This window comes from Lethenteron reissneri, chromosome 26, assembly GCF_015708825.2.
Source record: "Lethenteron reissneri isolate LAM-NWPU_2019-01 chromosome 26, ASM1570882v1, whole genome shotgun sequence".
In the NCBI taxonomy this organism is placed as follows: Eukaryota; Metazoa; Chordata; class Hyperoartia; order Petromyzontiformes; family Petromyzontidae; genus Lethenteron; species Lethenteron reissneri.
The window spans coordinates 9,215,183-9,276,130 of NC_083804.1; the positions used below are offsets into that span (position 1 = coordinate 9,215,183).

Sequence of the window (60,948 nt, forward strand, 5' to 3'; positions counted from 1 at the left end):
CTGGTATACAGGAGGTCGTGCGTTTCGATCGCGACCCTGACGCATACCTGTCAACCCATACAATTTACCTGTATTCTTGTACAGGGAAATTTAGTTTTCAGGTCCGTACGGTGTACGGCCGTTTCAATACCGGCAAAAAAACCCACATTTTGTATATTTGTGTTTCTCCTTTGTGATGGGACGTTGAGATGTATACGATACCTCCTGTGACTTTACCGAAATAACCAAATTGTATGGATTCCTGCAGTCACGAACACTTCAAATCTAGACCAAGACCAATAAGGTCTGAATTGTTCTGGAGTAAGGTAGGGGGGCACTGATAAGGGGTTGACAGGTTTGTTGTATATTTGGAGTTTGTGTGTCTCTCATCTCTCCACGTGGTTGCGTAGAGTTTTCTCTGGGTCCTCGGTTTTTCCTCTCCACATTTAGAATCGAGATCACGCATTTGGGTTATTTGCGCGCTATTCATTTCCACATGATGATAAGCCACTTCGTTGAGCTCCCAATTGTGGCCAGGTGGCTTCTGAAAAAGAGTGATAGCTCAGTGGGCTTTACCTGTTTAACAAAGTTAAATAGCTAAACAAATATATACGTGCCATGTTATATTTTTGATTTAAAGTTTTCTTGACTGCAGGGATTCATATTCTTGGTTATTTCGGTAAAGTCACGTAGGAAAAAAAGGAGTTTTATTTATTTATAATATTTTTTTATTTCCCTTATACGTGACTTTACCGAAAGAACCAAGAATATGTGCCATGTTATGTCAATGCTTTAGTTTTCCCCTCCTCATATGTCATTGGGATTCCCCCCCAAGCTATCATCGTCTTCCATGTGCGAAATAAATCTTAAAATCAATTGCCGGAGGCTTTGGGGAGTAGCTTGGAACAGCAACGGATTGTTGAATCCGTCTGTGCAGCGCTGTGAGTTCGGCTGCTTTAAAACGAGTGTTGGGGTTTTTTTTTCCGGGTACATTAATCAGGTTTTCCTCCCACATGCAGCCAAACGCTTAATTAATGGAATTTAACCGAACGATCCCAAACAGGACCCTCCTTCAAGTGAGGCCTCCGTTGATGTGTACGCTACAATTCGACGTTATTCCAACAGTGAGTGCCGGTGGTGTTAGTTTAACGACGCGGGAGTTCGCGACCAAATATTTTTCACGACAAAGGTTTGTTTCTTTGGAGAGGGGGGGGAGTTAAGGCAAACCCGACTCATTTTCTGTGTCAATTTGTGACCGCCAGAGGCCGCTGCTGATCGCCTCAGCGGTCACGAAAACGGAATTCGATTTTCCCGCGCTTTTTATCTGGCCAACGGTCATTTCCGGTCTCGCGCTCAACCCCTGGGGGGTGGGGGGGGTCGGAAATTGGATCAAGAGGGGGGCTTGGTCAGTGGGGAGGGTGGGGGGCCGGAAGTAGGACCGGGGGAATAGATCAATTGGGGGGGGATGAAGAGTAGGGGCCGGAAGTAAGATCGGGGGATTAGATAAATGGAAGGGGGGGGGGGTTTGAAGAGTAGGGGCCGGAAGTAGGACCGGTGGAATAGATAAATGGAGGGGGGGGGGGGATGAAGAGTAGGGGCCAGAAGTAGGACCGGGGAATAGATAAATGTAGGGGGGGGGGGGGGGATGAAGAGTAGGGGCCGGAAGTAGGACCGGGGGAATAGATAAATTGGTGGGGGGGGGGGGGTTGAAGAGTAGGGGCCAGAAGTAGGACCGGGGAATAGATAAATGTAGGGGGGGGGATGAAGAGTAGGGGCCGGAAGTAGGACCGGGGGAATAGATAAATTGGTGGGGGGGGGGGGGTGAAGAGTAGGGGCCGGAAGTAGGACCGGGGGAATAGATAAATGGAGGGGGGGGGGATGAAGAGTAGGGGCCGGAAGTAAGATCGGGGGATTAGATAAATGTAGGGGGGGGGATGAAGAGTAGGGGCCGGAAGTAGGACCGGGGGAATGGATACATGGAGGGGGTTGAAAATTGAATCAAGAGGGGGGGCTTTGTCAGTGTGGAGGGTGGGGGCCGGAAGTAGTTCTGGGGTAATAGATAAATGGGGGGGGGGGGTGTCAAGAGTGGGGGCCGGAAGTGATTCCCTGAAGAGGGCAGTGTGGTCGAGAGCCAGAAGTGGGAGGATCCGGGAATGCGAATCGATTCATCGATTAGATATATCGATTAATCGATTCGTTATAAATCGTTAAGATCACGATTGCGTTCGTCGAGCGAGGTGAGTTCGAGTTATTCTCGATACGTTGGTTTATGGCCACAACGAATTGTAAAGTGAAAATCGATGCCCTCTGTAAATTTAATCGCGGCCATAAATCGTGACAATTGATGAACTTGTTCAGGCCAAAATTGGTTATACTCGTAGTGCGTGCAATGATGGACTGATTCATCATCAAACTTAATTTTAACAATATGCTTGCACTCCGGTATATATTTTAAGAGTCCGTCTTAAGGTATGATTTCCATATCAACTATAGATGCTATAGTTTCACACCGCTATGAATGATATACCATCAACGATACTGGGACATAGCCTAACTGCACTAAACGGATTCACAAAATTGCGTATTCAAAAGATACACAACACCACTATAGAGTGTAAAGATTCACAAGATGAGTTTAGAGTCGCAATTCCCAACATTTTCTCATCGAAACGTGGAGAGGGGAATTCATTCCGGCTCGTAAAGTCTTCAATACACGTATCTTGAACGCAATCGACATAAATCGATGGATTCATATCAGAATATGTATTTATACTGGAGGAATCCGATGAGCTATAAAGCTCTTTTTCAGATGTCCAGTCGGGGCGGGTAAGAACTTTATAATACAAGAACATGATAGAAGTGCAAGAAAGGTAAATAAATCACCCAAACACATAAAAATAAACCATCCGTATCCCACCAGACAAAGCCCACTGAGGTACACGACAAGAGGCAAACAAAGACTCAACAAAGTCTATAACAGGCGACGTTTCGCGCAAGGGCCACATTTCACTGCACGTGGCCAAGGGAGAAGAGTCCTCGGCGCTCTGAATATTGACCGCTGCATGATACGTCGCCTATTTGATGTTACTTTAAGGCAGTTTTATTGACGAATGTATTGGATGACTATAATTCTAGATTTGAAGCTTTCGTGACTGCAAGGATTCATACTCTTAGTTCTTTCGGTAAAGTCACGTAGGTAAAAAATGAAATTAAGAACATTTAATTTTAATTTCATTTTTTACCTACGTGACTACCGAAAGAACTAAGAGTATGGATGACTATATTTTGTTATTTGCGCTCGTGCACGACAGCCAACGCAGAATCGCCAGATAAGTTGACAAGAGGCAAGGGAGGTGTTGGGGCTGGTTTCAGGGTGGTGGGGGGTGGAAGTTCCTCCGGGAGGATACGAGGTGGTGGGGGTCGTGGCGAGACGCAGGTGGCCAGGGCTCTGGAGAGAGGAGACGGAGCTTTTAAACCAACTAGATAAGCAGACAATATCACATGCGTTCTGTTTAATCGGGTGAGAAGTCGAGAGACGGGGAGAGTCTAATTTCCAATAGTGTTCTGGGTCACCAAATTGACAAATGCCAAACTAAAATAAATAAACGAAGCGAATAGATATACAGTAGATAGTATTGTACTTCTTGCATAATTTCAGTAGCATTGTTTCAAGACAAACAAACTTGCTTGAATTAGTGCTGATGACCGGCAAGCCAAGGATTCTCTATTTAAGATATCGGACCTTTTGTTTAAATTATCCACGACGCCAATTATTGTTTTGCAATAAAGAACTCGACACGTCCGTCAATAACACTGCCTTCAAAGGGTAAGGGCCATTCATCATAGCTTTTACATTGCCCGAATCGTCGCCTATGATATAGCTTCTCTTTTAAGGCCACTGTCGTTGACAAAATTTGTTGAGTTTGCCCCTTTATATTGCTGGTGCACCACTGCCAACGCAGCAGCAGCATCACCAAAGTGAGTACCAAACTCGGTTTAAATTCCATCCGTGTAACGGCCCCAGATCTCTGGAATCACCCAGCGAACATGTTTGTGATTAAAACCTTACCATCCTTACTCGTCATCAGGCAAAGGCTGATGACGACCGCTTGTGTTGCGATCGAAACGTCGTGATTTGTTTTATTTTATTTCGAACTACGTGACTTTACCGAAAGAACCAAAGAGTATGGATTCCTGCAGTCACGAAAGCTTCAAATCAAGATTCTTACCATCCTTGTCCTACTTTAATTCGATTTTGGACCTGCTTAGCAGCCTTTAGGTTATCCTCATTGTATGTGATGTGTTCTATGAACCTTGTATATTTATGTTGTACCATGTTGATGCACGACCTTGTAATTCGGACCTGACAATGTCTACAGTATTTGCTTTTTGATTGTTTTTTTTTTGCTGTAGCCAGGCTTCTGTGGGATAACCAATTCCCTATCGAAAATGAGCATTTATCGCCCAACGGGTTTCCATACCTGTCAACCCCTTATCAGTGCCCTACCTTATTACAGACCAATTCAGGCCTTATTCGTCACCCCGTGCTCTTATAAATCTCAACGTTCATCCAACACAGTCCCATCACGAGGGAGAAACAACCAAATATACATTTGTTTGCCTGTATTGAAACGACTGTACGCCGTATGGACCTGGAAACTAAATTTCCCTGTACAAGAATACGGGCAAACCGTATGGGTTGACAAGTATGGGTTTTACCCTGTGCCAGAATAAAAACTCCTAATAAACAATTGCGGAACAAATAGATACGGTACGTATTCCTTGGGTCTTAATAATAACAACAAAATAATAATTATTTTTCTTCTATCTACGTGGCTTTACCGAAAGACCCAAGGAATATTAATCCCTGCAGTCACGAAAGCTTTGAGTCAAGATTTAGGTACGGCACGTTCATTTGAAATCAATAGGGAGGAGTCCACGTGTAGAGGGGGCGGAGTCTGCAGGCGGCAAGGGCGGGGCTAGAGCAGGAAGGGGCGGGGCTATAGCAGGAAGAGGCGGGGACTAGAGCTGGTGAGCGGGGGAGGGGCGGAGCGACTGGGGAGGGGAGGGGCGAAGGGGGGGGGCGTGGCGTGACCCGTGACCCCGACGTGGAGACCGCGCCATTGTTCGCGCGGGCGCCCCGAGAGAAGAAGCGCGGCGCTCGCGATGTCCGCCCCCGCGTCGCTTCGGCAGCCCTGACGCCTGTGAGTGTGCCGCTCTTCTCTCTGCTCCTCCTGCCCGCACCACGTCGTCCCCTCTCCTACACCCGACCGTTCGTTCCCCAACCACCTCCTCGTCGCTCTCGTCTCTCCGCTCGCCGTGCGCCGCTGCTGGCCGCGAGGGTTGTTTTCACGGCGGCGGCGGCTCCGTGCAACCCGGTGGTGGTGGTGGTGGGGGGTGCTGGTGATGGCGGGAGGATGAGGAGGATACCTTCACCTCTTCTTTCTTCTGATCATCGTCATCTTTGTTGGTGTCGTCGTGTTGTTGTTGTGAGTCGGGCATGGAGGGGGGGGGGGAGGTAGTCGTCTTTGTCCTCGCAGGTCTGTTGGTTGGGATTTGTCTCTAGTCCTGTGTGAGCAGCATGGGGGATGATGATGATGGGATTTGTTCAGAAGCGATGTCTGGTGGTGGTGGTGGTGATGGTGGGGAACATCATCTTCACAATGACCACAGTTGCCAACGGGACTGTCATCGGCATTATCATCACAAAGATCCGCAGCAGCACCGTCATCATAATCGCAGCTTTATCGCCGTCACTAAAATAGCCATCAGCACCATGAAGTCGCCGTCACTTCTTATCATGGTTGTACATTATGGTCATCAGCATCATGTCCACATCATTGTCATCACCATCGTCATTCCCATCAATGCTGTCACCAACATCGTAACCATCGTAATCGCAATAAATATAACTCGCATAACCATCACTAACACAACGATGATCATTTTAACGGCCAACATTGTCACCACCATCATCATCGCCGTCTCAATGTGGTGAGAATGCTCCTCTGCTCCTTGTTGGCTTGACCAGGCAGCGCCCAATACAGCCGCGAGGCCAATGTCACGATTGTACTATGGAGCATCACGTAGTCCCCAACATCATAACAGTCATCATCTTGATCAGCATCATGAACATCCTCATCCGCGTCCTCGCTCACCTTCGCCGTCATCACTTTAATAATCATTATATGATCGCAATGCCCACTGCAACAGAGATTGCCTTCTCTCGATCGGCTTTAGCGTCACACTCCACGGGAGGTGGATTACTTGGTTCATTGTTGATGAGGGTCGTGTATTTGTACGTTTAGCGCCAGGCGTAAGCATTTTAGAACTTTCGGCTTGACCCCCTGCCCTATGAGTGAAATAAATCAACGTGAGAGTTGATCGATTGTTGTTTTTTGTGAGGAGTAATTCGAAATTTGTTTTTCAGATTGTTCAAGTGATAAGTGTAAAGTCCAAAATTTTGGCTCAACGTTATTCCAAATTTCGGCTCCATAGCTCTTTTAGAAAATTATTTATTTACATTCGTCCCTCAGTTACGATCGCGTCCATACAGTACATACCACTGCATCTCGTCTGCCTAATGTGCATGTACACCATTTCAGAACTACGAATTGTAGCAGTAACATGCATTTATAAGTTGATGAAGTGAATAAGCATATACTTCTATTCAACGAAACTGTTTCGGCACAATTTTAACCTATACTTTAAATTTGGCTAACAGTCTACTAAACTTCAGGATTAAACCGTTGTGAACTGGTTTTGCATGAACAGTTTACAGAGTTCGACTCTTACTAAACCGGTTTACTTCACGCAAGATGGACTCGTGGATTAGTATGCGCACAGAGGAGGAGAAACTGGGAAAGTGAGAGGCAGTAAGAATTGAGCCGGGGGCTACGAAGAAGAGACGAGGCCACGGTTTCTCTTTATTGTTCACCACCGCCTTCATTAATTCAACGAGGAGGATGAAGCGGCAGTCTCGGCTCGTTTTTGTTTTGTCTTTTGTCACGGGTGGGTTTAGGGTGAAGCTTTGGTTTAGCGTGTGGCCCCGCAGCTGGTCCCCGACGCCGACTTGGTGTGGCCGCTTGGCCCGTGAACAACCCAAGACTGAAGGAGTGCACAATAAGAGAAAAATGGGCCCTGACAAACGCCGAACTTGAGTTTTTTGGCCACGGTGAGGGTTCGTTTTAGGAGATTGTTGTCTAGTTTGTTTGGGTTTGGACTTGTACTCACGGCTTGTTAGTTATGGTCATTGTAAGGGCTATTACAAATAGCTGGGAGGCTAGGTGATTCGGGTTAGGACTTGGACTAATGATTGTCTTGGCTAGTTTGTTAGAGTTAGGGCCAGTGTGAGGTCTAGGACAATTATCTATACGGCTGGTTGAATATGATTAGGGGTTGTACAAATGGCTGTTTGGTTGGTTCTTTAAGGCCAGTGCAAGGGTTGCAAATAGTGGCTGGTTGATAAGTAAAAGTGATTGTGGCTGGTTGGTTAGAGGCAGGTCCAGAATTTGTTTGGCCCGTGTCCTCTGTCCACTAAACTGCCCTCTCTGCTCCCCAGTGCAACGTTCACCTTCTTCGGTTGTTGGCTGCTCCTTGTTTCTCGTGGTTTACAGTGCCTTCATGAATGAATACGAATCCAATTCATGCCCTCTGAATTTTGCACAGCTTATGCAAAACATCTGATTGCGCCCGTTCTTTGGTGGTACGAACTTGGCGCGCGTTCACCAGCGGACTAATATTGACGCTGCTTTGTAGAAATATGCGGTTTCGCTGTAAGCGTTCAAATCGGTTCTCACAGTATAATGCGTCGCATAATGTAGACAAGAAATGTCGTTGTACAGTGATACCGACGGGGAGGTATTTTAAACACTTTTTTTTCTCACCGCAATGTTTTGGCAAGGGAGCTGTGAAAACGCCTGGGATAACCAGTGGCATGATTAAGTTGTCAAAATTTATTTTTGAAAAAGCAAAACTATGCAAGCATTGGAATCTTCAGACATCACGAAAGTCAGTATCTCCATGCTCAATTGCAAGATGGGGCAGTGCTCATTTGCAATCATGGCCCTGAGCGATTTATGAAAATTCCACATTTCCATGGCTGAGATCGGCCTTACGTTAGGATTAGCCTATGACCAACTCAACTTTAATAATCCCCATGTGGTCATGCCAGAAGCTAAACATAATTTTTCCTCGTTGTTACTTGAATAGGTGGCCCTGGCCTTTCCAATTGCTTAAGGTGTGGATTTGGAAGCTAGACAGAATATGGCAGTATCGAGTCCCTCGTATGAATGGGTTTTTTTCTCTGAGTATTGCTTCCTCCCACATGCGAAACAAATTGTTAATGGTCTACGTTCAGTTTAAAAACTCACCAATGCAGGACCCGCCTGAAAATGTCTTGAGACTCAGCGAGGCATTTCTGGGTAGATGGCCATCCGCACTGTTCTCCCAAAGTGGTGGTTGTTTTTTTTATCAACCTCTAAAGGATGATGGACTAAGTTGGCTCACAACCAAAATAAAAAATCTGCATTCTGAATGCGAATTGAGTGCTTTGACCGCAGTACCATCCCGTCGGATCTACATGCAAATGAGTTTAACTAAAACATTCTTCATTATAGCACTTATAACCTCATAACATTAGACTCACTGGTCAAATCCAGTGTTCAGGGAGTCACAAACAGTTCGTAGAATGTTTGTGCAAATGTACGTACTGCACACTCGGTGCCTTGGGACAGCAGGAGGATGCCACGTGAATTTCACCTCTGTGCGAGAGCGGCCGTCGCCTGTTCTGTGAATATTGTTCCCTGAGCATCACTATTGCGTGATGTGCATTTATTTGTCGTGGAGAGCTCCTCGCCAGAGTCTCTCACTGTTTGCCAGTGCAGTGGGAGTGACTGGATCTCTTGATAGTGCTTTTACATGCTGGGTATCCATTAAGAAGTAGGATAAATAACTGCTTATTTGAATCCAAATTGCCTGTTTTTATTTTCATAAGTTGAGGAAATGTTACTGTTTTTCAAAGCACAGTTGGCGGTGTGTGCCGTGATTTGTGCGGTGTTTTTACAGTAACCTCCCGGTTATAGCTGTAATTGGATGGAATCCATCCCGTGTAGCTTATATTGACTTAAGACCTATTTACTATGTCCAGAATGCATTTATTCGCTTCCACACCTCCGATTAGCGCAGTTGGCTATGTACGGTGTGAAAGAGGTTCAACATACAACACAAAGCAAGATATATTTTTGTTATGAAGTATAAATACTCATCCAGTTATATCTATTCTCAAAGTAACTCTTATTCAAATCAACTACACTTATTCGAAGAAATACGTGAATTGGAAACCCAGTAGCGGTGGCGCTTCCACCTCTGGCAACAGTGCTATGGAATTTCAGCAGATCACAGAGAAAATACAATTCGCTTTGACCCAGAGGGATTTTTTGGCCACAGCGAGTTCCTCATTGCTGGGCCCTCTAGCTGAGGATAAAACTCCTCTTGGCCGAACGGGTGAAGGCGTGCCACTGCCAGTATTTAATATTGCACTGCTCTGAGCACCTGTGATACACATTTTTCAGTATTCTTGTAACTTCATTGATTACAATTGGTTAATGTGCTCATGCGTTACGTGCATCGAATTGTATGCGTAAGAACGGTAGGTGTATGAGTTGTTTATGTCGTGCATCCTTTGGCTTACAAGATGAGCGAATCTGTGCACCAAGTGGGTATCCATTGCAGAGATGGAATGAGAAATTATTAACTCATCTCCAGGCGCTTACTGGGTTGTTGTATTGTACAACTGTCAGATTTGGCGACAACTTCATCCAGCAGTGGACTAATCATGACCGATAATTATATATTGTACATATTTGGTTCATGTAAACCCTGCAGCCACCAGAGGTGGGTGCTACGTCAACCACGGTTGTAAATTAATAAATAATTGGCTTCATTTGTGGCAATGCATCCTCTTACAAAGGGGCCCAACTTGTTATATGCCTATTGCAGCTCACGATCTTGCTTATAATAGAACATCCGGATGGCACTTAAGCCATCAATGGGATGTGTAAATAAATACTTAAATTTTTATAATGTGGAGAAACAAATACAGACAGGAGCCATAGTCAACATTTATTTTGTTACTAAGTGATATACGCCACCCTGTGCTCATTTGAATTTAAGAAAAAAACATGTTTTTGTATATTGAACATGTCTCGTGCGTGAAAAGATTCAGAACCGCGTTATGTTTGAAGGATTGAAAAAGAATGATTCTAACACATGCCATTCGATGCACGCTTGCATTGTGGGCGTACGTATTGATAGCGATCAATGTGTCGTGCCCACCCCTAGCATTTACCAATCCGGATTAATCCCTGCTGTGTTCATTTTGTATTTGTAACGGTGAGCTGAAATGGCTGTGCATTTTTAACTACATTCACGTTGGTTCATTATATTTGCTGTATTTTCATGAAATATTGGTTGTGGTAAACAATTCTCAGGCCATCTTGTGCTGTTGCTGGAAAGTGGTGTGTGTGTGCATGGGTATCAGTGGGGAGCGGTGGTGTAGCGGTTAGCGCGCTGCTCTACTAACCCGGCCTACCCGAGTTAGATTCCCGCTCACGGCCAACACAGTGACGATTATCTGAACTGGTCCCGGGCCTCCCCTACGTCGACTCAGCTTCAAATTATTACCTGGTGTGGTGTGAACATCGCCTCTGGGGAGACAAAGGCGGTTGGGCGTGGTTCTGGCCACTCACCCCCTCGTGTGCCGTGCTGGCCTTAAAGATAAGTGCTCGCCAACAGCACTTGCCCCAACAGTCTGTTAAGGTTATACGGGGGTCTTTGCATGCGTGTCACCACTTCTCTGATGCTTTACCAGTGCCCATCCAGGGGGCATCACGGGGGGTGGGGGTTGATGCGTGTTGCGTGTGGCGAGAACACTGCAAATATATACATTTCAATGAAGGAATTACAATTGAAATGCATCCACATTGCACATTTGAGGGCGGGCCACAACATGGCACAGCAGTGCATCTGTTTTTCAACAGAGCCGTTGTTATTGCCACCCGTTGCGTTGTTCGCTCCTGTAACTGATTAATGTTCCCTTTAAATATACTTGGGTGTCTTGATTTTGGTTTTAGTTGGTTGTCTGTCGCCTACAAATGCACCCAGTTGCACGATGGTCTGCTAATGTAAAGGTTTTTTTTGTCAATAAAAGTCTACTTAGTGGAGGAGGTTTTGCACATACAAGTACAGTACAATAGTTTACTGCAGATCCTTGGCTGGATTATCAACATAACAAATGTACATTTTCGTCAGATTTTTGGTGAAAGTGTGCCGATGTCTCTCTGACCAAGTGGGGCACGTCCGTAGTGTTTTGGCTGATCCGGTGGTATATTAATGTGATTAATAGTGTTAAAGTGTTTTCGATATCTAAACATTAATTGTTGAAACGTGCCTTTAGAAAGCGGTCAACTAAACGTAACAAGGCAGGACCTGCCTGTAAAAGAGATTTTAGACTGAGAGGCTTCTCGGATAAATAACAGACATCGTCATTTTCCACCTAATGGTCCAGTCCGTTTTCGTTACCACTTAAATGTCATTGCCATGGTTGATTAGGACAGTCATTTAACGTGCATCTCAAGTCCTTTGTTAGGCTCAGTGTCTGCTTTTGTTAGCATGCTGTTTGTGTAGTTTTTATGACTTCAAGTGATAGAATGGCTGTAAACTATCCCACCCCTCTGTTTCACTTATTCGCTGCATTGCGGGTCGTAAAGCGTCTCTCTGTATTGTCCCTGGTGAGCACTGAATTAGCATCACCTGTGTGAACTCACACCTGGTTACTAATTATGGGTAAGCGTTCTGTAAATAGGCAAGGGCTGTTAGGTTTTTATTGCGGTAGCGTCTTAAAATAGCTGTGGGATCACGAGTGTGTGCGTTGTAAGAAGGAGCAGGTGCTCCCGGGCATGTTGTGTTTTAGATAAAGTTGGTTTAACAAAGTACAAATCAATACATGATGTGTGGCCCAAATGCCCCTTTTTACTGCCTGAATGCCATATGTGTTATCTGGGCCCCACCACTCATCCCTGGCTGAAGTGAGGGGGGTGTTGGATGAAGGGGTATGTGAAAAGGGGGGCTTGTCTACAGGGGTCCACGTGTGGGTGGAGATGCGTGCATCATGGGGGTGCATGCATAATCATTGGCCCATAATATATTCACTGCTGGATGAGGGCATCACGGTGTTGGATATCTTGAGGGGGGGGGGTGTTTTGTCCTTTGGCTTGCTACTCTATAAATTTCGATCACCAGCCATCATCTTGTCCTGCCGAAACCCACTACTTTGCTCAATGTTTCCAATTAATTTCATTTCATGGTAGGTCATATGTACTGCTTGAAAACTTCATGCAATCCGTAAGTTGCTTTTAATTTTCAAATAAAATTTCCCTGAAGTTCTCTAACCTGCTCTCGTTTGCCTCAATATTTTTGAACTCGACTTTGCGTTCAGTATTTGCCCGAGGTATACATACACACTCGTGTATTTTTCAGTTGTCCCACAAATGTTTTCATTGGTTGAGCTACCTTATTGTACTTGACTTTTGCTCATTTATTTTGGACCCAGCTTTTTCGCCATCTTTGTCCTTCAATAATCTCCTGTAGTTCATTTCCATTGGTTGTTGTAATGATTTGTAAGCAAGTCTGATACTGGCTAATGTTTCCGTTTGGTTATACCTTTATTTCTTTAATTATATTCTCAACGTAGATGCTCCATGTTGGTTCATTACCATATCGATTTGTTTGAATGAATGCGTTAATATCCACTGCATCAAAAGCCTTTTCATAGTCCACAGAAAGCAGGCATAATCGTATTTGATATACATAAATGCATTAATGCATGCATAAATAAGTGTGTAATTGAAGGGATGCTCTCCTCGAGGGGTTTGTGAAGGGTTTATTCAATAAGTAGTCGAAGAGAGTAGGGGGCGTGTGTGAGATGGTTGACTAATGAGTGGGTGCATACATATATATTCTGATACCTGAGGGGTGTCTGAAGGGGGTTCGTGTATTAACCGTTGAATAAAGTATAGTGTATTGAGGGGTGCATGAATGAATGGGTACATACATGTATAGGCTGTTGCATGAGGGCTGTGTGAAGGGGTTCATCAATAGTCAAATTAATAGTGTGGTGTGTGTGTGTGTAAGAAGAGTGCTGAATGAATGGGCATGCACATATAGGTTGTTGCATAAAGGGTGCTTGCTTTAATGAAGTGGGGTGTGTGTAGGGACCTCTGTATGAATGAGTGTGTTCATCAGGGAGTGCGAGTGAACCGGTCCCTGTATGAAAGGCGGTGTGTTTGAAGGGAAGCCTGTATTAACTTATGTGTGCGGCAATGAAACGATGCACGCACAAACTGGTGGGTGTTTGGTGGGGTGTATGTGTGAGTGATATTATTTGTGCATGGTGGGTTGTATGGGTCACGGTGTGTCCCGAGTGATAGTATGTGTGTGATGAGCGATGCGTGTCAGTGCAGGGGCGTGTGTGTGTGATGGTGCACACAAGTAATGGTGTTGGCGAGTGATGGTGCGTGCGGTTATCCGAGTAGTTGCGTTTCGCGGGTCCATACCAGAGTAAGCCATTGGCACTCTCTCCACATTCCCGGAGCCTGGACGTGAGAGGCAGACCAACCGGCATGATTTATCTTCCGTCTGAGAGCTTGTCTCAATTTTGATAAATGTCTGCTTGCAAAGATAGCTCCCCTTTGATAAGGCTCCCCGGTGTTTGTGCGTCTTCACATTGTTGTTGTTGTTGCTGCTGCTGCGGCGTTTTCTGAAAGGGCAACGCATGCCATAGATGGCTAAAATATCTGAGGCCACGTCCCTAAGAGAACGGCTTACTTGCAAATGTATAAACACAACAGTGTGGCCGTTGTGTGCCTCTGGGGTTGCATCCATTGTATCGGGCAATATTGATGTCGTTTTAAAGTGCACAATTCAGAGACCACTCTTATGCGCAAAGCTTCTTGCGTGTGCTGGGGTAGCATCATGCACGCACGTGAGGTCGGCCCATCACCATTTGCATTTGCCTGACGTGTACAGCATTGCACTGCCGCTCGCAACCCACGTTCATTAAATTGTTATTTAAAAAAACGATGTCTCACTGGCGCGAGGGTAAACAGTTTGAGATGTTTAGGTAGTAAACATGCCATGATGCATCGTTTTGTCGATTAAAACATTCTCTCGCTCTACATGCGTTAAAATGTGCGTGTGAGAAACTAATATATTGTTTATGCAAATCACATTCCAATGTTGAATAATCTAGTGGAGTGAACAATATTGTACATATGACACTTAAGACACGAGAAATGATACAAATGAGACAGCACTACCTTGGTATTGCCTGGTAATTCTGACATTGTGTAACACCCTGAGATTAAGTATTCACACTCCATCCTTGGTGATTTGATTGTCAAATCACGGATATGATATTGCACAACATGGGAGATATTTATGGCATTACTTTTGTTTAAAGTTTCTCTGTACAGTGCCTTCATGGTGTCTCAATGTATTTAGGAATATATTGACATTCTATTGCATTGCTTGTATTGTAACATGTCAGTATTGCGTGTTCTACTCAGAACTGGTACTGTAACAGTTACATGAGTAATTTGATTAATTGTGAGTTTGCAAGAAATCCATGAGTAGTTGTAATCATCAAATAATTGCTAAAGTTTAGTGAACACTGCTGAGGTTTTGGGTTTGAATCCCAAGTTAGCTGATGCCTGTGATTAAACTGGTTTTTCAAGTGTGGCGCATTGATGGTTTTAGCCAATTCACCAATGAGCCTACATAAACGATCAGAGTTGACTTGGTTTGTCACTTAATTTGGCTTATTCCAGTTCTGTGAATTAAAACTCTGTTTGTCGGATGGGCAACAAACGAATACTCTTTGGAGGGCTTATAAAAGTGTCCATACGACCGATAATAGACTTAATGAAGTCTTACAGGGTCATTTTATAAACACAAGGTGATGTCCCACTGTTTGCTGTGAGCGTACCAAGTGCGAATGTCTTCTATCAAGACATCACGGCGATGATAGCGCAATTGGAATATAATTGGGAGTAACCAAAAAAACAACCGAGAGAGACGTTTATCTACCACTGCCAAGACGAACAATAGACGAGCGGTGGTAAACTGGAGTTGCTGTGGCCGTACAGTGGAATATCCCCACTCGGCGGGGCCTAATTAGGCGGGACACGCACAGCATGGGTGCCTAACCAACGCCGACAGTGTGGCCTTTTCATGGCCGTGCTGTGTGCGGCGGTGTGGAGCTGGCGAGGGGGATGGGTGTGTGGATGCGGGGCGGCGTGCATCTATTGAGGCAGGGCCGTCCCGCAATCTTAGGTGGGCCTTCTGCGGTTTGTTGGGTTTTTGTGTGCGCCTTAATCTCTCACTTGAAAAATGATTTTTTTGTTTCTTAAAAAAGTTATGAAATGTTTCTGCTGAATTTATGGTGGCCTTCTACACTCGAGACTAAATATTTTCAGTCCTTAGTTGGCGTAGATGATTGATGCTCTTTCAGAGGTTTTTTTCTGACAAAGTATAATGGCATTAAAGGCAGACCCGCGGAGAGGGACACTTTGTCGGCTGGCGTGCGTATTTTCAAATGGCCAAATGCCACTGACTAATCCTGCATTAATGCGATGACATGTTGAGAAGCCGGTTAAAACAGAGAGCGTGAGACGCACCCATTGGCTGGAATGCTCAGGAATGTGTCGATCCTGGGGAAAAAAGTTTGGAAAATTAATTTGGGGGTGAAATTTGGCCAGTGCAAGGGCTTCAGCAAACCCGGGCACCAGGCCCAACGACTGAGCAAGCGAAAGCGCCGTGGCACGCTGGACAATGTGCCACGTCGAGACTGTTCTGCCCTCGTGTGGGCAAGGAGGAGGAGCCGTCGAGGGCACCCATTGCTCCCCACCGCTGCCGCCGCCACTGCTAGCCCCCTCTGCATAGCCTCTCTGACCGACGGCTTGCTGTTGCTTTTGGGCAGAGAGAAACTGCCGAGGGGCTGTGTCTTTCAGCACAGTTGAGTTTTTTGGAATCCTCTGGCTCCCCCTCCCACTGCTTCTGCTGTTGCTTTCCTCACCCCCTCCACCCACCACCTCACCTACCCCCCCCCCCCACCACCACTACAGCCTGCACGGCTCCCGAAATTCAGCAGCACGCGCGAGGGCCCGGCAGGGTGAGAGGTTGTGGAGAATGTCAGTCACTGATTTGAGCTTTGCCAGGTCTTAGCCTGCGGCCAGTGCTACCTGCACTGCACAGACTCTCCACTTAACTTGCAACGTGGCTGTGCTGTTCCTTAACTTAAGGCAAGCACATGCTTTGTGCCGTCTCGCTTTCTCTTTCTTGTTTATTATTTTATTTTCTCCGACACCGCAATGAAAAGCAAAGGACGTTTACAAATGGGAGTAAGAAGAATGTAATTTGTTTACGCAGAAAAAACCTCACTGTTTCGTTTTTTCCCTGTAGAGTCCTACTGCATTGGGATGTTTGTCCATTTCTATTTTAAGAAGTCTTGCCTGTGGGAAGAAACTGGGATACCTGGGAAAACCCACCCTGCATACAACATTCAAAGGTCCCCGCAGATGACTTAATGAACCCACTTGCTGTTCTATCCTATCCTGGCCACCTCGCAGCCCAACAGGTATTGGACTTTGACAAATCTGCATGATCCCTCCAGTGCTGGATCACAAGCCTGCACTACCACAAACGTTATTATTGTAGAGACGTTATTGCAATCTGTTGCATTTCACTTAGACGTTGTTTTGTTTGTCTGACTCGGTGGGCTTTGTAATTACAAGGCTTAGTGTTTTAAACACGGCATCAAAGCACTGCTAATAATGGCTAGTTATTGCCAGAAACATGATCGACTGTACTGATAACGGTTAAAATATAATTGTTGTATATCAAGTGCTCACAAAATAAGGGGCAACAAATTGGTGGTTAAGAATGTGATGTCACGCAACATTCATGGTAACACTGCTCTTTCGGTATTTAAAGCATAGTTACAATATTTGAAGGTGGATTAAAAATCTGTGGTCTGATAGTGATGCATGTTAAGTTGAGTACATTTTTCTATTAAGGTTTACCTTAACAGCAATATATCGGTCTAGAAAAACCAGATCTAGAGACATCCGGAGAAAACCCATGCTCACCAGACCTTGTTCCCAGTGTCTTCCACATGTCTTCACAGCTAAAGATTTAGCCACCGGGGAAAGTAATTTTCGAGTGACTATGAAGCAATGTGTACTGTCAAGGAGTGCTTTGAGGCCCTAGAAAAATTGTTCTTCCCTGCGGGGGATTACATCCTTGTGACGTTGGTGATGTGCTGAAAATATTGCACTTAAAGAGGACCATGTAATGAAATAACACCACTTCATCAAGCCATATTATCGACCTATATCAAGATGAAGATTTTTGTTCACCCATTATGGATCTAAAAAATTAAGAAGTATTGGCTTTTCAACAATTGTGTTTGAGAGCCACAGGTCTATGTCTGCTAATCTTTATTCAGGATAACGCAACTTGAGTGGCAAGGAGCAAATCTCCAAGTGCCAAACTAAGACATTTTAGTGAGTCGTAAGCTTGGAAAGAGAAACATGCAATGCTGGCCTCATTTTATTTTCTCATGTCTCTGTGCAATGCGTAAGCATTTAAGTTGTTATTTTTACTGCTCTGTTATACAGATGTGGCTGGCCGGATAGTACTTTGGTTAGATCATGCTAATCACAAACGGTTCATCACACCAGGCCTAAGAATATGACTTTCACTTGGTGCTGTCCACAGTGAATTGTACGCGGAAAGATTTCCCCCCGTTTTGGCAATCCTGACTTACACCACCAGTTGAGATGAGCGTCAGGTCTATCCATCGCTTCAGTATGGAGACTGGCTATAAAAAAAAACCGCAGTACTGTAACGTTGGGTGCTGTGTGCAGCAGCGGGGTACGGGTGACGTAAGAGTTTTTGTTCGAGCATTTAACGCGCCTGCTGCCCAGGAAGGTTGGTATTAACTCTTCGGCTGTGCCTTAGCGGAGGGCACGAATGGTCGAGAAATCGAGTCTCGCATGGGACTAAAGCGGGGCTCGCTTTTCAACCCATGCCGGGCCCTCTCGTCCGCGTAGTGGATTCCGCGAGGGAGTTACCCCACCCTCGCATGCCCGCCCCTCCCTGCAGCCCAGGGATTTACATGACCCCGCCACCGCTTGCAGTGGAAAAAAAGCACACTAGCGCGCACGCACACACACGCACTCACTTAATAAAATAAATTTACCATAGGCTATGAAAGGATGCAATGTGTGGTGGTGGAGGGAGGGTGGTGAGCGGGCGGATGGGCGGGTGGGCTGGCGGTTAGAGTGGGTGGCAGAAAAACGAAGTTGTAAATGCAGAGTTGGCTGCCTCCTGCCCTTGTGAGCGCTAACTGTGAAACCCGCCTGTGTTGCGCGTCGTGTGTGCGGGTGCCCGTGTGTGCCTTGCAATCAACACCAGCCGCTTTCTCCCGCGGCCCGCAACGCGAGCTTACCATACTCCCTATCGCTTTACCTCTACCCTCACCCTGCCCAGTGCTGCACACAATATGACGCGCACCCACAAACAACCACTTGCCTGCTAACGCACAGGCACAAATCCCTAATACAGGCCTTTCTCAAGGCCTAACACAGGTTGATTAAGCCCCTAATGGCTGGGTGCGTTGCCAGCTGAACTACTCGCTCACAAGGGTGACAATTACTTGGGAAGGGGGGGGGGCTCCTGCCTGGACGCCCGGGAGGCTGCCAGCCCCACGGCCGGCGGTGCACAAAGGGCCTCAGTCAACCGGCCAGCGCGTGGAACACTTGCGTTCTTTCATTTAACATTTTTTTTTGCAATCAAGTGTTGAATTTATATATTTTTAAGCCAGTGCCAGCAATGCGACGCTGCCTGTTCGGCTTTGGCCGAGAGATCTCGGGCAGCATGCGCTGTTCTCTGGCTGCCTTGTAGCCGCTCACCCCCCCTGCCCCTTACCCGATGTCGTTATTCGTGATACAGGGTTGGGGGAGTTACACAGAGACCCTGCTGGGAGAGCAGCCACACCACAACCGTGTGTTTATGCTCTTTATAACTGCTATAATAATAGCAATAGTTATTTGGCCGGGAAAGCCATCCTGGATACAGGAGGCCACCATCTTTCCATAGTATTAATGTTATTGGCTTCCCATAAAGTGCGTACTCATGAACCTTGAGTGATGTCCGGCTGAGTGTATCATCCGACTAAGACTTTTACTCAAAGTTACGATTTTGAGATTGGTGATCTAACTGCAGCGCCACCCAGTCACGTTTGCAGTTATGAATGTGTAGCCATTACCTACTTTTATCCAGATAGAGCCTTGCTGAGTCTCAACACGTATTTTTTCAGGAGGATCCTTGCATTGGGATGTTTGATCAGTTACTTTTATTTGATTGTTTTGCATCTTAGAGGAGAACTGTATGTCGTGCTTGGGAGAAAATCCATTCTACATGAAAGGGGATTACACCTCAAGCTCCAGGAAATACGGGTCTTGAACCCACTTGCTGTACTGCCACCTGGCCACCTGCCAGCACAGTAAATAGCTAGTTACATAAAGATCCATGAACTAAAATGTATTTGTACGTTAATGATAGGGTAACAGTCTGTTGTTTTCAACTATTATTTTTCTTCCATTGTAGATTCTAAATGCTTAGATGGCAAGCACTTTATATGTACAGTTTAAACCCTGGCTAGCCGAGCTTCGAATAGTCGGATTTCACATTTAGCTGCACCAATGTCGGCTAATAATAATACAAATCTTCAACATTTTAAATGCAAGAACATATAGTAAATGACATAACTTGCTATATCTTTTATAATATGTTATATACAATGTATAATGTAATGCACGAGAATTTGTTACACTTTGTGTTGTTTAAACTGTAATTACGTATTAATTGTACCTGCTGCAATGCATTAGTGGTGAGTTATGGGAGTAGGGGGATGGTAGGGAGGGGTGGGAGATGTGGGGATGTGGTGCACCTCGGACAGATGGACATTAATGTACAGCATAGCGCACACCGCACATGTACCGAAAGTATTTTGTATTGTTTGGTGTATAACTACACGCATTGCACACCAATATCGTGCGTTACTTACTACCTAGTCCTCGTTTAACGCGGTAGATGTGTTCCTGAAAAGTACCGCGTTATGCGAGACTAATTTCCCCACGAATAATAAAGTTTGGCGAAATACGTTATACGCACACAGGAAGATGGTCGGACGAATAACTGATGGTAAGTCGCCGCGTTTCTGTATCATTCCGCGCACTGTATCTTACCGTACAGTCGTGCAGCTCAAGAAAGCAGTTCGTTGTAGACCACGCGTTATGACGGGCTCCTTCCGCGTTGTAGCGGCCGTGTGTTCCACGGTATGCGAAAAGTGTTTCCTAATGGAAGAAGCGCGTTATAGCGAAAAACGCGTTTGGTGAACACCGGTGCGTTAAGCGAGGACTTGTTGGGTTTTTTTCTATAATATGCGTTTTAATTTAAATCATAGAAAGCCGGACTTGTCAGCTAGTTTGACCAGGGCCTTCCCCCAATTAGTCTGGCTAGCTGGAGTTTTACTCTCGTATTCTTCCGCGACAGTATTACCGCAATAGGTTACCAAGCGGGCGGTCGTGAGTTCAGTCCCTTGTTGTGGTTGACTGATGAACCCTATTACTGGATGCGACATGTCACTGTTTGCCAACAAATCGTCATGGTCCAGGTTCACAATTTGATTCAATAATAAATTGTTTTACTTTGTTGGGAATATAACACCTCTAGTGGCTGCAGCATTCGCATGACTATTACATATATTATCAGCTATTATCAATCTTCTGATGGATGAAAGCCTCCCCAAGCCAATACGTTAATAAAAAATAATTTATTCTCATGTGCACTAGTCAGTGAGTGAATAGCGAGCTTAATAAGCGGATTGTAACACATGAATCCGTGCATCTTTAAATGTCTGCCCCCCATTATCATCTTCCTCATCCTTTCATTGCCTGTAAAATGAACACCAGCTGCTGAGGCTGCATGTCTGCACAGCATTAGCTGCTGTCAAGACTGGTACCCTTTAAAAGAGACGAGTCCCTGATGCAAGAATGCAGACTTTCCTTGACCAGCTGAGGATCCGTTAAGATACAAATAGCTCTCTATAGAACTGGGCTTCTTTGATGGAAACAAACATCACACTGTATTCAATTACCTAATGCAGCAACGTCATTACGAATGCAGGTAGCGCGTGCGGGAAATCAGAATTAAATTATTATTATTATTGTTCAATTTTTTTTTTTACCAATGATTTTGCCGTCCATCACTATCCACCAATTAAATCATTGCTCCATTAGGGTAATTGAATAGTCGGTGCACATCGCTCCACAAGCCACAGAGTCTCATTCCTTAAATGCGGAGCGCTCTTTTGTATTAGTTCCCCTGACGTTATTTTCTCGAGCTAACCATTTCTAATTTATTTTTACATTTTCTAAGCGTGGCTTGGTGAAACGCCAGTGAATGTGCATATTCATCCGATTTATTTATGTAAACTTTGTCGTTCAACCGCAGAAGCGGGGTGTTTTCTAAACATAGGGGAAGGGGAGGGGGTGGTATAAATAAATAAAAATGCCGTTCGGCTTTCGCTAACCTGGATTGTGAGGTCCCCTACTGTGTTACTCCACAGTCACCGCCTGGATATCTCCTGCGACCCAGGCTGGTTGATTTATCTCCAGCAGCAGTTGGCTGAGCCCTTTAATAAATACACATTTGAAACGATTCTCTCACTGAAATTCGATGAATTGTCATGATTTAATTCAAGAATCGATTTTTTTATTGGTCTCATTTGTGCTGTCGTCTTCTCCCGTCAAACTTTGACTCCTTTAGCACATGTTTATATTAGCTGTCACCTTTGTACCGTTTCCTTTGTGATCCCGGTTGAATTTGTACCGATTTCATAATATCTCTCCATACGGTCTTTCTCATGTGTACGACGTCATTTGTATCATCTCACTCAAGTCCAACCTTGGGATTAAAGGTAAAAAAATGCACACATTTGCACAAATGGAAAGAATTGGTCTTGTACGTGTGTGGATGCACGTTCCCTTTCGCTCAAAGTTTGTTTTTAATGGACGAATTGTTACGTGACGGGTAATGGGCATCATCTGGTGAGGTGGGAAAGTGTGTTCAGCAGGAGCATGTGGTGGCGGAGCCCCAGGTGTGTCACGTGACCTCCCATCGTGGCTCACTAGCAGTACTTTTGCGAGCAGTCTGTTGAAGCCAATGATTGAGTTGGGGATCGGTGTCAGTACTTCTTCATAAGCATATTTTACAGATGGTGTACATTTCACAAGGTGTGTGTGTGTTAATGCGTGTGTGTATGTGTGTGTATGCATTATGTGGGGAGCGGTGGTGTAGCGGTTAGCGCGCTGCGCTATGAACCCGGCAACCCGAGTTCGATTCCCGCTCACGGCCAACACCAGTGACGATTATCTGAACTGGTCCTGGGCCTCCCCTAGGTCGACTCAGCCTCAAATGAGTACCTGGTGCGGTGTGTAAACATCACCACTAGGGAGACAAAGGCGGTCAGGCGTGGTGCTGGCCACCCACCCCCTCGTGTACCGTTGCGGCCTTCATAGGTGCTCGCTAACAGCACTTGCCCCTACAGTCTGTTAAGGCTATATGGGGATCTTTGTATGCATTCTACATCATGTTTATTCGACTCTCCAGCTGGGTGACACTGGCTCATAAACTTGACTCGCAGCTCGCAAGGTACAATTTCCAATCCCAGTTGAATGAGCTCGGCCTGGGAGGAATTGATCAAATAAGTATCATTGTGGTAAGTCAACACTACCAATCCATTTAGGAGGCTGACTGCCGTCATGGAAATGTGGAATTTCCATGGAAATGTGAAATTTCCATGACGGAATTGGGGCCAGCAACAGAGATGAATGCCGTTCCAATGTTCGTCTGAGCGTAGAGACACTTTGGCACTAATAGACTGTTGGTTGTCCTGACTGTACTGTCCAGAGCTTGTTTTGCTGTTCCGTTGGGTGTAGTCGGGAGCGATTTAGTAAGTGCCCGTAAATATTAACTCTCCGCACTCATTATATCTAAAATTACACCCCTATAGGGGTGGTAGGGTGAAGGTTCAGTGGTGAATATAATAATAATGTCCTTTGTTTATCCAGAAAAGCCTGCATTGGAATGTTCAGCCAAGTCCTTACTGAGTTTTTTTCGTGTGTGGGAGGAAACTGGAGTACTCAGAAAATGCCCACGCACACGAGGGGATAACATTCAAGTCTCTCCAGATAGGCGCAGTACTGCAGCCCATTTGTTGTACTGCCAGCTCCTGGCCCCTTCATATCACAGTTGGTTTGGAGTCTCATAGCACACGAGGATCTTTGTGCGATCCACCAATCCCAACTCAAAAGCACTGGATTGCAAGTGCAAGTCGACACCCAAATTATATCTAGCACTAAATATGGGCCATGTTCAAGAGGGATTTATCCTTCAAAATGTCCCAGATATTATCATGAGAAATCATATTTGCTTCCATTTTGCGAATGAACCCACAAAGGCACAACTGGCAATCGGGGAACAAACAGGCAGCGTTTTTATATAAAAAACGAGTGTTGCCGTAGAGATTTAATTTAATGCTCTAGATTTTTTTCTGACAATTGAAACTCAGTGGAATGTTGATATCCCGAGGGTCGGGTCACTGGTTACTGAGTTATGAGCCCGTCGACGTTGACAGTGCCTGCAAACAGCATAGATCTGCAGAGCCAGACCAGACGGCTGCCACACACCATGTTCCTTGTGAGTCTGGACCAGGGGTCTGCAACCAAAATAACAAGAAGGCCCATTTTTTTCGAATTCGGTACAAAACTCAATGTTTCAAGAGCCGCAGTGCATGTGAATACATACGCGCGAAGCGGTCCGTACAGAGCCGCATGCATCTCTGGAGCCACAGGTTGACTACTCCTGGTCTGGACGAAAACTTTGAGGTGATTACTTTTCTTCATTCTCCCTTATTAAAGGAAGACACAACCCAAACGACAATTGGGAACTCGTATTTAGTTAACCAGAAACAATATTAATTTGCAGAAATACAGCAATGAAATGTTTTGACTATATATATTAAAAACACCTTGTTATTCACCTCTGAAATTACAGCGAAGCGTTTCAAATCCTGGACCAAACTCTGACATTATCTAGTGTGTGCCTAATTTGGCCACCTATAATGTACCACGAGTAGGGATGTAACTGCATTGAAAACTCCTATCATGCACTGCGTATGGAAATGTTGCTATAGTGGTTGATTGACATACTTTAGCTGTAATGCCGGTTCCCAGCATGCATTGCACAGTGAAGTAGCAGGAGTGTTTTTACCCAGTGTGCACTGCACATCGTGATGGAGCTGTAAAAACAACAACACAGGCCACAGTGAAGTCACTAGAGCGTGCCAGTACCTGCATGCTTATTTATTTAGTTTCATCTTTGCTTTTAGTAGCAGTGTTCAATACTTTACGAGCCAAAATAAGGTTATATTTGAAGGAGAGTAGTCTTGTGCCAGCCTGCTCTTCTACCTTGTTGAAAAAAATCTCACCATTAAAATCTAAATGTGCCATTGGTGGTGACAAGAAGTCATAAGATGAAAACATTTCCATTCACAGCTCTCACAATGAGCACTACACCACCGTGTATGTTAAAGAAAATGACTAACTTTTTAATGAAGTGTGAGCTCATTGAAATGGGGCTTCAAAATGGTTTGAAATGCACACAGGGCAGAGAACTGTTAAGTGGATATTTAGATAAGATTTTCTTTATTTAAAGCAGGTAAGTCCCAATGAGAATTCTAACATAATACGCAATCCAAAATACAAACAGCTCTTATCTTTCAGATACGCCCAGTAGCTAGGCAGTGTGTGCAGAGTGGTCGGACCATGAGTTAAGCTTTAAGAAACAAAAACATTAAAATCATTGGCAGATGCCCTGTTATTGTGGCGCTACTGCATTGACATTGAAATGTACGAGTGCTATTACATTGACATCACAAGTATCATAATGGCACCCATGACTGTGATGTTTTTTAAAATCGAAACTTCATACTCTTGTTTGGGCAACCTTGAATCCTCTTCCTTTATTTTACAAATATATTGTGGTTAACCATAGTTGGGTAAAAGGCCAGTTATTTGTTTTGAAATGTATTTCAATTATTGAAACTAGCAAAGAGCCCATTAAGATGCCATTAAGATGGTTTTCATAACCCTAACAAATATGGTTATGATTGGTAACTAAATTGTAATTTATTTAGACTCGAGCAAGAGATCATTGGTGGAGTGGTAGTGCAATGGTGTGTGCGTTTCACTGTGAACCCAGCGACCCGTGTTCGATTCCTGGCCTCGGCAAACATAAGTGGCTAAAGAGATAGCTGAACTAACCAAGCACACGTCTCTCTTCACAAACCCACACCTAATCCAGCGTGGTGAAGTACGGTCATATAACCCCTCCGTGACGAAAGGATATTTTCATCCAGCAGTGGACTTATTCGGGCCGTACGTTATAATAGTTCATTGAGGTTCTTTATCACTTTTTAAATGGATATATGTATTTACAGGCTTTATTTTATACCACTTGAGAAATACAAAAATATGTTTGAGGTGTCTGGTTTACTCTGGGATTGATGACACGTTATAATAAAGTGAGAGAAAAAAAAACATTAGCGTGCACAACCGAAATGTAAAACATCAAACACACAGGCTGGTGAGAGTGGAGGAGGACCCAGTGTGTGTGTGTGGTTTTTTTTGTTTGCGATGGCTAGAGGTGAATGGGGGTGGTAAGGATTGTCCCGCAAGTTAATGTTTAAAGAGCGGGGCGCAAGCGGCAGGCGGCACAGTCAACAGCACGAGCTGAGCGGACTGAGCCGGGCTGTGCGCCCCATGGCAACGGCCAGCGCCACACCACCACCTAGCCCAGGGTGTCGGCAACCTTAGACTCACGGAGCCGCATTCGGCTCTTTAAATATTGCTTGGTGAGGCTTTTTAAATCCTTTTTATTAAGTTCGCGTGCTTGCGTGCTTGCTTGCTTACGACCGTGCAAATTTCGGTCGTTTTTTAACCCACTTCCCGTGATCCAATCGAGCTGACATTTTGCACACAGACTCGTTGTGCGAGACAATTAATGTTCGTGAAAATTTTTTTCCAAAATTTTACACTGTTTAGGGAAAACAAATTAAATATTTAATTACCAATTGCTTAATACTGGCAGACAATCATCTGACCCATAGGTGGCAGCCATCTCAAGCCAGAGGACGAGAGGACTCTAGCTGCCACGCATATAAAGGATTTATAGTGAAAAACTTTGTTTTTACGGGTTATACTTATTAAAATTAAGAACCACCGTCTTGTAATTCACATGCACTGCGGTTCTTGAAATATTGAAGGTTTTTTTGTCTTCCGAATTCGTGCAATAAGTATAACCTGTAAAAACTAAGTTTTTCACTATAAATCCTTTATATGCGTGGCGGCTAGAGTCCTCTCGTCCTCTGGCTTGAGATGGCTGCCACCTATGGGTCAGATGATTGTCTGCCAGTATTAAGCAATTGGTAATTCAATATTTAATTTGTTTTCCCTAAACAGTGTAAAAATTTGTGGAAACTATTTTTTCCGAATATTAATTGTCTCGCACAACGAGTCTGTGTGCAAAATGTCAGCTCAATTGGATCACGGGAAGTGGGTTAAAAAACGACCAAAAGATTTGCACGGTCGTAAGCAAGCAAGCGAACTTAATATAAAGGATTTAAAAATGGCTGCTATTATTTTGGATGCTGTGGCCCCCGGACCTCGAGCCCCTCAACTCTTCTCTCTGGCATTCCTCCTCTGTTTGTCGATGGAAATATAAACAACTATGGTAGAGGTACCTAACTATATATATTCAGTCACTGGTATAAATATAGAGGGGTATGTGTGCAGCCTGTGGTGATGAGTCTGCTATGGAAGGAATAAAGTTTTGTTTACTTCTCAACTACTAGTCATGAACAAAACTGCGCAGAACCCTATAACCTGTAGCCTCATTATATTCTTTGCCCTCCACCACCCGGTCTCTTTGTACATGAGGTGTGACACAGTGCTCATTGCGATGAGAATAGAGAAAGTATTTTGTCTTGGGTTTATTTTACTTGCATCAAAGGTCATCGATCATGTTGAGCTGATCAACACCATTTGGGGCCTAGCTCCTTACACTCAAAATGAGACCTCGTTCCCGTTGGGAAAAATATATCCAAAGTGCTGTGAGTGACCGACTGACGTTCACATTAATATTGTTCTTATAGGGACGTAGATGTGTGTTTCTCTGTAGCCCATTGCTTAATCAGGAAGATGTCTTCTAGTAATCTAAGACTTATTCTAATCGGTCTATTCATGTGCCTTGGCCTCAAAATATCTTAATCTCTTCGTTGTTAAGATGTTTTCAGCTTGAAATCAGTACTATTAGTGGCACGCAATACACGTTCATTTGTGCAAGAATTTCAAATATATTTATTTTTATTGTGTTACCTTAGGTTTTGTTTGCCGTGCCAAGGACTTCACGCCCCAAAAGAAGATTACATTTTCAGCTTTCTTGTTTCAACGTCTCCCAATTAAATTCCACTTCTATTTGTCTCATGTCGGAGCCATCGCAGTGAGTCGTGCGCCACCTAGTGGCCAGCGATTGGTCAATGCTAGGGACATCCGACTCGACAATAAACGTTTTTAACTTATTTCTTAAATAACACTGCTCAGTGGAGAAAGGGAAGTGAATTGTTCGATTATTGATTGTTTGATGTCAGATACGAAATTTGCCGATAGTGTTTACCTTAAGGAGACCGTTCCGGGAATGAGCGTGCCACTGCCTCATATCAGCATCAGAAGCAACACCATCTAAATTACGTGATGTTACAATCACGGGGTATAACCAGGAAAGCCTCGTTGAGTCCTGCAATGTAATTTTTGAGAATTTGCATGAATGAGGGTTTATCTTGTGAAGAATCTGGAGTACCAGGAGAGAGCCCACTCATGACAAGATAACACTCAAATGAGTTTGCCCGACTACCTCCTGGTCACCGTATGGCCCATTGGGTTTGTGGGTCCCACGTGTGTGATTCACCAACCCTTGCCTCCCAAAGCGCCGCATCACAGGAGCTCGTCACCACACCCATCACTCATCGAGTAGGTTAATTAAATGTCAAAATGGCATCCCTTGGCAGCGTTTTGGGCAAGTCGGAGCAAAGAAAAGGTTGCATATTAAAATTGTTCAATAACAATAAAAGCAAACCTCTTACAGCGAAAATACTGTGAGTCAGGTGAAAGCAGAGCCAGTAGGTAAAGTTGAGCCACGACATTCACGTGCCTGTGAGGCTCTGGCTGTTTGGCCAGGGCTCCCCCTGTCTGCACACAAGGTGGTCACAGAGATGGAATCCAGACAGGGGTCTCAGGGAAAGACCACGGGGGCACTGGCGAGCCCTCCTATGTGTTTTCAGGTTGTGCTGTTCGGGCATGATGTCTGACATTTTGCTGCACGTGCTGGGAACTTGCTAATGCCGTACAAAGCACAGTACAACCGCAAAAACCAACGCGGTACTGTAGAGGTCACCCGCATCAGTGGTCCTTTGAAGAGTGCGCGTAGTGCGTGTGTGTCGGTTTTATAGTGGTAGCGCATTGTGCAGTGAATCCAGCCACCTATGTTTGGTTCCTGGCCACCGCTAACATCAGTGGTGAATGATATCTAAATCACACCTGGGCCTCCCAAAGGTCAACAAGTAATGTACACCCCTTTGTCAATGCACTGTTGGATAAATGCTTCTACATGCTGTGTCAGTCATGGATGTTGTTAGGCCATGCTTCACCCTGCTGGTCAGGCTTTGGGTGATGTATGGTCGTGCCTGGGAATCGGACGCAGGTTGACGGGTTCTTAGCACAGCACACGAACCATCTTACGCTTGTTATAACCACATGGGCACGGGTGTTGGTGTGTATATGGCGCTGCTGGCGTTTCCTGGAGGTGCATCGGGTTCCTTTTTCTGCAGACCGTCGTGCTGAACTGCTTGCCTCTTCTCTCCCCCCCTCTGCCAGTTGTCATGTTGGAGCTATGGGAAGCTGCAGCAGCTGTGCTGAGAGGGATGAACCAGACAACCACCCCACTAAGTTTAAGGTGAGAGAGCTTGCGTGTGAATGCACGCGTGTGCGTGGGAGAGTGGTGGCTTTCCAACCGCTGGTACCAGCGCCGTCAAGATCGGCCGGCCCCTGTGAAAGAGGCTCCTGAAGGGTGTGCTTGGGCAGTTCGAGGCAGAGCCTCCCTCCAACAAACAAATGTGGGGGCAAGAATGATGCTCACAACTGTGTCGTTAGTATCCATTGCCAGCATCAGTTGTGCAATTTGGTCAGCAAGCTCATTTTTGCACGTACCCATGCTGAGCTGTGTGTGGCTCTACCAAAAAACTCACGATAAATTGCAACCTCGCGCGGACAAACTCACGCCTACCCCTAGCACATTCCCAAACTCCGCATACTTTGAGGCAAGGTTGCCTTCGCCATCCCCAGGCACCTTGATTTTGGATAGCCTTCCAAGTCCCCACAATCCACCAACATAATTCAGATTTAACAGGGGTTTGGCACACTTTTTTTTCCTACCATGCCCTTTGTTGTACTTTCGGGTTCTGAAATTCAGTTTGGAGCCCTGGGGCATACTACTCACCTCTATTCAGAACCCCTACACCACAGACCTTCCACTTGCTTTCACCAGGTGAGCTAGACAATGGGAGCAGCTCCACCCTAAACCATTACATCAGGCTGCCTACCTAATTGCTCCAAATCATAACTCAGTGCACGGTTCGAAAAGCGTGAAAAAAATCTACAAATGGGGAGCAAGCAATTAGTCATTTGCTGGGGTGATGAATCATTCCCCTCCCCTCATGCAAATCCCATCAATCGTGAGCAAGGGTGGTAATTCTGTAGCTCATCCAGTGGTCGTCCACGTCCCCACACGTGCAAGTTAAGCCCATCACAGCTCAGTCACACCCAATAGGCTGTTGCACTTGCTTCTAGAACCATTGATTTTTGGACAGTGCTCCAGTAGTCCTAAATTTTGGCAGTCATCCCAACTTCGTCAAAAACCTGCCGAACCCTCTGAGTAGTTACCGCACCTCGTCACAACAACACTAATAATATACAAGTTGAAGCATCGTGACGTGTAGTTATCATTATTATTGTACCTCTTCCACTCTCCTCTGCTCCTTCCTCACTCTCCCCGCCCCTTTTCCCCCTACCGCGCAAAACTCTTCAGGTGAAGAACGTCGATGACGACGGCAATGAATTAGAGTCGGGCATCATGGAGATCACGGACCAGGAGATAATTTTGCACACGCGCAAGCGGGACGCAGTGCGGTGGCCGTACACCTGCCTGCGCCGCTACGGCTACGACTCGAACCTCTTCTCCTTTGAGAGCGGCCGGCGGTGCCAGACGGGGCAAGGTGAGGACACGCCACGGCACTTGGCGACGTCTCGGCGTTCGTGCTACCGAGCCGGCGGGGGAGTTTAGGGGGCTGCAGCAGCACGACTGTGGTGTGAAGTCTTGAATATGTCTCGGGAAGCATGAGCTTAGATTTTTTTTCCACTTCGTTAGGCTTCTTCCTCCAGACTAAAATCCTGTTGGGGTGTTACTATGTGGCGAGCTCTAGAGCGACACATGTGAGAAGGCGCAGCAGCATTACCTAGTGTGGATTAGAGGTGACTGAAGGGACATCGGAAGTAGTTCTGAGAGGTGATCTTCCTCGAGAGGCCGTTCTCTATCACGAGTAACTGTGACGGTTAAATCTTGACTTAAAGCTTTCGTAACTGCAGGAATTCATATTCTTGGGTCTTTCGGTAAAGTCACGTCGATAGGTTCAAAGAAAATAATAAAGATAACAAAAAAATAACAATAAACTACGACGTTTCGATCGCAACACAAGCAATCGTCATCAGGAGAAAAAAGAGCGGGAAAGCTGCTGAGGCATGTTGGAGCTGAGGCGCAGTAGCTTTCCCACAATTTTTTCTCCTGATGACGATGGCTTGTGTTGCGATCGAAACGTCGTAGTCTTTAGTTATTTTTTTATTATTTTTTATTACTTTCTTTAAACCTATCTACATGACTTTACCGAAATACCCAAGAATGTGACAGTTAAATTGAGATTTATTCACCTCGTTACAACATGAGACTCATAGCAGAATTGAAGTGTCACTTGGGGAAGGAAGGGGGAGTAAAACACTTTGTATAAAAAACAGAGCAACTTAAGTCTTGCACAGTCACCAATCCCCTCTTCTCCCCGTCTCCTCGTCCTCCCCCCCCCCCCCCCCGTTGTCACGTGCAGGCATCTTCGCGTTCAAGTGCGCGCGCGCCGAGGAGATGTTCAACCTGCTCCAGGAGAACATGCAGTGCAACCGGATAAATGTGCGCGAGGAGCCGACGCGAGACCGCCTGCACTCGCATGCCGAGTCCGAGCTGCCGCGTACGCCGCGCACGCCCACCAGTACGCGCACGCACACACTCGCGCACGCACACACACGCCAGTACACGCGCACACACAAAGATCCTGGGGCAAATGCTGTTAACAAGCACCTATGAAGGCTGCCACGGCGCTTAAGGGGGTTGGGTGGTCAACACCATGCTTGGCCGCCTTTGTCTCCCTGGTGCTGACATTTAGACACCACACCAGGTACTCATTTGAGGCTGAGTCGACCTAGGAGAGTCCCATGACTTGTTCAAATAATTTTTTTTGGTGTTGGCCGTGAGTGGGAATCGAACTCGGGTCACCGGGTTCGTAGCGCAGCGTGCTTACCGCTACACTACCGCTCCCCATGCATAAGACAAAGACACATGCACATACGCGCATATACACACAGAGTAAACACACCCACCAGTCCGCGTGTGCACGAACACATGGCTACACACACAGTGTACACATGTACCACATGCACACAGTTGCACCCTCACCAGTACGCATAGATACATACATGTAGACACGCAGTATGCACGCACACACCAGTCGCATGCACCGCACACACACCAAGCGCACGTGCGCACTTGTATACCCACTGCACACACATAAACTGCTATAGGAATGTGGTATTGCGACCTGCTGACTGGGCAGTTAAAGGAAATTAGCTCTGCTCCCTCATTTGACCAAGCAGACACGTTTCCTTAAATAAGAATGTCTGTCTACCATCATGTCCCTTATCTGTCTGTCTGTACACCTGTGTCTCTTATCTGTTTTCTCTTGTGGTACATGTCAATCTTTTTCTGTGTATGCCTTTTTCCTCTTATCCATTTGTTTACCTATTTGTCTGTGTCCAATTTTCTCTCTTGTCACTCATCTGATTCCCAATTCTCTCTATTCCCACCCCACCCCCGTGTGTCTCTCCATCGTCCCGTTTCCCCGCATTGCGCGGTCCTTGCCAGCTCCGGGCTACGGGCAGCAGTACCCGCGGCGGATGTCGTACGAGGAGAGCTCGTCGCACCCGTCGAGTCGCCACCCGTCGGTGGGCAGCGCGCGCCTCCCCTCGGTGGGCGAGGAGTCGACACACCCCCTCATCGTGCCCGACGAGCAGGTTGGGCGCCCGCGCCGATACGCACGCGAGGGGGGGGGGGCGGTCGCGTCGCTCGGAGTTGTGTTTTACGTGCAAATGTGTCTATTCGTATTACATTTGCGCTGATGGGTAAGTCATAAATAATGAATACACATATACGTTTATTTATATGACGTATGCTGTGTGAGTCGTGGGGTTTATTTTAACCATGCTGGTCAGTGTGGGTTGGCGGAGGTGACCTAGGGTGCTGGTTCTTCACTGACGTTTGCCGTAGCTGGGGATTAGAGTCTGGTCGTCGAGATTTGTGATGTCGTATGAAAACCATTGCACCACCGCTCTGCCCTTTTAGGCAAATGAAGCTTATGAAACTTGGCGAATAGATCATAGCCCAATGATGACGATGAGCTAACAAAATTGTGCAAACTAGAGATAAACAAATACAAATAATACAAACGACACAAACATAATTAACTCTTGAATGTGATCGCAACACAGTTAATCGAACCGCTGTTTGGCGAATCATCTCGTGCCTACTTCCTCCTATATGCAAAGAGAGCGCCGCGAGAATTAGTTTAAACGCTTGAGGCTCTCGTGCGAGTAAATGCCATTCCCTTCACGCTCCTGCCCCCCAACCCCACCTCCGCTATTCCTCAGGTACACACGTACGTGAACACCTCCAACGTACACGAGGAGCTCGGCTCCAGGTCTGGTGGTGGTGCCACTGCCGTGAGCTCGGCCAGCGCCCCGCCAAACGGAGCGAGTGGAGGTTCGGCGGCCGCAGCCGCTGCCGCCGCTGCTTCCACTACATCGTCAGCCGAGCCGGGGCCCGCCACGGGCCCCCGCGGTTCCATGGAGGAGCGCAATCCGCAGGTGCAGTTGGAGTCGCAGGGAGCCAAGTTCATTTTGGGACCCACTCCGGCGCAGAAACGTGAGCTGGAGCGGCGCCGCAGGCGCGAGCACCAGGATGGCGACGCTCAGCAGCAGCATCTGTCAGCCGTGACGCTCGCCAACACCAATGCTAACGCCGCCACCGTGCACGTGGAGGACGGAGGCGCTGTCGTCCCAGTGTCATCCAGCAGCCGGAAGGAACCAGGCATCGGTAACAGCCACGGCGCTAGCGGCAACAACAACCGGCTGGTGTACGAGAACGTCAATGGCTTGCCGCCACAGACGCCCGGCGCGCCATCCAGTAGGGCAGCAGTGGAGGGGCAGAACGGGAACCCCGTAGTGTCGGCGGCGGTGGTGCCGGTGGGCGGACGGACTCTGCAGAACTACGAGAACTGGCCAACGCTGCCCTCGGTGCGCGAGGAGCCGGCAGTAACAGCGGTGCGCACGCCGCTGCGGAACGGATACCACCCCGGTGCCGCGGGGCTGGTGGACACCCAGGCACCGGTGGCCGGAAAGGGCCACTCCGATTTGTTGCGCAAGCGGGAGGCAGCGCCCACAGTGTTCAGCTTCGAATTCCGGCGCGGCAGCCTGCTGCAGCACCACCATCATCACCACCACCATCACCATGGCGCGGGCGGTGCCGGCAGTGGGGGCTTGGCGGCGCTCAACTACATCCAGGTGGAGCTGGATGAGGCGGGGAGCAGCGAGGGAGAGAACGGCGGGGGGGGCGGTGCGGCGCCACGCACTCCGCGCACGCCAGGCACGCCTCTCCCACAGACACCGACGCGGCGCACAGAAGTGTACGCCACCATCGACCTCGAGAAGACGGCCGCCATGTCGAGCCTGCAGCGTGCGCTGCCACGGGACGATGGCACGGTCCGCAAGACGCGGCATAACAGCACCGACCCGCCCATGTAGGGTCGAGTCGACGGTGGTGGTGGCGGCGGGTGCTCCCTCAGCCCTTCTGCCGATCGCTCATGGCAGCGTCTGCACCAACGCACTCGCGCGCGTTCCATGTCAAGCGCATCACGCTTGCCGCGAGCTTTGTTTGCCAGGCGAGCCTGACATCGCCGTCCCATTTGCAGTGGAGGGTGGTGGAGGTGCCTCGTCTTGGTTGTTGTGGGTGTTTGTGGGGGTAGAGGCAGAGTGGGAGGATAGGGGGGTGCATCACAGTGTTAGTAGTGTTCATACATTCATGAGCGCAAGCCTCGTCTCCTGGAGAGGCTGTGGCACAGAGGAGTGAACGCTGGTAACGCTGTGTCGCCGGACGAGGAACGGACAGTCGCAAGTGCAGACGAAGCGTGCCGATTGTACTGGAGGCCCGAGGCCGAGCGTTGCCCCCGCACTTCTTCAACTCCGCCGGTGACCGTGCAGTTCACAGCAAAGGGGGACGTCCCACCGGCAGCGCTGGGTGGCCGGATTCGCTCAGCCAAAGGGGCCGTCTTGTAAATAGGTCATACATTTTGAAACGGTTAATGATGTGCCAACTGTCGGGTCAATTTAAGTAATGCATTTCAGTTAGCTGTGAAGCAGTGCGAGGGATGGGAGTGCCACGGAGGGATGGGAAGGCAAAGAAGGTAGAGGGTAAGCGATGGAAAGTGTGGGTGAGTGGTGAGACTTGTGAAGTGTTCGCGGAGGTGTGAAAGGACACGATTGTCATTTCTAAGGAAAATTAAATTGAACCAGTGCCATTCCCCACTTTATTTGAGCTGCATAAAGCCTTGTCCTGAACGTAACGGTATATGAGGCCACATGCCTGTTTTTACTATAATTGTTGTTACTGTGTGAATATAGTTTTTTATCATCCCATTCCTGTTGACGGTGGAGAGGAGTCCAGCTGAAAGCTACCTTGCCTTCCCAGCATGCAAAGCAGCGGATTGCGCAGGCCTTGCTTGCTGGGGGGCAAGCGGGGCTGTGTTTACGGAATTCTCACTCGCGGTACCTGTACGCGCTTTAACTGTGCGACTCATTCCGTGCAAATAAGCTTCCTTTACTTAATTTTTTTTCAATGACAAAAAAGTGCCCGTGTTATGGTTTTAAAAAAACTGAAAAAAATCGACAAATTATTTCCCAGAAACAGACCAATTTAAAATGTGAATGTGTGCATTCGTGCGTGTATTTGTGGGTGTAGCCACATGATCAGCGCGTGTCTCAGAGCATCATTTTGTTTGCAAAACTTGACGGTGCGTCTCATCTTTTCACGCTACCAAAAACAACACTACAGCGGTGTCCATTCCTCGGCACCCTTGCACGCCGCTGCGGTTGTACGCAGACTTGTGTCCTGCGCTGGTGGCACACCGCGCGTCCTCCGTGTGGCTTTTTTTTCCAGTCTTGGTGTGTTTTTTTTTTACGTCGTCTTCGTACCGGTGTACGCTTGTCCCCTGCTTGTTTTCTCAGCTCCATGCTTTCGGTTTAACAAGTGCCCATGGTGCTTGGCGGTACGGTGCATTTGCCTTGCGCGGTCAAATGTTGGCAACGCTCGCGAACAGAGGGTGGTACGGTACTAGCGGTCCCAAAGTGTGTGAAGGTTTTAAATCTTGTTTCATAGACATCAAAAGTATTTAAAGAAATAAAGAGAGAACAATAAACTTACTCTAAGTTGACAGACCTCAAAGAGCGTTGGGTGAGCTTCCCTTAAAGCATTTTGTGTTGATATAATTCACGTTCTGTTAATTAGTGTTCTCTAAGTCCAGACTGGTCAGCGTTTACTGTATTGCCATGACTTGCCAAACCGCTTTCGGCGTGCGCACAACCTTCATCAGGTGGGGTGGGAAGCCCTTATTGGGGGTGAGGGTGAATCAATTAATTCCATATTTTTTTTTTCAAAGCTTAAAAAAGTACATTCATCTACTCGTGTAAAAATGTATTTTTTTCTTTTCACTTAGAGTTCATAATGACCCTTGCAGACACTACATGCCGTTGCATTTACGGCAGTGTTAAAAAGAGCATTGTTTATTGAATCCTGGCAAATATAAATCGACAATACATTGAATCGCCAGGAGGTGACATACCCCTAGCAATAACTATACAGTCAATGCAGGTTATTCCTTTGGAAGAGAAATGTACTTTTAAAAGCAATCCGCCCAAGCCAGGCTGCAGAACTAGCTGGTAGATTTTTTTTTACGAAGTGACTTCATGAGAATTTGTGGTGGTGTTTTTCTTACACAAAGCTGGCTATCAAAATAGTTAACGAGGCTGTTTTGGGGTTGGCCAGTGTTGCTCCACGCGGACACCACAAAACAAAACTGCTGTTCCACTGACCCTGGCATTGATGTCTCCCACACCATAATCCCGCACAATAGCATCCATAAATATGAACTTCTGAAGGTTCTTGCTTGGAAATTGTTGGCGATGCAGCGGGCCAAATTTGCTGAAATTTGAAACGGGTCTTGAATGCCAAATAATTATGAAATATCCCAGTTGTGTTGCGATTGTGCTGTTGTAATCACATTGTCATTGGATGAAAACATGTCCATTCTTAGTTGTCGTGAAGTACTGCGCTACGCCTTACGAAGAACATGTCCTGGAAGGGGACATCACAGATTTACTAATGTCCCTTCAAATATCATGAGTGGTGTCCTCTCACATGCCCTGTTGATTAAGTATTCATCTCATGGCAATCACACAAAATAGTGTTTTAGTCCTCATCCAGAATGTCGAATTAAGTGAAAGATCTACTTAAGTTTTGGTGCGTGCGGTCAATGGTGACTGAGTCGAGGCCATCCACTCACGACGCTTGAAAGTCTGGTTTAATCACAGGTGGCTGAAACCTGAATTCTAACCCAGGTTATCAAGCCCTGCCACCTTCCATACGCCCCAGCTGACTTGTAATCACCAGTGTTCAAATCTCCCTTGGTGGCCCACTCACCTTATTGGGGGCAATATTAAGCATCGCACCTTTGTGCGACAGTGGTTATGCTCGTTGAGAATTTTGGTCTCATGGGAATGTGGAATATCACTGGCCCACAGCTTCTAAAGGACACGAGCATCGCACACTGTTAGTTTCTGACTGTGGCACTGCAGGATGGGTAACGGCTTACAGAGGCCTTCATCCAGCCGTGGATAGATCATGTGTCCCGTTGATGCCAGTGTGAAATCAATCGTATCATGAAGCGAAGAAACCTCATCAAGTCGCTCGTCCTGGGTGATCACTGGAGATTGCTCCGGAAGATGACTCCACGGTTCTACCTAAAGTCACTTGGGCTGGGTTAGACGACGCGCCTTCACGCTCTGTGGACAACGTGTTGTCACATGCCAATCATCGGATATATTCATAAGCTTTAACCCTCTGTTTAGCATTTGTATTTAAAAAACTTAGGTTTGTGTTTTTTCATAAAGTCACTGATGTTGTGCCTGAAATCGTGAAACGTTGCTGTCGGTGGATTCTGGCTCAGGACTTAAACATTGCCATAATGAGCCACCCAACAATCCTGACACTCAATTCCTTCACGATGGATTGACGAATCATCGTGCAAGGACACTCCTGAAACTCGGTGAGTCTGGATAAATGTATTACGTAAGTGGTGGACAGTAACAATTATGACGCTAATCCTAGCCCCAGAATCAGCCCAAGCCTCTAACTTTAACTTTACTTTCCCATACTGTAGCCCGAACACTTAACGATAATCCTGACCCATAATCCTGAAATTAGCCATAATCTTTTATCAGCCTATTGCTGGTCAGATAAACAAACAGAAGTCATTGTTTCTTATCGTGGTCTCGTAGTGGTGTTGCAGTGTGGTACAAACTGTCCTGGAATTACGATGCCATACATCATCCGTGACGAATGTTGTCCCTGCCTACATACCGTTGTTACGACTGTTTTTACGACATTGGTGATTGGTACGCGACTGGGCTTGGGTTTCAGGTTCGGGTTGAGTTGGGACCAGTGTTGATCGGGTCATTTGTGCCAAATGATAACGGGCAGGTATTGTATAATAATGGAGTGAATTCTTCCAGGTGTTGCAGATTAAATGGGAAATGCACGTGCGAGCTTTTTGTTGTTTGCTCATCACATTGTGCTCTCCTGTCATTCCGCTGCAAACATTCAGACTAAACGTGCCGAATTGTACGGGAGAAGGTATGGCGATGTAAAAAACATTATGGTAACTTAAGAGCATTACAGATACGAATGTAAATGAGCGGTTCTGGTTTTACTTTCTTCACTACTATTCGAGGTACTATAGAGAGAGAGAGTAAAGGGCTCGCTGTCAATACGGTGGTCAGCTCTGGTACGCCAAACACCTCATCTGCTGCTGCTGTACACCTGGCCGGAGTGTTGTTGCGTGATCGCAATGGGTAACCTGCCTGTCAATCAAGCTCGATCATGGATCGCTGGAATTATGGAAGGCTGTTTGCGGTGCCAGTGTGTTCACTGCAAGTGCTTTTTGATGGACTGAGTCTCGGATTCCGAAAAAGGTGTGTGGTTGGGTATGAATTAAAAACTTGACCAATGTCACTTCCTACGCGCTCGACGGCTCCACATGGGAGCACACCTTTTAATGCATTCATTCATTCCTCCGCAGACATTTTAAGTGCCTTCGCTGTGCTGTACGATTAAATCATGTGCATTAATTGTGCGTCGGCTGCGCAATCAGTGTTTCCCCCCACCCCCTCCCGCACACAACCGTAATTATTAATTATTGTTAATTTTTTGTAATGTCTCCAAGTATGTAATTATTACCGTAAGCATTATATTTCCGATGAAAACTAAAGGAAATGGAAACAACCATCAAAGCGAAAAACTGTAGTCGCGTATGTAGATAAACCAGTTATGTACACTACCATGTACCATACGATGAAGTTAAAACGTAGTTGAAATTGTTTATTCATTTCAAAGATATAAGTGAGAAGGCGCTGTGTCCCCCTGCCGTCTTGCCACATTACATGAATAAACCTTGTAATAGTCCTGTAACCAAAACCAAACGCGCCTGTGCTGTCGTCTCTTTCCTCCGTTTCCTTGCGTTTGTGCGCGCCGGGATGTGCGCAGTCTGGAAAGCTCGGCCTGCAGAGGCTGGGTGCGAGTTCAGGTGCCGGTCCGAATCTACCCGGTGTCCTCATCACATCGTCATCATCACTGCAACCATCATAACCATTACTATAATTGACGACGTCTATTTCGTATAGATGACGGTATTGTTTCAAGTTAACATGAAAACGCGTAACAGGTGGGCTGCGAAAAGGCTACCGCTCTGGAAAACATTGCCATACACAAATAAAATAATCACCATTATAACCATCGTCACCATTACCATCATCGTTCTGGCCTATTCTAATCCCACTTACTCATGATACTCATCCAAGCTGTGTGGGATCTATCTAGTGGAGAGTGCCAATGATGAAGCCACATTACTATTCCAGTTCATCCACCTGCACGCATTATCACCTCGGACTGTAAAAGCCGACACGGCGTTTGTAGCCTCAATTTGATAGTCATCCGAGTCCTAGGTTGAACAGCACCACAGTCGTGTGCGATGTGCATACAGTATTTGTTGGACAGCTCGGCAGTTGCTTGTGGGAGGCAAGGCAAACCTGTATGTCTGACCGCCTACACTCATGCGCGTTGTGAAACTTCTCTAGCGGGTGAATTTTTTAAAGAATTTGGGAATTACTTTAGTCTGATCTATCACTCGCACACCAGCAAAGAAACGTAGGGGCTAAACGTAACCAAAATCACTTACGACTTTCCTGCGTAAAAAATTCAAATTGACTTTATTAACATTTTCTATTCAACCTGAAATCTCCACTCCTGACCTTCTGGGTTCGTCTTGTCTTGCCGAGCATGCCATCTCCACGTGAAACAGTCACTCGGGTGGTGGTGGGTCACTCCTCGCCGGTCTTTAGTTCGATGTGGGCCTCCCTTCGCCGCTCCCTTTCAACGGTGGACTCTCCACGTGGGTGGTCTCGGTGGACGTGGCTGCGTCGCTGGCCCAGGGTTCAGAGTGTGTCTGCGGTCCCCGCTTGCCCAGAAATTCCATGAACACCAGCTTCTGTGGAGGGACCAGATCCATTACAACAACAAAAATCACTGATGAACCCACTGCAATTGTAATAGCCCTTATAAAACTGACCATGCCGCATTTCCACGACGATTTGGAAGCGGGCAAAGCGTGATGTGAGAGCTAGGTGAGACTGGCCATGATTCCCAAGGCAGCTGTTATCGGGCTGCACCGGCACAATCCAGGCCACGCGGCTCTGCTCGGGGAGTGGTCCTCGCAGGCCGCCCCTGGAGAGTTGCGATGTAACGCGGTCAACGTGGAGGGGATGTGGCCATAAAAAAGTAACAATGTGAAATTGTCTTCTTGGTTTTTTCGGTAAAGTCACGTAGAAGGGAAATAATAAAAGAATATTCTTTTATTACTTCCCTTCTACGTGACTTTACCGAAAAAACAAAGAAGATGAATCCCTGCAGTCACGAAAGCTTTAAATCGAAATTTAATGTGAAATTGTTTTAACCTCATGCGTATTTTAAACGTTTTATTTATGGTGGTGGAGGGCAGAGAGTAGGCATGTAACGATTTGCCCCCTCGTGGTTTCATGAATTTGCATCGTGGTAACGGTTTATGCTCAGAATTGTTTTTTCATTCTAATCCGTGCAGCACCTTTGTTGGCTGTAGTAGTCACGTATATCCATGACAATAGTTTAAAACAATATATGTATGTTTTAGAGTTTTGTAATGGGAATGATTTAATTGTACATGTGAAATTTATTGAAAATAATTCTTATCTCCACAGTTTTGATGCATCGTCAATCTTGACTGGTACGAATGGACAGGATCTGAGCTGAGCCAGGTCTGTAGCTGGGCCAACGGGCCTACCCAACAAGCCGATCTGCCAGCAACCATGGGTGACCACGTCACGCAGAAGGCACCAGTCCCTCTTCAGGTCTCTGACGAAGCAGGGTTTATCTTGGACGGGTGTCCAACGTGGAACAGATTGCCATAGACGGTTGCCAGGCTGCGCAAAGTTGTGGGCAGCAGAGGGCGGTGCAGAACAATACACTGCTGTGCTGTACTGTACATCAATGCTCCCATATATTTGATCCTCACTAACCTGCACTGACTAGCGTAGTGAAGTATGATCAAAGAGCCCCCACGGCCCTCATCGTGGGGAGACCTTCATTTAAAAGTAGATTGACTACGTGATGTATATTATGTGGACGAGGAGGAAAGTAATTGGTATGAGAATGATGTGGAGGAGTGGAATTAATGGAGATGATGACGACGATGATGTGGTGTTGAAGTAAATGGAATGATGGTGATCGTGTTCATTGGATGAGATGAAGGTTGTTAGGTGATGGTTTGCTCCAAGGCAAAGACAAATATCTCCCGTATAGCCTTTACAGACTGTTCGGGAAAGTGCTGTTCGCGAGTAGCTATGAAGGCCAGTACGGGGAGGGTGGCCAGCACCACGCCCGATCACCTTTATCTCCCCAGCGGCGATGTTTACACACCACACCACCTAGGGGAGGCCTGGGACCTGTTCATATATTTGTTACTGGTGTTGGCCGCGAGCGGGCATCGAACTCGGGTCGCCGGGGTTAATAGCGCAACTTGCGCTACCGCTCCCCACGTGTCCACACACAAGCGTCTATCGAACTCGGGTCGCCAAGCGAACCGCTGCGCCACTGCTCCCCACCTGGGGAGTCGCGTGCAGGGGTGGCAGGTGGAAGGGAGAGTGAGGCGGCTGGGGTCGTGGCCGGGGTCGAGGTGGCCGCACTGGGGAGGGGAAGAACGCGGCGCCGCGGCACAGATCCCAGGCTGCACATCACGGGGCGCAGTGGGGAGGGGTGGGGGAGATGCAGAGACGCGGATAAATGACTCCCATGTCCATTCAGCACTTAAACATATACGGCCCTTTTATCAATTCTCTGCCGGATAAAGGCCTCCGATTAGCACAGTTTGGCTTCGTACGGTGCGAAAGAAGTTCAACGTACAAGTACACACACACGGCCCCGCGCATTCCGAGCAGGCCATGGGAATTATGTTAACACGGAAAGTGAGAAAATGTTTTAATAATCGACCAGAAATAACGAGTATGTAAATGAATGGTCAAAAAAAGAATTAGTGATTGAAAGGAAGAAAGAGAAGTGGCTAAGAAATTAAATATTGGCTGAGCAAGATGTGTGCGAGCCAATTGCATGTTTCCGTAAGCGCGAAAATAAAGAAAGTTCATCCAGAAAGAATGAGTGTGCGAATGAATGAAAACAAATGAGCGACTGAACGACAGAAAGCAAGAATGAATGACGATTGAAAGGGCCAAGAATTGAAATATTGTCCGAGCGAGATGTGTGCGAGCCTTGTTGCGAGTTTCCGCACGGTCGCGTGGCACCGGGGCCAGTCTCCCGTGGGCCGCCAGGATGCCCTCGATGCGCGCCGCCTCCTCGGAGCGACGGTCCGCGAGGAGCCGGCCAGAACGTCGCCCTCCGCCGCGCTGCTCGCCCCCGCACCGACTGCTCGCCCACACCTGGGCACGGCAAGGGTCACCACCATGGCAGCAGCAATGACGACAACGAACGGGAACGGGAACGGAAGCGGGGCGTGGGGGGGGAAGGAAGCTCGTAATGGCCCCGTCGGAGACACTTGAGCACTAAATATTCGGTAGCGGTTGTCGTCTCAGGCGGTTCATCGTCGCGATGTCCCTGGTGAACATGGAACGTTGGGGCAGCGTTGGTCCAACGGTTCCAACCACTTGCTAACTACGTTGGCCCAATGTTGCATATTTGCTGGGTCAAAGACCCTGATAGAGCACCGGTGGAATCTTGTATGTATGTTGAACTTCTTTCGCACCGTACGTAGCCAACCGCACTAATCGTAGGTGCGGGGGAAGGACAACAAATCGTGAGCGGTCACATTGTGGTAAAGATTGGTAGTAGCTACACAGATTTGTGAAATTCCTGAATCCGCTTTCCGCGAACGTGTCCAGGAATCGCCAGTGACAGGTTTCCTTCGCTTTATGTGGTCGTAGTAGATGCGTTGCAAAAAACGGGCGCAACGAAAGCGAAACCGCACGAGACAAGCTGCCTGCCGAGTAGCGCACACGATGCACACTCCACAATGCTGTCCCACGTCCGACCGCATGGCCCGCACGTGAGTGAATTCAAAACCGCAATACTGTATTGAGAATATTATTGGTTATTTTGGTAAAGTCACGTAGAAGGGAAACAATAAAATAATAAAAACATTTTCAATAAAATATAAAAATACATTTTATTTTATTGTTTCCCTTCTACGTGACTTTACCGAAAGAACCAAGAATGTGAATCCCTGCAGTCACGAAAGCTTTAAATCGAAATGTATTGAGAATGTTATACTAGAAATAGGTTAGCCGCATATAGGCAATAATTACACAAACCGAAACCCGCATGAAGCGAGGGTAAACCTGCACACCAAGCGGGTTAGCGAACCCATCCATGCAAACGTTCGATTATCATCTCGCTCGTGTGTGCGTGTGGTGGCCGTGCTGTGGATGCTGCGGTTTCCTCCCAAATGAAGCAAAAACTCTGCCTTATTAAAAACGCACGCACAGTCCAAACATGCCAATGCAGTAGGACCTTCGTGAAAGCAGAGTCTCTGCCATGGACGTCGTCAGCACTCACGTCGGCCTGAGGCTGTCTCTCGCTCCCCTCCTCCACCGTCTCCTCCGTGGATCGGGGTTTGGGTGTCGGGATTCTGGAGCTGTTGAACATCTCCTCGGCTCTTAGTTCCAAGCTGTGGGTAAAATATCTACAGTCATATTCATCATCATTATTATCATTTTCCATGATCAGTCCACTGCCGGATAAAGGCCTCCCCACGCCGTGTTTATCTTGGGGGTTGTGGAAATATTTCACCGCAGTGGTTAGTGTGGGTTGCTGAAGGGCACCGGACCAGTGGCGATGTCACTCGCGACCACTGATAGTTCCGGCCCCTTGAATCAAAGTCAGGTCGCCAGCGTCATTCATAGCGCATGGTGCGAATCACTGTGCTCCCCCCCCCCACCTCAATAACTTTCAGACCTTTATAAATCGACTGTTAGATGAAGCCCCCCCACCCAAACTCCACTCCCCAGACATCCTGTTGATCAGCAGGTTTGTTTGGTCAAACCTTTTCGCGTTGATAAGTTCCACCGTTTCCCGCCCAAAATTAAAATGTTACGGTTCTTTTTTTTGACGAGTGGGGCTGTAACGGTCAAAAGCCAGTTTCTCGTTGCTTAAAGTGAGATAAACATCGCGCCTGCAACTTGTTGGAGCAGCGCAACACTTTCGCGTTTCATAGAGAGCGCATTGTTTGAGCGCGTAATCAGGGCAGCCCCTGTCTTAGCACTCAGCCTCACGACATCAGTAAAGTTTTAGATTTTCTTTTCTTGCCCAGGGTTTTTTTTTCCCCTTCCACGCCTCTGCCAACGGCACTCGCTGAAATGTCATTTGGACGAAACTGAAGTTGCGGTAAATGATCTCGGCGCGAGCGCTGCGTCCATTCCCCATTAGCGGCGAGGAAACTCGCTCCTCTATAGCGCAGCGTCCGAGGTGTTTGTGAAAGAAAGGTCGTTGGGATTTCATCACCGCACTTTCAACGTATTTCACGAGCGGTCTCGCTCACTCGCAAAGACAAAGATTCAGACCCCCCACACCCCGTGTAGCCTCAACAGACCGTTGCGCGCAGAGTGCTGTTAGCGAGTAGCACCGATGATGATGTCGGGCGCGGCGCACGATGGGAGGTCGGGTGGCCAGCGCCACACTCGGCTGCATGTGTCTCCCCGGTGGCGATGTTTAGACATCGCACCAGCTGCTCGTTTGATGCTGGGTCGACCTTAGGGGAGGGCCCAGGACTGGTTCAGATAATCGTCGCCGGTGTTGGCCGTGAGCGGGAATACGAACTCGGGTCACCGGGTTCGTAACGCAGCGCGCTAACCGCCGTAACTATCGCTCCCCACGACTGGCATGCACACGCACGGACACGCTTCATACACGCAGGCGACGAGTTCAATCTGTGCACTCGGTGTGCAGAACGCCGAATTTGTTTATTTGGTGAAAAGGTTCGTTTTTATAACCGCGGCTGTGAGCGTTTTCAGTTGGCGCGTATTGCACATTGTGATGTATGGATCAGCCACATGGGCACTGGCAAAGCGAATGGAAGAAAATTAGAAAAGAGCACAAAGAAGCATTGACAAAGGTGTATATTTGGAATAGTTTTTGTTGTTGTTAGTACTGTTCATGATAGCAGATGATTGGTTGCTCCTGTGGTTATAACGTTAAATACGCAATCTGAAGGGTACGAGTTCAAATATCGCGGTTGGAGGTCAAGTGAAATCACTCTGCTATCTCCCTCACTCCCTCCTAAGGCCACCACACATTTCTCGGATGCTCAACCGGGACACATGGTGAGCTGGCAGCCCCTCCCTCTGTCAGCCCCGCCAACTTTTCCACAACCACAGCGATTCTCCTCGCCGTTCCTAACGTCTGTGGCCCCACCTACCACTCATCGGGCCCACTTTCTCCTTTGCCAGCACCGCCCACTACACAAGAGAGTCTCACACTTTGCCCGCCTCGTGGGTCAAGCATTAGCCCAGATATCTTTAAACCGGGGCCAAACCAGGAACGTTTGGCATCTACTCCTCCTGTCCTACTCCCTCGTGTCCCACTCCCTCGGCCCTCCTCACCTCCCCTCTGCTGGAGCCTCAGTCTGGCTGGCGGCGTCCGTGCACGTCACGTTCTCCAGCAGCAGGGTTCCATCTGCCTGGCCCGTTGGGTCTGGCCGAGTGACATATTCCTCGTCCACCACGTCGGTGTCCGTCTGGGCGCCCGTGTCTATGTGGGAGATTCTGTCCGTCTGGGAGATTCCGTCCAACTGAGCGGCGATTTTCGTCTGTGTGCCAGCGTCTCCCTGGGCACCCGTTTGAGTTTGCGTGTGCGTGTCCGTCTGCGCGCGCGCATTCCGTTTGGGTGTCTGCGTTCGTCCGCGTGCTCGTGTCTGCCTGGGCGTCAGTGTCTGTCTGCGCGGTGGCGTCAGTCTGAGTGCCGAACTCCCGTCTACGAGGCGCCATGGACATGGGAGCTGGTCGCTTCCTCCAGTGTCGCTCCTGCAGACAAACACAACACGAGGTGCATTATCGCGTGATGCACAACTCGGAGTCGAAAGATTAAGCTTTGGTCTCTCTGCTCAAGGGAGCAGAGGAGGGGTGGCGCTCCTTCTGCCCCAAGGACCATGACACACTCGGGGGAAATGGAACGGCAAACATTTCCGTGGCGATATCCGACAACAGTTTCATTAAAGTTCATCAACGTGTATAATGATCCTAAGGTGGAAATTCCGCCATTCCCATGGGTTGACCACTGTTGACCTTCCCCAAAGCGGTACGACATTAACGGACCCCTGGGGGATTGTAATGATAATTAGGACACCAAGCTTTGGCTTCCTTCCGACCCCCCACGGTCTGAACTTGGAGGATCCCTCCTGTGCAGGATTATAGGTGCCGGATAGATGATGGCCTGAGTCGTCCAAAACCAGATTCAAATGCTTTAACCAAGGTTCCACTCCGGCAGGCTATCTAACTCTGTAACGTGAAAATATTGCGAGAAAGAAAATTATAATCAGTAAAGGCTCACTGAGTCCTCAGTGTTTTTGCGAGGTGGAGAAAACCCATACACGTGAGCAGATACCACTCAAAGATCTGCACAGCTATGCAAATATTTTCTATACTGCGTTCTACAGGCATATTTAAATTTGTAATGCTTTTTTTCTCTTTCACTTACAGTTGGGATGAACATGTCTTGATCATCACTATCGTCTTCATCGTCATAATCATCGTCATCAACATCCACGTCTTCATCACTGTTGCCTTTACTGAAGCCTTCGGAAGAGGTTTTCTGAACACTCCGGACGTCTCCCCTACAACAACACGACAAGACGTCCCCGACTTAAATAAGACACTCGTGTCCAACAGCACGTGTCAAACGACGCACGCTTCAGGAAAAAAGAAAACTCTCATCCCGTGGAGAGAAGAGCTGGGGGTTGCTTGCTCGTTTGTTAGTTGGGGTGCCGCAGTGGCTAGGAGATGTTAACTACCTCGCCTGGTTTACAGGAGGTCGTGTGTTCGACCCTGACCCCGACGCCTGTATTTTTGGAGGTTGGATGTTCTCCCCGTGGTCGCGTGGATTTTTCTCCGGGTCCTCCGGTTTCTCCCTCCGCATTTAGAAACATGCGTTTCGAGTATTTGGCTGCTATAAATGTCCACGCAATAAGCCACTTGATTACGCTAGAATTTGTGGCGAGGTCGCTTCTGAAAGAGCTATACAGCTCAGTGGGTCTTGCCCGGTAAAATAAAAATAAACTTTTGGTTTTATAGTTTAAATAGGTGGAATCAGGGCTGCGCCCTTTGACCCCACCAAAGTTCATGCCCCTTAGCGGTGAATTGCGGTTATGAGGGTGCCCCCCCCCCCCACACAACAGTTCTTGTGCCCCCCCCCCCCCCACTCGATCCGATAGGAGTTGGTGCTGGGGCTAGTTAGGAGCAGGGTCTGGTTCTCTAGTTTTTATGGATTGGGGGTTCGGTCTGGTTGCCTCGTGTCTTGATTTGAGGGGTAGTATCTGGTTGCCGAGTTATTGTTAGGGGCAGAGCAACATCTAACACGGACATTTACATTGTCGTTCACTTTCGCTGCTGATGTTCACGTACCTCTGGGTCGCTTCCTCCATGAAAGACGCCATCATATTCGGCCACTTTGCTCCAAGAACGTCAGTTGCCTGGCCGTCGGGGTTCCGTGAGAAAACACAGATGTTCGCTAATAGGCACGTGCACGCACACATGTGCTGTACACGTATGTACACTCGGACAGTCATTCGTACAAAGCTGCCCCGTATAGACATACAGCCTGTTGGAGAAAGTGCCGTTAGCGAGCACCTATCAAGGCTGAAACTGTGCACGAGTTGGTGGGGTGGCCAACACAACGTTATTCGGAATCTGTCTTCCTCAGTGCTGGGTAAGGTGATACATTAGATACGGTACTGTACTCACTTTAGGCTGAGTTGATCTACAGGAGGCCAAGCATCAGGTCAGATATCACTTTCCACTTATGTTATCCGTGGCCTGGAATTGAGTTTATGTAACTGAGTTCATAGCACAACTCCTTCATGACATACAAAGAGACACTCTCAAATACACAGACACAGACAAATAAACATTTACATACAACCGCGATTCGCCACTAAAGTAACGTCACCACAGCATTTGTGCTGTCACTCTGAGGCCACGTGGAGTTGTTGAAGGCTCGCTGGCAGGAGGGCCCAGGTGCTCTGGATTAACTGACATGATTGGTTATATGCACTATGAGATCTCCTTTACCAGTGGCAAAATATAGTAATAGGTTTTTACCCTTTTAACTGGTACAAAAGTTGTACACCTTTTGGCGTCATCTGGTCCAACACCAATGGAGACTAGGCTCTAAAGAAAGCTGTCTCGGGTGTGGACCAATCAACTTCAAGGACAGTGCATATCATTATCATCATCAGAGTTGTTTCTTTTTGTTTGAATTTTGACTTCTTGTGTTGAGGTTATTGCAAACATGATGCCTTGTATAAAGGTGTCAGATTTTGTACCAGTTAAAAGGGTAAAAACCTATTACTATGATTGGTTATATGCACCCCACCTGTGGCAACTTTCTGTGACTTAGCCACCCATCGACAAACCAAAAAACACGCACGGTGCCAAAGAAGTTCAACATACGTACACACACACACTCACACGACAGAATAATAATAAAGTTGCGTGCGTCGCTGGGATCGCATGGCTTCGAAATGAACGTCGTCGATCTCTCACCGTCATCTTCATAAACATCTTCTCCCAGCGAAGCAACCTTCTCTCCTCTGCAACTCTTCTCACCTGAGAAAAATTAACCCGTAAAAACAAACTTTTTCACTATAAATCCTTTATATGCGTGGCATCGGTTTTATTTTATTATTCATTTCTGTTTTTCTTGAGTAAGAGTTTCATTTTTATCACATTGGTAGTTTAAATTAAATATGAAAAAAAGATTTTTTCTAAAAAGTGGAAAATTTTGGAAAAAAATTTTCACGAAAATAAATTGTCACGCACAACGAGTCTGTGTGCAAAATGTCAGCTCGATTGGATCACGGGAAGTGGGTTAAAAAACGACCGAAAGATTTGCATGGTCGTAAGCGCGCAAGCAAGCAAGTGAACTTAATATAAAGGATTTTAAAACATGACATTGACGCGTCTCCAGGAAAAGCCCCACACGAGTGACATTCAACTCAACATGTAAAGATTATTTGCGGATTCTGCCCTCTTGTCAGGTTCGCCGTTACGGGAAGAAATGTTTTATTCGCTGGTGAAAAGACAACTTGTGCGGAGAGGCTTTCATCTAGCAGTGGATAGATAATGGCTGATGATATTGATATTTTTGTATTGTTCGTTACCAAAAGGACCACACAAAAGACATTATGGATCATCAGGGAGCCATGCCCAGATATGACGCGCCAAGATGAGGGCAGGATTGTATATGGGTGCTTGCAATAATTTGGGTTCATCAGTGAACCGTATTGTGCTATAACTGCCAAGGAGTGGCAATGGTGCTGCATGGGTCTTCGTAATGTTTCGGCCTCATCACTGGTGAGGGGGTGGAGTGGAATTTTAAGTGGACTTTTTGTTGACCGATGGAATGAGGTTTTGGATGATGTTTTTGGTGGAGATGTTGGCGACACAACCGGTGCAGTGTTGGTTGGAGTGTTTGGTGGAGTGTTGGTTGGGGTGTTGGATCACACACTGGTCGATTTTGTGTGCCAAGGCAAACTCGCAAAGTGAACCGACTCATGGACTTTTGAACTTTTTCCATGGCGACTTTACCTCTGTTGTCTCACACGTTCAGGCCTCACACTCTCCACTCTAGCCTCACTCAATCAAGGCCCCCCCCCCCCCCCAATATTCAAATATGCTCAAAATGTCCCCCCCAATATATTGCTATAAAATAAATGTATGTTTATATGATTGTGGTTATGGTTGTACTTAATTAATCCCTAATCTCTGCCATTATATACAATGAAATAAGAAAAGGTAAAAAAGAAAAAAACAGAGCAATGTAATACAATACACTATTAGACATTAATGTAATAAAGAAATAAAAAGTCCATCCTATGTGTTAGTTATTTTAAAAATATTTTAGGCAGGAAATGGCAGGAAATTAGTTTTCAAATTTAGTTTTTTTTCTGGGGGGGTCCCCCAGACCCCCTGGAAGATTTGGTCCCCTCCAATGTTGACTCCATGGCTACGGCCTTGCACACAATCGACCCCCAGCCTCAGTCAACTCCTCGGCAGGTTGCACAAGCTGAGGGGCTCGTGCAAGGCCAGGCGGTGGTGTGCAGGTGGTGACCTCCCCTGCACTGAAAGGTCACTACCTGCTCGTGCACCAGCTGCAACCGCCTCATGGCGACATCCAGAAGCCTCTGTTTCCTAGGGACAGATGGACACACACACGCGCGCGTGGGCAGGGGCGCAACAACTCATTTCAACGGGGTGGACCCCCCCTCTCTCCCTTCCCCCGACTCACTTCTACTGAAAAAGCTACGGATGTGTGTTAACCCGTGTACAATAATGTGCAGGCTACAACCATGTATTATTGTTCTCCTTAGTTTTTTGGTAAAAAAAAAAAATTCTTTACATTTTTTTACTTGTTTATCTTGTTGTTGATTCGGCCCCCCCTTGTGACCGACTGGGCCCCTACGCGTCGCATGACGCTACCACATACCCCCCCCCCATAGTTGTCTACCACATACCCCCCCCCCCCCCCCCATAGTTGTGTCCCTGAGCACGCGGGCACACAAACACCTCCTCTGCATGCGGCTCCAGTCACTCGGTCAGTGTCAACGGAAGAGCTCTCTGCTCTAGTAGCTACACACCTGGCCGTGTACGTCCCACGCGAGTTTGAATCCTCGTTCAGGGAAGGAGGGTGGGAAAAAAAGACCTTTAAATTTTTGATCAAGGGCTCGGTCGTAGCGCAATTTGTAATGCCACTGCAGTAAGGTATTGAAATGTATGGGTGTGATGTCACACGAGGGCTATGACGAAGTGATGATGGTCAACAATAGCTATGACGATGACCACAGCGATGATCATAATGATGGCAATGGTGGTGGACGACTGTGAGGATGATGGAGAGCAATGATGATGATGAGAATGATGATGACGATGATGGTGGTGGTGCTGGGTGCGGGGGAGATGATGAGGCGGAGAGGAGGAGGAGGAGGGACGAAGGAGGAGGTAGCGGCCATTGACCGGCGCCCACATCTGGCAGTGCTCGTGTAGGGTCCTCAATGTCTCGCTCTGCCCGTGCCAGTGAGACGAGTAGACCAGCGTGAGACGGGACAATTCCCCGGCGGGCACCTGCACGTCTGATACACTTCGTCACACATTATCATCACCATCGTCGTTAATATCGCAGACGTTATCATTGTCATCGTTACTACTATCATCTCTCCATGGCCATCCCCAACTCATCTTCAGCCTCTCATGTATTTTTGTGCCCCTCTTTCGTGCTCACCATTCCCAATCTTCTCTCTGTATCTCTCTCTGCCTCCTTCCTTCTCTCTGTGCTCGATCTCGTTTTAGATCCTTCTCCCGCCTTGTATCCCTCCACTGGAATCAACTTCCCCTGTACATTGAGCAGTCCCCTTCCTTAACCTCATTTTCCTTCCTCTCTCGAAGCCTCACCTCTTCTCCACTGCCCATTCCCTTCCTCTTCCCTCCCCTTGCCCCTCCACTCCGTCTCCTCCCTCCTCTGCCCTTTCGTGACCTCATATGCCCTCTGTTACGATCACTCATTTCTCGACCTTTGCACTCCCTTGCCATCTAAATCACTATATTTTTGTACCACTTTTAAACTATGTAAAACACCTTTAGCTAAGGCGACTGTTTAACATATTCCTGCGGAGGGAGCTGGTAGGAACGTTGGGTTGCTCGGTCAATGGCCAGGGTCAACGGCGGCGTGGTGTATTCCGCAAATATGCCCGACTGTGAGGGCGGGCACAAGCCGGCGTGAGTAGGTTAAACGTTGAGTTTTATAAGGGCACCACGGGGTGATCAGCCCCTCCCCACCCAGCCCCAATCCACCCACCCCCCACCCAACCCCATCCTCCCCACCCAGCCCCTCCCCACCCAGCCCCTCCCTGCACGACAGACGGACGGACACAATAATCTCCTGTGGGCTGGTGTAACCAGGAGGTTCCTACCAGTATAAATATAAAATATTAAAAGATCAACATTGTCACCATGACTGTTATCATTGTTAGTAGTCATGGTGATGTTGATAATCATCACCGTGGCTGTTATTAGGAGTAGGATCATCATTGTCAGCATCATTATCGTCCCTGTCATAACCATCAGCATTATCACTACCAGTCTCATTCATCATCATTGCTATCCTGAGTATATCGTTTATTCACGTTCTTTGTCAATTGTTGCCATCACTGCCAGTGTCATATTCATGATGATGATCATCATCATAACCAGTTTAATCATTGTTATATACATCATCATCATTTGTCTCATAGAATTGTAACTGGTGTCTAGTGGGGAGCGAGTAGTGTATTAACCTGCACCGGGCCTCGTCTACGTAAACTCAGCCTTAAATGAGTGGGAAGGCCCCTGCTACCTGCGGTGTAGGCGAGACATGAGCAGGAGAAACCTCGCGCGCAGGGCCCCGGGAAGAGAGTGCTGGAGCAGCACATCCTTAAAGTCCATGAGCTGTGGACAAAATGAAAACACGGGGGACGTGAAGATGGAGAGAACATGAAGACATGGCAACATGAAGATCCGGAGACTTGCAAACGAAGAGACGTGTAGACATGGGGACATGAAAACCCAGAGACTTGGAAACGAAGAGACGTGAAGACATGGGGACGTGAAGACCCAGAGACTTGGAAACGAAGGGACATGGGAACATAGATACATGGGGATAAAAAAAACTCACATTTAAGCACAGAACACAGTAACTTGATGATAATACATGTAACCATCAAGACACAGAGCTAGTGAGACACCGGGACACGAAAATATCGTAACGTGAAAATACAAGAGTACACGGAGACACGAAGGCACGGGGCCATTAATACGGAGAGACAAGACAACACAGGGTCGTGGAGACGTGGGAACACGAGAAGCCACTGCCATCACTGCCGTCGTCACCTCGGCCACGCAGCCGCGGGTGAGCGCGAGGGCCGACACCGTCTCCTGAGACAGCGCCTCGAAGCGGTTCTCGTCACGGGCCTTGGGGACCCCTAACTCGTGTGGCCCTGGCTCGGCCTGCACCCCCGCAGCATACACGCACAACAACAACAACAACAACCGCCATTCGCCACTAAGTGGCGGTGACGTCACCATGGCGCTTGTGCCACGGGTCGACTGACTAAGATGACTGGCCGATGCACCACCTGTGCCTGCTACTGTGCCAACTTGCTGCGCTTCAGCCACCCGGTGCTTCGGTCGTTGTGAGCGTCGCTCCTCCGCCCTCCGTTGTAAATGTTGAAGGGCGACTGCCTCCAAATGCCCAGTAGCGTCCTTCACGAGCCTTCTCCACAGAGGCCAATCTTGACACCGCTGGTACCAGTCATCGGCAAGTCCACTCAGCTGCACATCCTCTTGTACCACATCACTCCATCTCATCTTTAGCCCCTGGCACACCTGTTTAGCCCCCTCTATCTGGCCGAACAAAAGCTGTTTAAGCATGCGGTGGCTGGGCATGCGGGCTACATGATCCAACCAACGCAGCCTTGCCTGCCAGAGGAGCTCACTGATGGAACTTTGTCCAGATCTTTCAAGGATTTGTGAGCTCCTGACACAATCCAGCCTTGTTTAACCCAGGATGGATCGTAGGCAGGCCAGCCTAAATGTTTCTAACCGGTGAAGATGTTCCATTAGGGGGGTCCATGTTTCGCAAGTGTAAAGAAAGGAGGGCATGACTGTGGCCAAGAAGACCTGCAGCTTCGTGTGGAGCGACAGACCAGGTAACTTCCACACAGCGTTACGCAACCGATGAAAAGATAATGCCGCTCGACTATCGCGGAGTAACACCTCTGCTGTCAAATTGGAGCCAGTCATGAGCACAGTGCCCAGATATGGAAAAGTCTCCACTCTCTCCACAACTGCCCCATCACCAATTTGGAGTTGTGGGGGTGGAGTGTCTGATGGTACAAAATACCCAGGCAGGTGCTTAGTTTTGGTGGGGCTGATGGTAAGGCCCAACCTCTTCGTGGCATGCTTCAGGTTCAGCAGCAGTGCCTCCAACTCACCCTCTGAGTGAGCAGCAATTACCAGATCATTGGCATATATAACATGGTTGACCAATAGGGAGCCATTCCTTGACTGCACCCGGGCATCGAACAGCCTCCCATTATATCTGTACTAGATGGAAATTCCTCCGGTACAGCCATCGAAGGCATCACGAACTACGTGGTCCAAATAGATGTTAAATAATGTGGGAGCCAGAGGACATCCCTGTCGCACCCCAAGGTGAACAGGGAATGGTCCCGACTCCCTGCCACGTAGTTTTACCCGGGCCCACTCACCATACTGAAGGTCCTTAATGATTGTGAGCAAACTGTCAGGGACTCCGAAAGCACGAAATACAACCCAGAGCCCAGGCCTACTGATGGTATCATAGGCTTTGACCAGGTCACGCACGCGCACACAAACACACGCACACCCACTCCTCCATTCAAACACGCTCCGTCACACAGATTCCTCTGAGTCTTAACGCCATCTCAATCTATGTATTGCTCAATTTAACAGCATTTCAAACACAAGCTCGCTCATATAATTGTTCAAACACCTGCTCGCACCAACACTTTACCCCAACACCTGCTATCCCCAATGCCTGCTCACCTCAACACCTGGTCAATCAATACCTGCTCACTATAAATGTTCTCGATTGGGTCAAACTTTCCACGAATGAGTGTTTGGCATGTGGTCGGACGCTTGAGAACCCAAAGAAATTCATCAGCAATGTAAAGGGAGATAACACTTAACGACAACTGCACGCGTACATTCAAGGGCCCATTACTTGCATCTCATAGCCACCTCGCGGCCAGGCACATTAAACACGTTTACAAAAAAATGTTGGCAAGAACGCCCTGTGCCAGGATCGTACGACCAGCTTGTTTACGTAGGAGCAGAGTGTTACTTCATGGTTAGGCAGGGGTGATGGAAGAGGTGTGCAGCCGGCTCTGTTTGACCTCACTCGTGTAGCCTGACGCCCCCCACAAGGTCATCCTCTAAACATAGCTTGTCTACCTCATCCCCATCCACCTCGTCGTCGCGTTCATCCACACGAGCCAGCGAACCGCCCCTCTGCTGAAGCCAGCCGGGGACGCCTGCTGCTGCTGCCGCCGCCGCACATGTAAAAAATAACAAGTTAGATTCCCTGTACAGGTCTTTGTCGTACAGGTAAACACCTACGTGTAATATTTAGCATGGAGGGGGTGCTGTCGTGTTTTTTTAGGTAGTTTGTAGCCAGTTGAGAAATTTGTACATTCACATGGCAGATGCCACTATTGTTGGTGCACACACACAGTGGAATGTCGATCCGTCACAGAGGGATGATGGGCCGAGTTGAACCCTGACCTGGAGTTCGACTCGCGACCTTCTGTTCTAACCACATCAACGCCCAGGCTTTAATCTGCATTTAAATTTGACGGTGGCTTGGAGAGACATTCATCCAGCAGTGGAAATATCGCGGCTGAAGATGATTTATGAATTAAAATGATTGTGCCGTCTTGCCTGATTGTGAAGCAGTGAATGGCAAAGGGGGGTTGTTATGACGAATGTTCTGTGAATGGCCTTCTAACACCAGGAAACCCAGTGGCATTTCTTTGCCAGGCCACACCGTGACGATGAGACTCAAAAGGATTTGAGACCGGTTCAAGGTTTTGCTGCTCACACAAAGGCTCCTGGGAAATTCTGACCAAGAAGACAAATGAAATGGCCTGATGGACTAAAATGTATTTTTGTTGGTAGTGAACTGACCCTTGTCGATCCGTGTTACTCAAGGCAGACGATTGACTGATGTGAATCCCAGTCGTGTTCTTTGAAGGATCATATTGGATAAAGTATACAGTCGAGTCCACGTTTTACACGATTTAAGTTTTCGCTGTACACTTTTCTTACGTACGATCACCCATCAGTGAACCAAGTCATTCGCACGCCCATGGAGTGTGAGATACAATTAGTGGCGTTACCTTCCGTCTTCCTTATTGGTGGCATCGTGGTCGCTTATTGCAGTGGCTGTCTGCGGGGACCCACACACGTGGTGGTGGTGGTGCTCGCGTTGTCACCTCTGGGGTACATAAAACCGCGACATATCGTGGGAAGAATGAATGTATGTTGAACGTCTTTCCCACTGTACGAATCCAACCGTACTAATTGGAGGTGCGCAATATCTCACAGTGCCAGAATCGGTGAGAACTACTACTGTACACGTAAATGCATGGTCTTGAGTGGTTTATTATTATTATGCAACTGACGAAACCCGAAATTGTTAATGCCATGGGAAGACTGACAAGATATCCAAAAGTAAGGGCCATCCATAGGGGGGAGGGTGCGGCCCCCGACGCCTTCAAACTAAACTGGAAGTATTACATTTGACGACCGTGACGTTAAAGCGCGCCCCCCCCCAAAAGTACGGGGTCCAGGGCGGTCGCCCCGATTCGCTGAATCCGAGTGACGGCTCTGTCAAAGACTAGCTACGTCGAAAAGGAGGACGTCCTGGGAAATCCAGGACAGGTGGCAACGGTAACCTGGCAGACAAGCAAGCAGATACTGTACATCACAGAGGGCCTGACCCTGACTGATCAGTGGAATGATGGTCATTGACTGTGATGCTCATATCGTACATTTACCACGGATATGGAGATTTATTGATGATGAATTATGGAGTATTGGAACTATTGATAATAAGGGATTTCTGTTGATGAATTATTGCTTATTCGTACACTCATAACGTCAATTAAGTACAAAGACTTATCAATGAAGACGTATGGTCGACAAAGGAATTACGATGATAATTTATTATCAAAACCATAATCCAAATACCTTATTTTCCGGAGTATAGGACGCTCCGGAAAGTAAGACGCACCTCAACGTGTACACCGCTGTCAATAAACTTACAACGAAAAACCTGGTCAATGACAAAGATGCCCCATATAGCCTTAACATACGCCGGGGGCAAGTGCTGTTCGCGAGCACCTATCAAGGCCGGCACAGCACACGAGCGGGTGGGTGGCCAGCACCGCCACCGGCCGCCTTTGTCTCCCCAGTGGCGATGTTTACACACCGCGCCGGGTACTCATTTGAGGCCGCGTCTACCTAGGGGCCTCCCAGATGCCGGTTACAGATATTCGCCGCTGTTATTAATGAGTCGTTTGCGGGACTCGAACCTGGGTCGCCGGGTGAAAGCGACACTTTTCACCACCGCTACCCCCCCCCCACCACCACGTGTGGAGACAGAGATGAATCACAACGCACGTGCGCGCCTACTGCACCATGAGACGCACAACGCCAACTTTATGATTGAAAGCGCGCGCGCGCAGGAGGAAAGGCGCGTCTTATAATCCGGTACAGGGTGTATATATATATAAAAACCCCATTGTCCCACCCGCCCCCCACGGCAACTCACCTGTGTCCTCCACTGCGGTCGCTACCGCCACTCCACGTCGCTGCGACGCGGGCTGCGGTCAGTGACGGCGACTGCGTTCGCTCTGAAATCTCAGTGATGCCCTCCCCTCCCCTCGCCTCTCGCTCACTCACTCATCGCATTGGCGTTGTTCTTCTTCTCTCTGGGTCACCACCGTCAGTTGGTGGTGGTGGTGATGTTGTTGAATTGCATCGCTGGGGTTGGGGTGACCGGCTGGGGGGGGGGGGCGTGGTGGCGTTGGGGGGTTGGTGGCGACCGCGTCGCGTTTTGGTTGTCACGGAGATGGAAGTCAGTCCCGAGACGCGACGAGCCCTGGGGGGCAAGGGGTGGGGGCGAGGGGGGGGCAAGGGGTGGGGGCGAGGGGGGGGCAAGGGGTGGGGGCGAGGGGGGGGCGAGAGGGGGGGGGCGAGAGGGGAGGCAAGGGGTGGGGGCGAGGGGGGAGCAAGGGGTGGGGGCGAGGGGGGTGGGCAAGAGGGGGGGGCAAGGGGTGGGCGAGAGGGGGGGGCGAGAGGGGGGGCAAGGGGTGGGGGCGAGGGGGGGCAAGGGGTGGGGGCGAGGGGGGTGGGCAAGGGGTGGGCGAGAGGGGGGGCGAGAGGGGGGGCAAGGGGTGGGGGCGAGGGGGGGCAAGGGGTGGGGGCGAGGGGGGGCAAGGGGTGGGAGCGAGGGGGGTGGGCAAGGGGTGGGCGAGAGGGGGGGGCAAGAGGTGGGGGCGAGGGGGGGGCAAGGGGTGGGGGCGAGAGGGGGGGCAAGGGGTGGGGGCGAGGGGGGGCAAGGGGTGGGGGCGAGGGGGGTGGGCAAGGGGTGGGCGAGAGGGGGGGCGAGAGGGGGGGCAAGGGGTGGGGGCGAGGGGGGGCAAGGGGTGGGGGCGAGGGGGGGCAAGGGGTGGGAGCGAGGGGGTGGGCAAGGGGTGGGCGAGAGGGGGGGGCAAGAGGTGGGGGCGAGGGGGGGGCAAGGGGTGGGGGCGAGAGGGGGGGCAAGGGGTGGGGGCGAGGGGGGGCAAGGGGTGGGGGCGAGGGGGGGGGCAAGAGGTGGGGGCGAGGGGGGGGCAAGGGGGAGGGGCGATGGGGGGGCAAGGGGTGGGCGAGAGGGGGGGGCAAGGGGTGGGGGCGAGGGGGTCACTCGGGGACACGGAACAGGGCGAGGAGGGGGGTGGGCGAGACGCGTGCCACAGAATCCCGTCAACTCATCGATGTGCTCCTTGCAGGTTGTTGTAGCGCTTTCCGGCACGCGCTCGTCATTGTAAGCGTTTCATTAAACCGAATGGAAGCTGCCGAGTATATTTATATTCCCATATATTCACGAACATGTTTAATGGATACGCGTACTGGGAATATAAACGTGGAACGTAAGGCCGACGTTTGCCCGACGATTGGCGTGTTTCTTGTTGGGAGGTTCGCCCTCTTGAAAACCGGCCACGTCGATCAGTGGTGTACAGTAGTCCAACACCCGGAGATGCCCAGACCAGAGCAAAGCGATCACGTACGGCAGTGACACATACGCGTACTGCACTTTCAAATACACAACGCGATTTCGTACTGCTCGTGAAACACACACGAGGACAAACAAACGCACGTTGGAACTCGTCCCATTATAATATAATCCATGCGGTGTGCATGGTTTTTCTTGCTTGTGCTGTTACCATGTCATGTATCGTAGCACTGTCAATTAGCGTGGCGTGGTGGCGCAGTGATAACATTTGTTGCTAATCTCCTGAGTTTGTACGTTCTGTACGTTCTCCTATGATCACTGTTTCATTGCTTGTATAGCTTTATTTTGGTGATTTTCGAAAAGTTTTTTGGTTTGGCCATGTTTGTTTGTTGTAGTACAGAGTTAGACTGATGGCCTTAATCTAAGTTGTCTTGTGGTTGTTGTTGTTTGACTTGCATCCCACTGGGATTTTTGCACATTTTTGTGTACGGTGCTTTTTCTGCAATATTTTACAGTCTTTTCTTGGATTTTCTGTTTGCACATAGTCACATATTCACTTTAAGATGTTTTCTTGTTCATGTTTTTGTTTTCTGTTTGTTGCGGTTGCACCCGATTCAAGAGCCGAATGGCTCACAGGGCTATACCTAATACATGAACTTGAACTTCTCCCCCCTGATCTGCATCGGGTTTCCTCAGGTTTCTTAGGTTCCCTGTCACAGATAAAGAGAACGCATGCATTGTAACGGTTATTGGCCAAACATCCCAAATGCTGATGAATGACACTGAAAACTACCCGATTGGAATTCCACTCAGGAGCAACAACACCCCCCCCCCCATATTCAACAACAAAACACTTGCCAAGACTCTCCTGAAAATTAGTCTTGAGACTCAATGAGGCCTTCCTTGGTGAACAATCGTGACAATTGCTGCGGGGAAATTGGTGGCTTTCTTCACGTATTTTTTTAATAGTAAAAATTTTCTCCGGGACAAAGAGCGCTATAACGAATCAACGTTCTACCGGGATCACACTAAGCGAGGTCTCCCCTGTACAGCACCGTGCTGCATTCCCCGGTGGTCATCCAGAACAGACCGTACGACATAGAACGTCGCAATGTTCCCGATCCACAAATACGAAGGAGACATGATAGCGATACAGTCCGCTGCCCCTGCATGTGACATTGTAGTTGTTGCTCTGCCATTTACATCAGCCATACAAAATATGACTAAACAAGATTGTGGATCAAAGCAAACATTATCATCACTATTCTTTTTGTCACGCTCCACATTGAAATGCGCACAGAATATATACTTACC

The 60,948-nt window shown here is 47.9% G+C and overlaps 2 protein-coding genes across 4 annotated transcripts; one reads left to right on the forward strand and one right to left on the reverse strand.

The window, feature by feature from the left end:
- The first annotated feature begins 5,058 nt into the window (after positions 1-5,058).
- On the forward strand, positions 5,059-39,458 carry LOC133347622 (fibroblast growth factor receptor substrate 2-like). 2 transcript variants are annotated; one of them, XM_061560056.1, is made up of 6 exons: positions 5,059-5,183; positions 29,154-29,232; positions 30,364-30,550; positions 31,430-31,588; positions 32,518-32,666; positions 33,300-39,458. In XM_061560056.1, exons 2-6 carry the CDS (start codon positions 29,170-29,172, stop codon positions 34,449-34,451), a joined length of 1,710 nt encoding a protein of 569 aa, XP_061416040.1. In that variant the 5' UTR covers positions 5,059-5,183; positions 29,154-29,169; the 3' UTR covers positions 34,452-39,458. The 2 variants fall into 2 exon arrangements, with proteins under 2 accessions (XP_061416040.1, XP_061416041.1); XM_061560057.1 differs by having other exon boundaries at positions 31,430-31,567.
- Positions 39,459-43,263: 3,805 nt separating this feature from the next.
- LOC133347623 (uncharacterized) lies at positions 43,264-58,406 on the reverse strand. 2 transcript variants are annotated; one of them, XM_061560059.1, is made up of 13 exons: positions 58,189-58,406; positions 56,753-56,850; positions 55,824-55,897; positions 53,706-53,822; positions 53,173-53,264; positions 51,808-51,921; positions 50,921-50,975; positions 49,329-49,391; positions 48,189-48,256; positions 47,266-47,401; positions 46,173-46,592; positions 44,131-44,242; positions 43,264-43,339 (listed from the first exon to the last, which is right to left on the reverse strand). In XM_061560059.1, the coding sequence occupies exons 2-11, from the start codon at positions 56,775-56,777 to the stop codon at positions 46,191-46,193; spliced, it is 1,146 nt and encodes a 381-aa protein (XP_061416043.1). In that variant the 5' UTR covers positions 56,778-56,850; positions 58,189-58,406; the 3' UTR covers positions 43,264-43,339; positions 44,131-44,242; positions 46,173-46,190. The 2 variants fall into 2 exon arrangements, with proteins under 2 accessions (XP_061416043.1, XP_061416042.1); XM_061560058.1 differs by having other exon boundaries at positions 55,809-55,897.
- Positions 58,407-60,948: the final 2,542 nt, after the last annotated feature.

Bases quoted from the DNA above. Each gene is read 5' to 3' on its own strand.
- LOC133347622 (XM_061560056.1), top strand. From the start codon at position 29,170: ATGGGAAGCTGCAGCAGCTGTGCTGAGAGGGATGAACCAGACAACCAC. The intron at 29,233-30,363 runs GTGAGAGAGCTT...AAAACTCTTCAG, and splicing joins ACCACCCCACTAAGTTTAAG to GTGAAGAACGTCGATGACGA. The intron at 30,551-31,429 runs GTGAGGACACGC...TGTCACGTGCAG, and splicing joins GCGGTGCCAGACGGGGCAAG to GCATCTTCGCGTTCAAGTGC.
- LOC133347623 (XM_061560058.1), bottom strand. From the start codon at position 56,777: ATGCCACCAATAAGGAAGACGGAAG. The intron at 53,823-55,808 runs GTAGACAAGCTA...GCGGGGGTGCAG, and splicing joins ACGAGGTGGATGGGGATGAG to GCCGAGCCAGGGCCACACGA. The intron at 53,265-53,705 runs GTGACGACGGCA...TTTTGTCCACAG, and splicing joins CCCGCGGCTGCGTGGCCGAG to CTCATGGACTTTAAGGATGT.